This window comes from Gracilinanus agilis, chromosome 4 (genome assembly GCF_016433145.1).
Source record: "Gracilinanus agilis isolate LMUSP501 chromosome 4, AgileGrace, whole genome shotgun sequence".
Taxonomy (NCBI): domain Eukaryota; kingdom Metazoa; phylum Chordata; class Mammalia; order Didelphimorphia; family Didelphidae; genus Gracilinanus; species Gracilinanus agilis.
In genome coordinates this window covers 237883137-237955225 of record NC_058133.1, presented here as the reverse complement: position 1 = coordinate 237955225, position 72089 = coordinate 237883137, and the positions used below count along the sequence as shown (strand labels likewise).

Sequence of the window (72089 nt, the reverse complement as noted above, 5' to 3'; positions counted from 1 at the left end):
AAGTCAAAAACTAATACTTGCTTCTCAGTATCTCTATCAGCAATTTTTAAAAGCAATATTTCCACATTTTTCTCCCCTTTTGATATAGGACAATGATTTCATCAGTGAGAAGTTCCTGATATGTGAATGTAACTAATAACTCCCTTGGAGAGATTTACCTGAGGGAATAAGTTTAATTGATTTGGTCAGGCTAATAGTATGTGTCAGAGGAAAGATGTGAATCTTTGTTCTCCTGACTCTTGATTTCTTCAATTCACTATGCCACACTTCTTTTCAACAGCTTTCCTAAGTATACATGCTGAAATTTTACATCTGTGCTAACAGTGTATTTAACACTTCATTTAGTAAAGGTATATTTTAAATTAGTAGTGTATTTTTTGCAAAATTCTACCTTTGCAGAGAAGGACCAAGAATCCATTTGATAAGGGTGAGAAAGAAGGTAAGAAATAACGAGGAACATGACTATCTTAAAACTACTAAATTGCATACTTTCTTTTTTCTTCAGAGGCTAGTGGTGGAGCTGCCAAGAAAGGTGCTAAGAAGAAGGGCTCTTCTTTCCAGACAGTATCAGCTCTTTTCAGGGTAAGGCAGGAACTCTATTTGAGGTTTTCTAGGACCCGGTACTAGGTATTAATTTGATCCCAGATCTTAAAAAATTAGTCCTCAAATTATTTGGATAAGGTCTGACTTTAATCAATAAGGGACACCTTTCCTCCCCATCACCCTTTCCACTACAACGCCTTGGTTTTACCTCAGTATGAAAGACTTTAAATTGCCTAGAATCATTTTTATCTTTCAAGTTATGCTAGAGGAAGGAACCAATTTTTTCAGAAAGCTTTCTAACATGCTACATTCCACAATCTCATTTATACAATCAGTGATACATAGTCAAGATCTAAAACAAGTCATAGAAACTATCGAATATAAAGCAGGTGGCCTAAACGAAACTTAATGGAGCCTGCATCTCCTCTGTGCCCATAATTCTTTATTATCCATGGTCATTTTGCTCATCCTGTAGATAATATGAGTGTTTTGGAAGCTAGCCCATGTAGTAAGGAAATCTTTGTTGTCAGGAAACCCTGGGAATTCAATGTTGGCAAATGCAAATCTTTTCTTAGAGTGATATGAAATTTAGTAGAATGAAAAATGGATTTGTAGCAGGGGAGAGGGAGGAATGGGATAGTGGGGAAGTAAGTGCCTAAAAGGAATGAAATTTTATGAGCTGATTATCATTCAGTGTTAAAGGAGTTTTGAAAATTCTCTTTGAGAATTTGTATGGGTATTTCTGATCAGTAGTAAAAGAGCTGTCTGTTCTGTAGGGAAAATGGCAGCTTCTGAAAGATGATTTTCTTCAAAGTTCAGCTCAAGTCCCACCTCTTACATGATGCATTTTCTGGAAATTATCTTGTATTCATTTTGTCTACACTTACTTGTATATAAGTTGACTTTCCTGATAATTGTAAGTTCATTGAGGGCAATGTCTGATTTTATTTTTGTTTTTGAATTCTTAAAACCTAGCACAGTGGTAGGTGCTAAATAAATGCTTGTGAATTGATTTTTAAATTACCTAAAAATATGGCATTTCAATAATAGTTTCTTATGCTGGTTTTTTATAGTAATGTTAAGTATTAGTACTTTTCACATTTTTCATGAGTCTTCTTATGTGGTCTCATAGGAGAATTTAAACAAGCTGATGACCAACCTGCGAAGCACTCACCCTCATTTTGTACGATGTATCATTCCTAATGAAACCAAAACTCCTGGTAAGAGAGTTTCAGATTAAAATGCACAGTAAGCTCTTTATTTTGCAATATGGTAATCACATGAATTTTAATTGTTTCAGGTGCTATGGAACATGAACTTGTACTGCACCAGCTGAGGTGTAATGGTGTGCTAGAAGGCATCAGAATTTGCCGAAAAGGATTCCCAAGCCGAATCCTGTATGCTGACTTCAAACAGAGGTCAGTCTCTCTACATTTATTTTGCTAGAATTTATATTATTTCTTTTAAGGTTTTAGGTTATATATTTGTATATATATTTAGGTTTATAATATTAAACCTTTTAAGGTTTGCAAAATTTTATACAGATATTGTTCTATCTTGTCCTTATAATAACCCTCACCTAAGGATGTTGGTCTTCTGAAAGTTTAATATAATATCATAAATATTTCTGAACTCTTTAGCGCTCATTGCAAAAATGAAAACAAAAAACAAAAATTATGATTTTGAAAATAGCTTAAAAATTTATGTTCAGCTTTTTAAGCATTTTATAGAATCTGTACTGGACTCACTAATATAATTAGACAATTAAGCAATGGATATTTGTTGAGTATTTGATATATGCAAATCTCTGATGTAGAGGGGCTGTGGGAAATGAAGCCAGAAAGCCAAGCTGAGGAAACATTGTAAGGAACTTAAATGCCAGAGAGGATATCCAAGAAAAAAATGTCCAGAAGGCAGCTGGAAGTCTAAAGTCACAGAATGGGAAAGGAATTGAGACTAGAGATGGAAATATGGGACTCTTCTTTCAATAGATGAATATTTTTATCAGTCATTCTAACTTTAGTGTGAATGGCCATAAGTTCCTTTCCTTAAAGCAGGTTTGATAGAACAGAATGATAAGGAAGAGATCATGAGGGCACACAATACTTGATAGTGGAAAGAGAACGATGGATTTGGGGAAGAAAAAAAGAAGGAATGGGGGGGTGTCTGTTTTAAAACTTTGACTTGGGCTGGTGCTATGGGGCTAGGTTGATTATCCTGATAAATAAAGTTGTTCCATTTCACCAAGAATAGATATAGTAATATGGGAGAATGCAGTGTTTCTTTATGGGCCTTATTATTTTTAGTTACTATCAATAAATCATCAGAAAAGTCACTTATATAACATTTATTCTATCTCAATAGATACAAGGTTTTAAATGCAAGTGCTATTCCTGAAGGACAATACATTGATAGCAAGAAGGCTTCAGAGAAACTTCTGGCATCTATTGATATTGACCATACCCAGTATAAATTTGGTCATACAAAGGTAATAACCCTTAACCAAATCCTTCCCATTTGTACTTCCTATAGAATGAAATCAATGATCCGTAATCTCTCACCTATGCAGGTTTTTTTCAAAGCTGGTCTTTTGGGTCTCCTGGAAGAGATGAGAGATGATAAGTTAGCACAGCTTATTACCAGAACTCAAGCCATGTGCCGGGGTTTCTTAGCAAGAGTAGAGTACCAGAAGATGGTGGAAAGAAGGTATAAATCCAAATAGAGTGCGACTTCAAAATTGTTTCATTGAGACCAAGTAGTTATCTTGTGTGTAAAGTTTCTTTTCATCACTGTCTAACTAAGTGGACATTAATTTGTTAATAGAGAATCTGTTTTCTGCATCCAATACAATATTCGAGCCTTCATGAATGTTAAGCATTGGCCTTGGATGAAACTGTTTTTTAAGATCAAACCTTTACTCAAGAGTGCTGAGACTGAAAAGGAGATGGCCACTATGAAAGAAGAATTTCAGAAAACTAAAGATGAACTTGCCAAATCTGAAGCTAAAAGGAAAGAATTGGAAGAAAAAATGGTATCCATGCTGAAAGAGAAAAATGATCTGCAACTCCAAGTTCAATCTGTAAGTAACATCTCTTCTTTCTCTCTGTGATGGTTATAGAATTATATATATTATGTTATAGATGGGCATGTTATTTTCCCCATTATTTATCTAATATTAAATTAATATTTATAAATTTAATTCCTAATCTCTGGTAGAATATAGGCAGGGGTTATATAAATTTTAATTTCTGTATCTTTAGCATATAATAGTGCTTAGGACATAGTAGGATCTCAAAAATACATGTTGAATTGAGTCTATTCCTAAGGCCAAGTCTGACCCCCTGCTTCTCATATTATAGGTCCCACATAAATATTAGTTGAATGATTGAATGAATGACATATATTGAATTTTGATTGCTTATTATATCAAATCCAAACTCTTCTATCTTGTTTTCAAGATCCTCCATTATCTGACCTTCCTCCTTTAACTTTGCTAGTTTTGGTTTTCCTTTTTATTCAAGGAAGCTGAAAGTTTGGCTGATGCAGAGGAAAGATGTGACCAGCTAATTAAAACTAAAATCCAACTTGAAGCTAAAATCAAAGAGGTGACTGAAAGGGCTGAGGATGAGGAGGAGATCAATGCTGAACTGACAGCAAAGAAGAGAAAACTGGAAGATGAATGTTCAGAACTCAAGAAAGATATTGATGATCTTGAGTTGACACTGGCCAAAGTGGAAAAGGAGAAACATGCTACTGAGAATAAGGTATGAATCTCACCATTATGAAACAGATTTTAAGAGTCTTAGGAAAGCATATACTTACATTTGATAGAGAATAAATGCAATACTGAGTGAATAATAATATATTTAATGAAAACAAATTTCACTCACAAAGGTGAAAAACCTCACAGAAGAGATGGCAGGACTGGATGAAACCATTGCTAAGCTCACTAAAGAAAAGAAAGCCCTCCAAGAGGCCCACCAGCAAACCCTGGATGATCTGCAGGCAGAAGAGGACAAAGTCAATACATTGACCAAAGCTAAAATCAAACTAGAACAGCAAGTGGATGATGTAAGCCTGAAATTTCAAAAGAGATACAATTCTTTTATGATAATTCATTAGAAATTGTATTCCTCTAAGAAGTTCATTTGTAATACTGTGAACTTTTAGCTTGAAGGGTCCCTGGAACAAGAAAAGAAGATTCGCATGGACCTGGAGAGAGCAAAGAGAAAACTGGAAGGTGACCTAAAGCTGGCCCAAGAATCAATCATGGATCTTGAAAATGAGAAACAACAGCTCGATGAAAAATTTAAAAAGTAAGTAGAGGAGAGTTATTTGTGAAATTAACTATAGATTTTGAGGAACACGAAAATGTCTCCTTTTATTTTCTAAAAAAAGGAAGGAATTTGAAATCAGCAACCTGCAAAGCAAAATTGAAGATGAACAAGTACTAGGTGTTCAATTGCAGAAGAAGATCAAGGAGTTGCAGGTAAAGTCGTCTCTACCCTGGATTTCAGTCCTCAGAGAATAAGCCACTGACAGAAAGGGGCTTATGGGTGTGTTTTCTCCTATTCCCAGGCCCGAATTGAAGAACTGGAGGAGGAAATTGAGGCAGAACGTGCCTCTCGGGCCAAAGCTGAGAAGCAGCGATCTGATCTCTCCAGGGAACTTGAGGAGATCAGTGAGCGCCTGGAAGAAGCTGGTGGAGCAACTTCAGCTCAAATTGAGATGAACAAGAAGCGAGAGGCTGAATTCCAGAAGATGCGTCGGGACCTTGAAGAGGCCACCCTGCAGCATGAAGCCACAGCAGCCACTCTGAGGAAGAAGCATGCAGATAGTGTGGCTGAACTTGGGGAACAAATCGACAACCTGCAGAGGGTCAAACAGAAACTGGAGAAGGAGAAGAGTGAAATGAAGATGGAGATTGATGACCTTGCTAGCAATGTAGAAACTATTTCTAAAGCAAAGGTACTGTGAATCATAGTAAATAATCAGATTTCTAAATTGTAATATGCAGAAGTGATGAAATATCTGTAAATATAGGTCTTCAAATGTGTCTTAGGTCTTTGCTTATATATCTTTGCCATTTGGAAGATAAGAAACTTTCTAGGCAGGTTTGAATAATAAAATAAATCAGTGTGCTTATTGTCTATAAGGGCAGGTATTTCATTTTTGGTTCTGTATCCCTGGTGTTTAGCACAAAGTAGGTATCTTGTAAATGTTTTTTGATAGATTGTTAAATCTAAGTTTTGAACTAATTACAAAATTATAGAAATGTCCTTTTACAAAATTCAAGATGGTAAGAGAAATACTCTTTTCTGATGGAATCTTTGTTTCTATTTTAAAGGTATATGTAGATAAATAGATAAATAGATAGATAGATAGATAGATAGATAGATAGATAGATAGTAGATAGACGTATATGTAAGTAAATAACTCTGGCATCATGTTTTAAAATGTTATATTTTTTGTGTCATCCTTTTTACATGTAGGGCAACCTTGAAAAAATGTGCCGCACCCTGGAGGATCAAGTAAGTGAGCTTAAATCAAAAGAAGAGGAGCAGCAGCGACTAATCAATGATCTGACAACTCAAAGGGGGCGCTTACAAACTGAATCTGGTAAATTGCTTTCCCCAATGTGTGTCAATGTGAATAAAACAGAGATTTTGCAAATAGTAAGCAGAGCAATCTGCCAGCCCAACTGAAAAGGTCTGAGACAACCTAAAAAACACTGTTTCAAAGTGGACAAAACTATACCACAATGATTTGGGCTAGTCCTAGAAGGTGCTTAAATACTGGACCTCTTCTGAATCACTTGGAGATTTGAGTACAGTTCAGAATAGATCTAATGATTCTCAGTTTAGATTAGTTCTCTTTGTTCAACCCTGGATTAAGTTATATAAGTCTAAACCCTTAAAATGGAACAAACACAGATTTCCATATGTCCACTAATTTGCAGAAAATTAAAAATTAGTGCATCTGGCCCTATCCTAGTTCAGATTTACATGTTTTGGAGCATATCACATCACTTCAAAAGGATAAAGAGTTTAGAGAAGAAGGATATAATGCAATTATATTTCTCACTCAATTTAATTCATATTAGCTCCCATTGTACTATATAGAAATCTGATAAAGAATATGTGGATTTCAATACAGAAAAATATCATCCTACCAAGGTAATCCAATTAGATTGGAGAGGAAATTATTGTTAAGATTAATTCCCAACAAAACTCTTAAAAACACATGAAATGAACTTCCAAGATTGTCTTTCGATTCAGTACTATTAGTAATTTTCTTTTTTTGTGTATTTGAGCATCTGTGTAAGTACACATCTATATATATGTTTATGTACACATGGGTTTATTACAGGTGAATATTCACGTCAGCTGGATGAAAAAGATGCTTTAGTTTCTCAGTTGTCAAGAGGAAAACAAGCATTTACACAACAGATTGAAGAACTAAAAAGGCAACTTGAAGAAGAGACCAAGGTAATTTCTATGCCAAAACTTTTCCCCTCACTTTATGACAAAAATTACTTCCAGTATTTTCTTGCCATGTATATGGCAATATAATATAATATCACAAAATTAATTTAGATATTTATTCATAGGCCAAAAATGCACTGGCCCATGCCCTTCAGTCATCCCGCCATGACTGTGACTTATTAAGGGAACAGTATGAAGAAGAACAAGAATCCAAAGCTGAACTGCAGAGAGCACTGTCCAAGGCCAACAGTGAGGTTGCGCAATGGAGAACCAAATATGAGACAGATGCCATTCAGCGCACAGAGGAACTAGAAGAGGCCAAGTATGTACAAAAATCTCTTAGAGGAATAAAAAACTATACATATTAAATGGGAGAGAAATAATTGAATTCTGAATAGATTCTAGATGGATTCTAAAAGAAGTAAAGTAAGTATGCATTAGAGTGGAACTGAGTGAACATAGATGGTTAAATAAAATAATACTTCTAACACTGGAACAAATGAAAGAAACTCATATAACAAAATCCTTTTGCCATATGTACACATGTATGTGTACATGTATATTGTAACATATATCATACATCATGGATTGCTCTCAAAGGGTGTATGGTGTGTGTGTGTCTTTGGGTGGTTTGGGGAGTGTTCTACAAAACTCAGCAATCCTGAAAGGCTTTCTATGGGAACAATATTGTTTTTGTTATTCTAGGTTTATGATTCATTGGTGTGGGAATTCAAAATATGGAAACTTTTCTCATTGATCCAGATCAATGGCTTTTCTTTTTGGATAAATTTACAAACCTGGGGCCATAAGAGGATGAGTAATTTGCCCAGAATAATACATGTAATAGTTGTCAGAGTCAGGTCTCAAACCCAGGCCTTTTTGCCTTAAAGATTGAACTTTTATCCACATTGACACATTTTCTTTCTGAGTTGAAATGGATTTATATAAATATACATAGGCATATATGTCTACCCTTCAAGAAGTTCAAGATGTTCACTTTATACCAAATTCTACTTGCCTTCTTTAATGACCGGTATTTTAATGAAGTTCTATCAACTTTCCTTTTGATAATTTTTATTCTTATTTAAGTTATTCATCTCTTGAAACATATATCTTCAGGAAGAAGCTGGCCCAGCGTCTACAGGATGCTGAGGAACATGTAGAAGCTGTGAATGCCAAATGTGCTTCCCTTGAAAAGACCAAACAACGACTACAAAATGAAGTAGAGGACCTGATGCTTGATGTGGAGAGGACAAATGCAGCCTGTGCAGCTCTGGATAAAAAACAAAGGAATTTTGATAAAGTATCTCATTGCTATTTTGTAATGATTTTTGTGTCCTTCAATTTTCTTCATTACTCTATTTACAGAAGACTGCTTTTTGTTCTTCAGGTTTTGGCAGAATGGAAACAGAAATATGAGGAAACTCATGCTGAGCTGGAGGCTTCCCAGAAAGAGTCTCGTTCCCTCAGCACAGAGCTATTCAAGATGAAAAATGCTTATGAGGAATCTTTAGACCACCTGGAAACCCTGAAACGAGAGAACAAGAACTTGCAACGTGAGTTGTTTCATTTGCTCTATGGTGACTTGGAAGACTCTTCTATTTTTTCACCTTTCTGATACTTTTGATTTCTTTACCTGAAAATTGTCTATTCATGTCTCTTGCCCATTTATCAATTGGGGAGTGGCTTGATTTTTTATACAATTGATTTAACTCCTTGTATATTTGAGTAATTAGACCCCTGTCAGAGTTTTTTGTTATAAAGATTTTTTCCCAATTTGTTGTTTCCCTTCTGATTTTGGCTGCATTGTTTTTGTTTGTACAAAAGCCTTTTAGTTTAATATAATCAAAACCATTTAATTTACATTTTGTAATTTTCTCTAACTCTTGCTTGGTTTTAAAATCTTTCCTTTCCCAGAGATCTGACAAGTATACTATTCTGTGTTGCTCACTTAACTTATTTATAGTTTCCCTCTTTATATTCAAGTCATTCACTCATTGTTTTCCAAATTTCCCAGCAGTTTTTGTCAAATAATGGATTCATGTCCCAAAAGTTGGGCTCTTTGGGTTTATCATACACTGTCTTGCTGATGTCATTTACCCCAAGTCTATTCCACTGATCCTCCCTTCTGTCTCTAAGCCAGTACCATATTGTTTTGATGACTGCTGCTTTATAGTATAGTTTAATATCTGGTACTGCTAGGCCCCCTTCCTTCGCATTTTTTTTCATTATTTCCCTTGATATTATTGATCTTTTGTTATTCCAAATGAACTTTGTTATAGTTTTTCCTAATTTAGTAAAGAAGTTTTTTGGTAGTTTGATAGGTATGATGCTGAATAGGTAAATTAATTTGGGTAGAATGGTCATTTTTATTATGTTAGCTCGTCCTACCCATGAGCAATCAATGGTTTTCCAATTGTTTAGATCTAGTTTTATTTGTTTGGAAAGTGTTTTGTAGTTGTTTTCGTATAACTACTGTGTTGGTTTTGGTAGATAGATTCCTAAGTATTTTATATTGCTTAGGGTGATTTTAAATGGTGTTTCTCTTTCTACCTCTTGCTGCTCTAATGTGTTGGAAATATATAGAAATGCTGATGATTTATGTGCATTTATTTTGTATCCTGCAATCCATTCATCCATAGAGGAGATTTCTGACCTGACTGAGCAGATTGCTGAGGGAGGCAAACGTATCCATGAGCTGGAGAAAATAAAGAAACAAATTGAGCAAGAAAAGTGTGAACTCCAGGCTGCTTTGGAGGAAGCTGAGGTACATAGATCATTGTAGACTAATCCATTCAGGACCTGTGTTAGGCTTGATGTTGAGTAGTTATGGAATGAATGACTTAAAGAAAGATTGAGTGTAAACATTTTACTTTAGTTCTGGAGGAAACTAAAATAAACAACTTTATTGTTGTCTTTCATGAAGGCTTCTCTTGAACATGAAGAAGGGAAAATCCTGCGCATCCAACTTGAGTTGAATCAAGTGAAGTCTGAAATTGACAGGAAAATTGCTGAAAAAGATGAAGAAATTGATCAACTGAAAAGAAACCACATCCGTGTTGTAGAGTCAATGCAGAGCACACTGGATGCTGAGATCAGAAGCAGGAATGATGCCATCAGGATAAAGAAGAAGATGGAAGGAGATCTGAATGAAATGGAAATCCAGCTGAACCATGCCAACAGAATGGCTGCAGAGGCCCTAAGGAACTACAGAAATACCCAAGGAATACTTAAGGTAAATGGAGCCAATCATTTCACTCTCCCTGAAAGGCTGGTTTTGGCTGAGCCCTTCAGAACATGAGGTAGAACTGTTTTTGTTTGCCATACCCAGGACACCCAGATCCACCTGGATGATGCTCTCCGAGGCCAGGAGGACCTGAAAGAGCAGCTGGCAATGGTTGAGCGCAGAGCCAACCTATTGCAGGCTGAGATTGAGGAGCTGCGGGCAACTCTGGAACAGACAGAGAGGAGCAGGAAGATAGCAGAACAAGAGCTTCTGGATGCCAGTGAGCGTGTGCAACTCCTACACACCCAGGTGACCATAATTACAAAAATAATCTATTGGGAAAATGCAAAAAAGGAAAAATTCATATTAGATTCTGTTGAAATATATTTTTGTATTTGTCAGAACTCTATTAAGGGGTTTTTTATAGGGCAAAAAGTTAAAAAAAGATTTAGCATTTGTATCTGTCCTTTTAATTGGGAATGATTTCCACATTTTTATTAATGATACTATCATCTTTCTAATCATATTGGCTCCACATCTTGGTATCATTTTTTTTCTCTTTCCTCTGCTTCATACCTGTCAAAATCTCACCCATCCTTCAAAGCCTACTCAAATCCACCTTCTTCTTAAGTCTTTCTATTTTCTTTAACTGAATGTTATCCCTTTTTCCTCTCTAACCATGTAGCATTTTGTATATCAATTATTACACTTGATTCTATTCAGCTTTGTCTTATATACTATAAAAATATATAAACTAGAATATAAATTCCATGATGAGAGGACCTGTCTTCTAATCATCTTTTTCATACCCATAGTGGCCTAGTCACATAAATATTTATTGAATTGAATCAAATCCTTTCAATGAATGTCTATTCATCTTTAATCCTGAAGAATTAACAGTAAAAATAATATTGGAGAGGGCAGCTGGGTAGCTCAGTGGATTGAGAGCCAGGCCTAGAGACGGGAGGTCCTAGGTTCAAATCCGGCCTCAGACACTTCCCAGCTGTGTGACCCTGGGCAAGTCACTTGACCCCCATTGCCTACCCTTACTACTCTTCCACCTATAAGCCAATACACAGAAGTTAAGGGTTTAAAATAAAAAAAAAATAATATTGGACATTACAACATAAAAAAAAATTAGACATGTAGTCTCTGGGAGGTGGCATTTCACAGTGGATAGATGGCCAACCTTGGAGTCAGAAAGACTTGACATTGGCACTGAATCATATGACCCTGGGCAAAGGCACTTCACCTTCTCAGCAACTCCACACAATGCTTCAACATTATAAGTTACTGCTGATTTAATAATTTGCATGAGTTTTGAGAGTTTCATTTTGAAAAATTCTTTACTCTTGAGAAATTCTTCACACTGATGAAATCACAGGTTTAGATCTCCTTCCTGATCTCCTCACAAAGATTATGATCTCATATAGTCATTGGGAAAGAAGGACAAAGATCATTTGTTTTCATTTTTTTATCCAGAATACCAGTCTGATCAACACCAAGAAGAAGCTGGAAACAGACATTTCCCAAATCCAGGGTGAGATGGAAGACATGGTTCAGGAAGCCCGGAATGCAGAAGAGAAGGCCAAGAAGGCTATCACTGATGTGAGAAGAAAACACATTGATTTCCTTCCTTGATATATTTATATGACTATCTAACATTTATAGTTTTATTGCTTTCTTTGCTAACCAGGCAGCCATGATGGCTGAGGAGCTGAAGAAGGAGCAGGACACCAGCGCCCACCTGGAGAGGATGAAGAAGAACATGGAACAAACAGTGAAGGACTTACAGCACCGCCTGGATGAGGCTGAGCAGCTGGCTCTGAAGGGAGGAAAGAAGCAGATACAGAAACTGGAGGCCAGAGTACGTATCCTAAATATTTGTGCTGTGCATCTTGTCCAATTGGTAATCACCAATAGTAAAGATCTTAATACAAATCTAATATTTTATGTTAGGTTCGTGAGCTTGAAGGGGAGGTTGAAAGTGAACAGAAACGTAACGTTGACACTGTGAAGAGTCTACGCAAACATGAGAGAAGAGTGAAGGAGCTCACTTACCAGGTAAGGGGAATGATCTGTCCTGGTTAATTACCTGGAACAAGCAAAAGAAAGTGAGGTGTGATTAATAGGAGATTTGAAGTTAGGATTTAGGTTCATATCTTCCCTCTGTCACTTACTACCTCTGTGACCTTATACAATTAATTCTGGTCTTTAGTTTCCCCTTTGGTTAAATGGGGGGTTAGACTTGATGTCCCTAAGATCTCTTCAAGTCTTACATTTATGATGCTTTTTAGTATCTGCATCAAATTAATGTTGTTATCAGCAAAGAGATACCAATCATTTATCTTTAATTGTTCCCTACCTATCTACAATTTTTCAGACTGAAGAGGACCGTAAGAATGTTCTCAGACTTCAGGACTTAGTGGATAAACTCCAGGCGAAAGTGAAATCTTACAAGAGACAAGCTGAGGAGGCTGTAAGTGTCTACAAGAAAGGAGAAAAGATAATTCTCAGAGCTAAAAATCCTAATAAAATTTATATCATTTCTGGTGTCCTATGAACATGCCCCCAAACTCTAGACATTAACATGCAATTTTTAAAAATCCCTCAAAATACTATTATCTTTAAAAATAAAATAATATTCAATAATCCCTTTCCATTTATCCAAGATTCTTTCCTAAGTTCCAAAGTAAATGGAGCTTCTTTTTTCCAGGAAAAAGCTAGGTGATCTTTGTTATATATTTAAAAATTGGGGGTAACAGCATTGATTCTGGGGTCACAGAGTTTGGGTTCATATTTTATCTCTGAATCTTACAACTTGTGGAACCATGGGCAAGTCTCTTAATCTCCCTAGGCCTTAGTTTCCTCATCTGTAAAATGAAGGGATCGAACTAGACGGCTCCTGAAATTCCTTTTAGTTTTACTTTTGTGATCCTATAACATGCCTGATGCTATTATAGCTCTTCATTGATTTAAGAGCAGAATATAGTTGCTATTGTCTAATTATAAAGGTACTACACACAAGAAATGACCATAAGTTATCCCTTGAAAGTTCCATAGTGTATAGAGCTTAAGATTTGTTTTCTCTTAGTTTCTTGAGTAAATTATTTTCTGTGATGCTCAGGTGTTTTGATATGCAAATATTTATGATAAAACAACCAGGCCTAGAGACTGGAGGTCCTAGGTTCAAATCTGGCCTCAGACACTTCCTATCTATGTGACCCTGGGCAAGTCAATTAACCCCCATTGCCTAGCCCTTACCATTCTTCTGCCTTGGAACCAGTACATAGTATTGATTCTAAGACAGAAGGTAAGGGTTTAATAAAAAAAAAAAAAAGAAAAGAAAAGAAAAAGAAAAAAGAAAATCTTAAATTACGAAGTAAATTCTAAAGGTAAGAAAACATCTTCAGAATTGGTCAAATTACTTGTAATGTTTTCAGTAAGATATTTTAAAGAGCAAGATTAGGGCCTTTCCCATGTAGGTCCAAAAACATGTATTCTTTGTTACTGAAAAGTCCCTTCCTTTCATCAGGAGGAACAGTCCAACACAAATCTCTCCAAATTCCGCAAGATCCAGCATGAACTGGAGGAGGCTGAGGAACGGGCTGACATTGCTGAGTCCCAGGTCAATAAACTTCGGGTAAAGAGCCGAGAAGTTCACACGAAGATTGTAAGTGAAGAATAGATCCATCCTGGTGCTGCAAGGTGACTGAAGAAATACACAAAATGTGAAATTCTTGGTCACTTTACCCTATGATTATTGTTGATCCTGCCTTTCATGTTAAGAAAATAAAAATTGTAGGATATTTTGCAAAGAAAATACACTAGACTGGACTTTAATTTTTGAAATTATTTATTCTATCATTATAAACAATAACACTCACTTTTCTGCTAAATAGGAAATATACTATACATTCTAGTGCCAATATGACAAGGTAATAAGGGCGAAAAAATGACTTGAAACTTCAGTGGAAATTTCTGCTTCTCTTCATCTTTTTCTCACAAAATTCAATTTAGCTGATAAACTTACTTTGCCCAGGACTCCCAATTTACAAACAAACTAGATCTAGTTATATGCACACAGAGACTGAACTATTCCCTTTCTTCACAATGATTCTCTTTTCTCTTGATAACTTTCATCAAGTATGCAAACCTGAGGCATTCTTATTTGGATAATAAATTATTTTGTTATAATAAAAAAAGCCGGCTACATGCCCAACTTTTTTGCCTAGATTATCTACTCCCAGTGCTTAGAAATAGGCAATGAGGCAGGTTGGACACTAATAGATGAACCTCAACTATTAAAAATCCAATCTCTGTTTAACTAACCAAAAGTTTACCACAATAAGGTACTATGGGAATACTATTTGAACCCTGGATCTAGATAAATCGGTGATTAATTAAATGGTGATATTTTCTTCTTCTTTTTTTTTTTAAACCCTTAACTTTTGTGTATTGGCTCCTAGGTGGAAGAGTGGTAAGGGTGGGTAATGGGGGTCAAGTGACTTGCCCAGGGTCACACAGCTGGGAAGTGTCTGAGGCCAGATTTGAACCTAGGACCTCCCGTCTCTAGGCCTGACTCTCAATCCACTGAGCTACCCAGCTGCCCCAAATGGTGATATTTTAAGAGAAAAGAATTTTAAATTGCATTCAGTAGAGCTACAGGACTAGGGAGTGGAAGAAGTGAACTAAGTAGAACTTTTCCATTTCCAAATATAAAAGGAAAGAGGAATTTGGTTTTAACTGGTACCATTTAGGAAATACTTAAGATAGAAACAAATATAATGTTAACCTGCTTTCTGTAAGGAATAAGTATTTTCATTAGACTAAGTTTTTATGATGGAAGTACTTATTTCTTACGGAAAGTAGGTTAATATTACAATTGACTTCTGAACAAGACAGTGAAAAAAAGACAGTTTCTAAACTCTCAGGTGCTATAAGGAATGGAGAAAGGAAAGATCACACTGTTAAAGCTGGTGACTGTTAATAATTCACTATGTGACCTTGGCAGTCATTTTTACTCTCTGTAGATGGACTAGTAGGATAATCTCTACTTTCTTTTCCATCTCTAAGATTCTATGACTTACATTTGCAACCAATGTTCCTAAGAATCTAATTTCAGATGCCATAGGTGAAGATTTCCTATAAAGAACAGGCCTGCTTGTATTTCCTAGGATTTCATTTCTTATGAGACTCTGTGCCTAAACACAGGGTGATTGTATCATGAAGCATCAACTATCATTGGTGTGTGGAGACTTTATTAAAAAAGGGGAATTTTGAGAGGAAGAAATAATGATAGTCCCTGATATAGAAGGGGGAGTACAGCAGCAAAACAGCCTAATTAATAGTTATTATTATAAGACAAGGGAAGTTGAAAGAGGTACTTTCATCTCTACTTGTGGTAGAGATGGAAGAAAAAAGCAAATGATGCCTTTTGGAGGGATTCAGATACTGTCTGAACTCCACTCTCCATCTCCTCCCCCAAACCACCTTCTGTTCAGCAACTCAAGAGATATAAACCTGGTTCCTGGACCTGAAGAAGTCCTGGTCCCAGGACCTGGGCCTGAGTTCATATCTTACTTCAGACACTTCCTAACTGGGAAATCTTAGATAAGTCACTTAATCTCAATTTTCTCATTTGTAAAATGGGAATGATAATAATAGCATCTACACCCAGGGTTTTTATGAGAATAAAATTGGATAGTATTTGGAAAGCATTTTGTAAACCTTAAAGCATTGTATAAATGCTAGATATTATATATACCATGCCCTTTCCCATGCCTGACTATGAGTTTTGGAATAGATCCTTACTCCTTTGATAATCATTTCAAATTTCATATAATATTTCAATTATTATTTATATGAAAATGATAATTATTTACTTTAAGATGCATGTTTTTGTGTCATCTGTTAGCATGGTATAAAGTGAGTTTAGTAATCTTGGAGGTTTACAGAAAAATTGGGTCGAATATGATGTTTCAAGCCAAATGAGGCATATTTATCATCTCCCATTCCTCATTATCCACCAAAAGATAGAATACTGTATCAAGCAGTTAAATGAGTGTTCCATTCTAAACAAGTAGATTGATGAAATAGATATCCCTACTTCAGGCAAACAATACTAAAATGAACAGTTATAATCAATATATAAACAATGTGACAAAACACTTTAAAAGTTCAATATACCTATAAATTACATAGAACATAAAAAATAAATATTACATATTTAGTACTTAGTGAAAGTACCAAACCCCAATACCAATAGTAAATATATATATATATATATATATATAATACCAATAAAAGAGAGCAAACATTATTTGGTGCTAGGAGAAGGGAGGGAGGGTCATGAATGTTGCATACTTCAACAAAGAAATATCAAACAGAAATTTCTAACTCGAGGCTTACAGAAGTCAGATTTTTTAAAAGCTACTTGGTTGATGGAAAATAGATAGTTGGTGACCTTACTAGGAGAACATTGCAGCCATCAAAGACAACTCTAAAGAAAGCTGGCAAATGGGAATAAAATGATTAGATAACAGGGTTAAACAATTTTGAAAAGAGGCAGGGGGACAGGTTCATGGGTAAGAGATGAAAGAAATGAGATCTATCTTGATTTTTTTTCACTTAGATGTCTAAGCATCTTATAAATAAGCAAACTCATTTGTATAAAGTTTCTACCTTTATGTAAAAAAGTAATATACTTTTGCCAATCAAAAATACAAACTTTCCCCCAAAATATATTTGCAATTATTTAGAAGTTTTGAAGTCTGAAAAAGAACACAATGAGTTGAGTAGAGCAGGCAACAAAATTCGGAGATCTTAATCCTTGACCAAGCTCTCTCTTAGACAACACCTACATTATAATTACATACTCTCTCAGATCACTTTCAGATTGCTCCCTTCCTGAATTATTTATAGGAGATTGATTCACATACTTACTCAGTATGGGATAAAATATTTCTAATTATATCCAAACATCTTTAATATGAATGAGAATTATGCTAGGAGACTAGATTGCCAAAAAAAAGTTTTGCCAACAATGTTTTGACTCAAGAAAGAGGAGGAGGCTACATATTTTCCATATTTGATCCTATAAAAGTGCCTTGTGGAATGAGAATGACTTGTCCTTCCACATAAAGCTTCAAGGTAAGTGTGTCTGAGGATAGCTCTGTGTCTGCAAGGGATGGGAATCAGGGGAAGCATGTCTGGCTGTCCACTTGCATGCCACTCATCCTTGTTCCTGCTGCTTCTGGCAGTCCTTTCAGGATAATATCAACTTGATCTGTAGGGATTTTAATTAGGTATTTTAATATTCTCAGTCATTTTCAAAGGTTCACATTTTAAAGCTAGGCAATTGCTGGAGCCTGAATAATTTATTCAGAAGGAACTTATTCTTTCTCTCACAGTTCAGACCCTCTTCAAGCTTGCATCTTCATCTGCAAAACAAAAGGTAAGATCCGATTCCTATTTCCTGGGCTCAGAGAGAGTTTTTTTTTTTTAAATGTGCATTTAATCATCCTCATTCTAGGGATGTGGGAATGAGCAGTGAGCTATACAAATATGAGAAAATCTGCAGTAACAATGTAGAGGGGAGTAATTAGTAATAAAAGCATCTTTTTAGTAATAAAAACATCTTCCTTTGCATTGGTTAGTGTCTGATGCTGCTGCATCTAAACATGCAGATTTTTACTATGAATATGCAGTCATTGTAATAGGAAGAGACAAGTAGGGCTTCTGGAATGGTTTCTCATTAAACTCAAAATTTTGTCCCACAAGCAAAGATTTTCTCAGATATTTAGATAGCATGCATTTTTTGTTTCTGTCATGAACATAGTATTTGATGCAATATTCATTTAATGATCAAATTTAACTAGCAGGAAACTATTGTATACTGCTCTGTTATTCTTAACTTATAGAGAAATGACATTTTACATAGTTCTAGGGAAAAATGCCTTATGTCAAAATGCACAATTTGGATTTAAGTTCCTGGAGATGAAGTCTAGTTGAATTGACTCCAGTGACATGCAAAATATAAATTAAACTTGTTTCTCAATTCTCTACCAATAAAATGAAACTAAACATATTTATGAAGCTATGGCAGGAGACAAATCATTTTAATCTTGTTATCATCTTTACAGTTGTTTAGCATCAATGGGGCAACATTAACAAGTCCTTGAGAAAATCACTCTGGAGAAAACAATAACATTATTACTTTCCTGTTATTAAAAACATTCTATATAACAATATCGATCAAGAATAGTTAAATAGCATTTAAAAATTGAAAGGGACAGGAATCTTTTAAGAAAATTGAGGCACTCAAAACAAAAGTAGGTAGGGCATCTAGAACTGAAAGCCAGGTCTAGAGATGGGAGGTCCTGTGTTTCAATCTGATCCCAGATACTTCCTAGCTGTGTGACTCTGGGAAAGTCACTTACCCTCTATTACCTAGGCCTTGCCATTCTTCTGCCTTGATGCCAATATACTGTATTGATTCTAAACAAAAAGCAGAAAAGCAAAGACTGGAAAAAGAAAGTATTGTAATAATTCTTTGAGTAACAAGTATAAAGAACAGATAAAGAGGCATTGAGGTTTAGCAGAAAGAATGCTCAACATCCATTTCTGGGTTCCTACTGGCTGCTTCACCTTAGGCAAGTCATTTAAACTTCTCTGAACTGGTTTCCAGTAGAAATGGGAATGATAAAACTCACATTAAAATAAAACAAAAACAGCAGTCTCTTTCTGAACCTAAGTTTCTTTCTTTCCCTTCTCAAATTTTCCTAGAAAGCTTTGCCTGGATCTTTCTCTAACTCATATCACATTCTAACTTAGACTGGAAGATTATAAATTTAGAACTAGATTTAGAACTTATAAATCATGTAGTACAGTGTATAATAATAAAATTTCTAACAAGCACACATATATGTGTGTAATTCTATATGTATATGTAAATGCTTACATATATGTTTAACATATTGCTTCAGAGGGTTGTTGTGAGGCAAATGCTTTTAAAAGTATAATGTGTTACATAGAAGTGAGCTACATAAATATGAGCAAACTGCCATTTAAAAAAGTTTCTAAACAATAGAAAAAATAGTAATCTTTCTTAAAAAATATAGCCCTTAATAAAACAACTCTTTTAAAGAAAAACTTTCATTTAATAGAAAATAATTGCTATTATTTTCACTTTTTCTACATTAAATTCACAAAGTACTCTCAATACAGAGAGTAGTCGGGTACCTAGCACTATGCTAGGAGCTATGGAATATACAAACGAGGTGGAAAGCGGAGTCCCTGCCTTCAAGGAGCATATGGTCTACCTGGGAACACAAACATTCATGAAAAAACTATAGTAAAATTACAGAGAAATGTCTTGGATTTTTTAAAAATATAAGTTCCTGGAAAAGCAGCTGCTCCCATTCTGTGGCACCCCCATGCAGCCATAGTTATGAAGTGATGCTGTGACAAATGAGGCAAGTAAAGCAGTTTAGAAATGTCACAGTGGTTGAGCCAAAATTCACTGTCTCATTCCAAAGACATGACTGGTTTTTGACCATATAAGCAAATGGCACCTGGGTTTACCATTTCACCTGAAACAAAGCCAGAGATTTATACATGAATAACATGATACTTAGAGATAAACTCGTAAGAGAAAAAGTGTGAGACTCATAAATCCTGAATTTTCACTGTTCTACTATTTTTTTCCCTCTTAAAGTTCTCTTCTGTGGAATCATAAATCATCTGCAACCATGAGTTCGGATGCTGAAATGGCCGTCTTTGGGGAGGCCGCTCCTTATCTCAGAAAGTCTGAAAAGGAAAGGATTGAGGCCCAGAACAAGCCTTTTGATGCTAAGTCATCTGTCTTTGTGGTGGATGCTAAAGAATCATTTGTAAAGGCTGTAGTTCAGAGTCGGGAAACTGGAAAGGTGACAGTGAAGACAGAAGGAGGAACGGTGAGTAAACTCTCTTTAGATGATTACAAATACTTTGTACCTGTTTCATTTATTTCACACCTGTTTTTCTATTTTCCCTGATAGACTGTAACTGTTAAAGATGATCAAATCTATCCTATGAACCCTCCCAAATATGACAAGATTGAGGACATGGCCATGATGACTCATTTGCATGAACCAGCCGTCCTGTATAACCTCAAAGAGCGTTATGCAGCCTGGATGATCTATGTGAGTATATTTTCAAAGAGTTCCTTTTCAGTTGAAAATTTTCATTTTATTTAGTTGGTTGTTCTTTGCTTCTATTTCCTTTTTCATGCAGACCTATTCAGGCCTCTTCTGTGTCACTGTCAACCCCTATAAGTGGCTGCCAGTGTATAATGCAGAGGTGGTAACTGCCTACAGGGGCAAAAAGCGACAGGAGGCTCCTCCCCACATATTTTCCATCTCTGACAATGCCTATCAATTCATGCTAACTGGTGAGTGATTCAGTTGTTTGTAATATTGGTTATGTCATCAGTTATTGTGTATAGTAGGTATTTGAGGCTTTTATTTATAGTATCTCTTTATAATTATGTGCCCTTTGCAAAGAGTAATAAAATTCAGAATAAGAGACAACTATTAGAGAACAATCAGGATGTTATTTTTTAAGTCAAAGCTCTCAAGAGCCTTTACTACTTATTTGTCAGCCATTTTTAGAAATTATAAGAGTTCTTAAAATATATTATATTATATGCATAAAGATAATACATCATTGGCCCATTTTCAAAAGGGCATAAACTTTGAATTTCTAGTACTAGTGATGTATAGTACCGATCCATCCATTACTTCTCATTTGGTCTTGCTTTTAACTCAAAACACACTTATGATAGGGGGCAGCTGGGTAGCTCAGTGGAATGAGAACCAGGCCTAGAGATGGGAGGTCCTAGGTTCAAATCTAGCCTCAGACACTTCCCAGCTGTGTGACTCTGGGCAAGTCACTTGACTCCCATTGCCTACCCTTACCACTCTTCTGCCTTGGAGCCAATACATAGTATTGACTCCAAGATGGAAGGTAAGGGCTAAAACAAACAAACAAACAAACAAAAAACACTTATGAGATAATTGACCAGAGTTTGGGGTATAGTCTGGGCCAAGAAATAGAATTTGCTCCCACTTCCTTTAGGAAGTTAACTGGTTTACATGAAGATAAAATTCCCAAACTTAGTCTCATGAATTAGCATCATATTTTACTATATACCAACTAAGCCAACAAGCTCAAACATGACTTAGTATAATTTACCAGAGACATAGAGTAGAAAGAGCCTGAATTCAAATCAGAGTCCTAGATTCAAATCCCATTTCTGCCATATACCACACAATTCTTTCTACCTGAATGACCTTGGGAGAATCACTTCCTCTCTCTAGGCTTTACTTTCTTCATCTGTAAAGTAAGAAGGTTCAACTAAATTATCTCTAAGGTCTTTTCTAGCACTGACTCCTATGATATTCCTATAGTCTTGATTGTTCTAATTAATCAAGGCCTGGAAGAAAATGCAAATTAAGCCTACAAGTGACAATGGGGGACAATTCTGCTAATCTAACATGTGATAACAGAAATTAAAACAAGCTAGTTTGTGTGTGTGTGTGTGTGTGTATGTGTATGTGTGTGTTTGTATGCTTAAGGAGATAACCATATTATGCTTTCTCACCACAAACAGAAGTTTTTGAGAGAAAAGTTTATATACCTACATTCAAGCAATAAAGGGTTTTCCTTTTTAAAAAGCCATCAAAATTCTTTTTTGTATTTCTGTTGATTTGTGAAATGATAGGAGTAAAATTCATTATATCATAAGCTTTCATCCAATTTAAAAAAAAAAGATAATTTAAACAGTCTCCAAAAGCCTATAAAACTGATGTAGATGTGGTCTAATACATTCAATTAAATTCATAAAATTATAAAATTTCAGAATTCTTGAGTTGGAATGGAATCTCCCTGGCCATCTAGTCCAACAAATATCCCCCACTAATTCTTATTAAAACATGTCTATAGTGGGCAGCTGGGTAGCTCAGTGGATTGAGAGTCAGGCCTAGAGACGGGAGGTCATAGGTTCAAATCCGGCCTCAGACACTTCCCAGCTGTGTGACCCTGGGCAAGTCACTTGACCTCCATTGCCCACCCTTACCACTCTTCCACCAAGGAGCCAATACACAGAAGTTAAGGGTTTAAAAAAAAATAAAACATTTCTATAGTCTTCCAACTTCAGTTTGAAGACCTTCTGTGAATGGAAATCAACCAAAGTTTGAGGCAACTCATTCCAGTTTTGAACAGTTCTATTTTCCTTTTTATACTTCCACTGGATCTTAAATACATTTATTACTAGAGAGTCTGTATTTTTGAGCAAGGAAGAGACATGGTGAGAGATATGTGTGAGAGACAGGTAGATTATTTTATATCTGTATGAGGAGGGAACAAGAAGTCTAATTAGGAGGCTATTACAATAGCTCTTCTAGAAACAGAATTAGGGTCAAAAGCAAAATCCTTCTGAAGGACCTCCAGTGACTTCTCATTATATCTAAACTACTTTGTTTAACTCTTTATGACAGTCCTGCCTTGTTAAGTCTTCTTAGAATATGTTCTTTTAGTCTGCTTGCAATTCCTCAAATACAACTCTCCATCTCTTCTCTCCAACTGTCCTCCATGTCTAGAATGTACTCATCTCAAAACTCGGGATGTCTTCCCTGGTCCCCACCCTCCATCATACACTCTTCCATCACAGCTGCTAATGCCTTGTGCTCTCAGAGTACTTTTTATCTATTTTGTAGATATTTTGAATCTACCTAGTTGTTTACATATATCCCTATCATTAAAATGTAAGCTTCCTGAGGCAGGGGCTGTGTTTTTGCCTTTCATTGTTGTTCTGGCACTTAGGATAGTCTGGCATATAGCATTTGCTTAATAAATGCTTGTTGACTGAGTACTAAATACTCATACTAAAATGCTGACACTGAAATCCAATACACCACTCTATTGACTGTCAAAATGTCTTTGCCAGGTTGTCAGTACAGGTGGGTTATTCACTTGCTAAATGTCCCTCACTTTCTTTTATCTTTCAGATAGGGAGAATCAGTCTATCTTAATCACGTAAGTATTTTTATGCTAATACTACTGAGGCATTTTAGCAGTTAGGAAAACAAGACAAGAAAAGTAGAAAATTTCTTCAGTCATTTAGCAAAGCAGAAGCAAAATCAAAGCAGGTCTACACAGCACTTTTTGTTTTCATCTAAGTTTTAGATTCATCTAAATATAGAATTATGATCAGAGGGGGCCTGGAGAGATTGTGTGTGTGTGTGTGTGTGTGTGTGTGTGTGTGTGTGTGAGAGAGAGAGAGAGAGAGAGAGAGAGAGAGAGAGAATGAGAGAGAGAGACTAGTTTACAAAGCATTTGGCATGCTGTTTTACAATACAGGCAACAACCCAAGGAACTTCCAGCCTAGTCTTGGTCCATGAGCTACTAAGAACAAGAGGAGAAGCTGAGTTTGATCTGAAATAATAACAACTTGCATTTATGTAGCACTTTAAAGGCCTACTAAACAGTTTCCTTATGAAAGCCTGGAAAGGTAGATAGTTCAAATACTAATAGCTCTGTTTTACTGAGGCTGAACAATTAATGATCATACTAACAATGTTAAAGCTAGGATTCAAATCCAGAACTTCTAAATCTTAGTTTTGTTTACTATTTCATGTGTCTTTTAAAAGTATTAACATAAATGTTAACATGAGAAGCACTGAAGTTTTGAATCATAAGAAACCTGTGTTTTTATTTTTGTTTTAGTCTACCTATTCCAGAAAGGGAGCTCTCTTAACTCTCACAGTACTTACTAGCGAATAGAAGATATCACATTTTAAAAAGAATACCCAGAGCAATGCACAGTATAGGGATCTTTTTGCAGCTTCCAGAACATGTAGCTAGTTGAAAAAATGTCATGACTGCTAGTAAAGAAAGTTATTATCAGGCTCTGCTCAAGATAGACTGGTCCTTGTATTTCTAAGCTTCGTTGAGAGCAAGGTAGAGCTATTATTCTTCATATTTCTCACCATCTAGAAAAATGGTTATAGTACCTTAATTTTCTCCCTTACAGAAAATGCCTAGTGCATAGCAAAATGCTTTCAGAGCTTAGCACAGTGTCTGGCACATAGTAGGTGCTTAACAAATGCTAGTAATATAAGGTATTGACTAGAATTTAAATTCAGCTTTAACATTCTGTGATTTCTTTTTCAATAAGAAGGTACTGAATGATATATATATATATATGCCTTGTGGAAAATGGAATGGAGAGAAGTAAAGAAAGGGAAAATAAAAGAAATACAAGGAATGATCTCTGCCTTTTAGGAGCTTATAGTTTTGTTAGAAAGATAAGAAATATGTCATTACATAACAATGCAAAGTAGCATATATGGCCAAACGAAAGCTAGATAGCACAGCAGATAGGGTGCTGTATGTTCAGAAAGAGGAGTCAGATATTACATCAGGCACTTACTACCTTACTCAGACATTCTACTTATACTAATTAGCTCACCTTTGTCTGTCTCATTTTTTTTTGTCAGTAAAATGGGGATAATTGGATTTGCCTCCCAGGGTTGTTGTGAGGATAAAATAAGACAATGTTTGTAAAGCACTTTGCAAACCTTAAAGTGCTACAAAAATGCTACTCATTATTATGTGTGTGTGGTGCAAATAAATTCTATGGAAATTTCTAATAAAAAATAATTTTATTTTAGTAGTGACCACAATGTGGGTAACTTGTGCTTATCACGTACATCTCTTTTTCCCTCACTTCCTTGGACAAAACCACTGCCAATTCCATATTTTTCTACTTCTATTAAGTGTGAAGCTGGAAGAATGTCAGGTACCCAAGGTAAAGACCTGGAGAAAGAAGGGTCATAGATGTAGAGCTTGAATCCAGTGTTTTTTGTTTTGTACTAGTAGGAAGATGCTTCTAGGTTAGGATGACTACTGTTTCTCTGACTGAAGCTCTTGACCTTATATTTATTATGATTTCTGCTTGGTAGTGGAGAATCTGGTGCTGGAAAGACTGTTAACACCAAACGTGTCATTCAGTACTTTGCAACAATTGCAGTGACTGGAGAGAAGAAGAAGGAGGAGCCTGGAAAGATGCAGGTAAGTCTGTTCCCAGAGTTAGAATAAAATCTCTTCCTTTGTTCTCAGGTGTACATATAAAACCCCTGATATAATAATTTGTTCCTTTTAAGGGGACACTAGAAGATCAAATCATTAGCGCCAATCCATTGCTGGAGGCTTTTGGAAATGCCAAGACCGTGAGAAATGATAACTCTTCTCGATTTGTAAGTTTTTTGATCCCTTTTAAATAACCAGTCTTTGGTATTTATTTCTACTGGCATAGCCAACAATTTAATAAACATATTTGTTTACCTTCTACATTTTTATAGCTATCCTTTTTTTTCCATTTCAAGGGTAAATTTATTAGGATCCACTTTGGTACTACTGGGAAACTGGCTTCAGCAGACATTGAAACATGTAAGTAATTACAATGAACCACAAAAAAAGTATTTTGGGGTTACTTTGCACTATCCCAGAAGTAAGTGGATTTCAGCAGATTACAATTGATTTCCTGAATCCCTTGACAAATTCCATAGCTTTAAAAAATGAATCATAAATTTATGCAATCTGAATTTCTTTATTAACTTCTGATTTTGTTAATTATGCATTCTCTTTCAGATCTGCTGGAGAAGTCTAGGGTTACCTTCCAGCTAAAGGCTGAAAGAAGCTACCATATATTTTATCAGATCATGTCAAACAAAAAACCAGAACTGATTGGTAATTAATAGAGGAAAAAGAAAATAGCTTTTAACAACAGTTCGGTGTTTTCCAATATTTTAAGACATACCTTCTTCCTTACCTACAGAGATGCTTTTGATCACTACCAACCCATATGACTATGCCTTTGTTAGTCAAGGGGAGATAACTGTTCCCAGCATTGATGACCAGGAAGAGCTAATTGCTACTGATGTAAGTAAATGAAAGGAGACAAAGTTAACCAGTTTTCTAGTACTATATATAGAATTACAGAACTAAATTCCTTGCAGAGTGCTGTTGATATCCTGGGCTTCAGTGCTGATGAAAAAGTATCCATTTACAAGCTTACGGGGGCTGTAATGCATTATGGGAACATGAAATTCAAGCAAAAGCAGCGAGAGGAACAAGCTGAGCCAGATGGCACTGAAGGTATTAACTAAATCCTCATCTACTTTCAAATAACTGCAAATATAACTGGGGAAAAAAAAGGAATCTTGTCCTCAACTTATGTTACCCTTGAAATTGTATTCTTAAAATTTCCTCTAGAAAAAGGAAACTCATCATCAAAAATCATTTACTTGGAGCAGCTAGGTGACTCAGTGAACTGAGAGCCAGGCCTAGAGATGGGAGGTCCTAGGTTCAAATCTGACCCCAGCAAGTCACTTAACTGCCATTGTCTAGCCCTTACCACTCTTCTGCGTTAGAACCAATTACAGTATTGATTCTAAGATGGAAGGTAAGGGCTTAAAAAAGTTATTTACTGATTATCTAGTATAATTATTATTTATTGATTATCACTAGTATATGAAGAACTCTGTGATGAAAGCATCTACATGATAAAAAAGATATGTATATTACATGGTCCCTAATCTCAAGGAGTGTTTAAACTAGTTAGGATATAAATCTGTAAAAAGATTGGTTCTAGAGTGCACTAAATACTTAATGAGTGATACTGACAATTAATGGAAAAGCTCAGAGGTTAAAGGCATCATGGAGGATGTAGCACCTCTACATATTTAAGAATTAAGTATTCAAATATTTAAGAATTACTGCTGAATTTATGATGAAGAGATAGGCCACAGATGACAACATTATGTACTCAAAAGGAGAGAATCTCAAGACCTGGATTTAAATCTTGGCTCTTCTCTTTGTGTAACCTTGAACACATTACAAACTCTCATCTATAAAATAAGGAGCTTGGACTAGATGCTCTTTGAGATTCCTTCTGACTCTAAAATCCTGTGATTCTTATGGAAAGCTATCTCTGTGAGTATATTTGAATTAAAGGCAGAGTTGTCAAGGAGTGTTTGAAAAATAGTCTTGAAACCATTGTAGTCTTTTTTGTGTTGTTTTAAAAGACCTTCAGTAGTTGAATGTTTCAGGTATCTACAACTGCATTGGTAGGAGTGCCCCTTCATCTCACACAAATCTAATAATGATAACAAAAACCTTTAAATAGTTCAATAATTTCAACAACATTTTAGCTTTATTGTCACATTTGATTTAGTAGATAATTATAAAGTCAAGCCAACAAACATTTTTTAAGAACTCACTATGTACCAGGTACTCTGGTAATTGATAAGCATTGGAAATTAAAAGAAAGACAAAAACAATGCCTTCCCTGAAGGAACTCACAATTTAATGGAGGAGATACTATGCAAACAATTATGGGGGAAAAAAGACATATAAATGATAAATTGAAAATAAAGTTAAAGGAAAGGCACTAACATTAAGGGGAACCAGGAAAGTCTTCTTCAAGAAAGTAAGATTTTAATTGGGATTTGAAGGGAATAAGGAAAGTCAGGAAGAAGAGATAATGAGCAAGAAAATTTCTCTCATGGGGAACAACCAATAAAAAGCTATATCATTGGAAAATAGAATATCTTTTTCAATATAAAACAACGAAGCTAGAATGGAATATGTAAAGGACTGTCAAATATAAGAATAATACTGGAAAGGTAGAAAGGGATCATGCTATGAAGGACTTTAAAAGGAATAGGGAGCTACTGGAATTAAATGAAGAGGGAATCATATGAATCACTGTAGTGTCTGAGTGGAGAATGGACTGGATTAAGGAGAGACTTGAAGGAAAGAAACCAAAAGACCATTATAATAGTCCAGGCATATAGCTAGTCTAGGCAGTCAGAGGAGAAAAGGGGGCTTATGTAAGAAATGTTACAAATGTATAATACACAGGTCTTAGCAATAGATTGGATAAGGAGTAGGAGAGAGAATTAGGAATCAATAATGCTGTAAGCCTAGATGACAGAGAGGATAATAGTGTTCTCTGCAGTAAGAGAGAAGTTAGGAAGAAAGAAGGGTTTTGGGGAAGAGATAAAGAGATAAAGAGTTTTGGACATGCTGAGTTTTAAGATGTCTGCATTACATCCAGTTCAAAATGTCCAATAAGTAGTTGGAAATACAAGACCTGTAAGTCAGAAGAGAGGTTAGGATTACATAAATAGATCTAAGTACGGTCTGCATAGAGATAATAATTGAGTCTAAGAATGTTGATAGGATTACCAAGCAAAATAGTATGGAGGAAGATGAAGATGAAAAGACAGCCAGCCTACGGCATAGATATCTTGGGGGATATCTATATGTAGCAAGGGTAACTTGTTTGAAGAAAAAGAGACCAAAATGGAGTGGTCAAATAGATAAAAGTAGAACGAGGAAGAGAGCAATATCATGAAAACTTAGAGAGAAGTGAATATCCAGGGTAGAATATGACTATGTATTTAAGTTTACAAAGAAGTCAAGAAGGATAAGGAATGAGAATCCTACTTGATAATTTAGAGATCACTGATGCCTTTGAAAAGAACATTTTCAAATTGCATGGTGAGTTCAAAAGCCAGAAAACAGAATTAATGAGAGTAAAAGTAAAGGAAAGTGGAGGGTTGGAGTCACAGATGATGAGTGGTTTTCTAAAGGAGTTTAGCCACAAAAGATATAGAATGAAACCAGGTAAGGGCTGATTAATCATGTGAGGAATTTTTGATAATGGAGAGAGAATGGGCACATATAGGCAGCAGTGAAGCAAGGAAAGATTAAAGATTAGTGAGATTAGAGATAATCTTCTGGAGAAAATGAGATGGAATGATATCACTTTTGCATACAGAGGGGTTTCCTTTGGCAAGAAGAAGAATGTGAGACAGTGGAGAAGGAAGAGATAGTGGCTGAAGACATCTGGGTAAATGCAAGATAAAGATGATGAGAGGAAACTTTCAGTGAATACCCTAATGTTTTTCAGTGAAATATGATTTGAGATTTTAAACTGAAATGGTTGGGGGAAAGGAGAAATGAGAGTTTTGAGAAACAATGAAAATTTAGGAAAAGTCACTGTGGTGAATTGGTTAGTGATTCAATTAAAGAAGAGTAAAAGGATTGCCTTGCTGCAATGAGAGACCAGTTGAGATTATGTGAAAATAAGATTATAATGGACCCAAGCAGCACAGTTTTATGATTTTCTCCAGCTATGTTCAGCAACATGTGAATAGAAGCAAAAGCATCAGAGAGTGGTAGTCATCTAAGACTTGGATTTGCCAGGACAAGATTTGTAATAGGATAAGGAAGCAAGAGCTCAGGAGAATAGGTTGAACCGGTTCATTAAGTGATTAAGATGGGGAAAGGGGAAAGAGTATAAGCAGTATAGGAGTGATGGGATAAGAGAGAATTAGGAGATGGAGGGACTGGAGGTCATGGTGAGGAAAAAAGAATTTTATAATCTTTAAGGGAAAGATAAGATGATAAAATATTATAAGGTAAGGAATTTCGGAGTTCATGAATATGTAAAAGGATGGGAAGAGGTTTACTAAAAAAATGTTGTTATCGTGTGGTCAAGGTCTTGATAACATTTTCTTAAATCAGTTATTCCGGTTAACAGATAAAAATATACAATTTGTAATTGGACCTATATTTGAAGTTTGTTAGACTCACCAGAGCTTGCTGTGGACTTTGAGAGTCATTGTCCACGCTATACAATGATAAGACTTGAGAGGTTTAAAAAGTTTGTTTTTAATAAATGATTTTCAAGATCAGCATGGTACAGTGGATGGAGCCTTGGAATTGAGTCAGAGAAAAATCTGAGTTGAAAACCTGCCTTGGAAACTGAATTGCCTGTATCTAATAAAAATTATTAAGCAGAACTGAGAGAACATTATACATGATAATAGCAATATCATATGATGATTATCTGTGAAAACTTGGCTACTCTCAGCAATGCAATGATCTGGGACAATCCTGAATGACTTATGACAGGGAATGCTATCCACCTCCAGAGAAAGAACTGTTAGAGTCATTTTTCACATCAGTGTATTTATTTTTTTATTTTGGGGTTTTTGTTATGTATGAATTTGCTCTTACAATGATCAATATGGAAATGTGTTTTACATGACAATAAAAATACCTAAAAATAAAATAGAAAATCAAATAAATAGTTTTCTATGGCCTATTATATTTTCTTTCTTCACTCACAGTTGCTGATAAGGCTGCCTACCTCCAAAGTCTGAATTCTGCTGACCTCCTCAAAGCTTTATGCTACCCTAGAGTAAAAGTCGGCAATGAATATGTTACCAAAGGCCAGACTGTACAGCAGGTAAATTAGTTCCTTAAATATAGATTTAGTTATCAATTAGTCAATCAAGCAATGAACAAATATTTATTAATTATACATACAAAATAAATATGTGTGGCAGTTCTCTAATTAAGACAGCAATTTTATGTTGATTGACTTATCTGTACTTCAAGGTGATCAATTCTGTGGGTGCCCTGGCTAAAGCTGTCTATGAGAAAATGTTCCTGTGGATGGTCACTCGTATCAATCAGCAGTTGGACACCAAGCAGCCCAGACAGTACTTCATTGGCGTCCTGGACATTGCTGGCTTTGAGATCTTTGATGTGAGTTAATAGTAATTTAGAAATTTTATGGGTTTTGGAGATTGTTCTCCATGAGATGACTATGAAAACTGGGGTTGAGAGAGGTATTAACCATATGTTTTAGTGGAAAACCTAGTCTCAAATTTTGTCTGGATAAAAGAGAGTTGAGTAATAATTGGCTGAGATGTGATGAAATCTGAGAAGTCATCTGGTTAGACAGGATGGTGATATGTCAAAACCATCCAAGTACACTGACAGAAGAAATAAAAGCAATCTAGATTGGTTTCAAAAGAAAGATTTCAATCATTCTTGTGGTATTTTTTTTTATTAAAGAAAAGTGGTTAGTTTGTTCAAAGATTTTAGGAGCTGAAAGTGTAAACCAGCAGGTGGATGGTATGACAGAGAAAGTTATCTCAAATACTGAAATACACTTCACTGTTAGCTGAGTGAGAAGCTAAGGGAAAAGTTCACTGAGTTCTTTGAACGAGTGTTAGTGGAAGTTTCAAAACAGGGCTGGAAAGTGGATGACCAATCAATCATCAAAGGAATGTTATAGCATCAGGACTACTAACATTGCATTGTCAGAGAAATATTGTAGTAGATTATTTATAAAATTATATTTGGGCATGACAAAATAAATGGAAAAATTTTTTGATTGCTTCTCTCTCTCTGGACTACAACTCAACCATTGTGATAAAGCTATGCCATCATATTTAACTTTGGGAATGTTTACTAAAAAATGAAAAGTATTTTATAATTGAGAAATTATAGTAGCATTTGCCTCACTTATGAGGAAGTTATTTGTCAGGAGACTTCATTTATCTAGAAAGTAGAACATAAAATTGAGAACTGGAAGGGACCTAATTTAAGCTCCTATTCTAGTTTGCAAGTTGGCAAAATCATTCAGATGTTAAGTAGCATAGTAAGATTGTCTCAATGTCCATTTACTAAAGTTTATATCTAGAAGAATCTCTACTTTTAATTAAGAAACAATTATAGTAACTGGTAGGACACAGAGTGGATTAGAAGGATAGGTCTGTTAGAATCAGGCATGGTGACAGAAACAAAAAATGACAGCTGAGAGCCTGTCAGGAAGGAAAGAGACAGAAAAACTTTTTTAAAAGCAGGTGCAAGAATTCAAAAAGCAGAGCAGTCTGTAGATGTTGAACAGAGCATTAAACAGCCTTTGCATAGTTCAATAGTACCCACAGGCATTGTTGTATAATTATATCTTAGAACTCATGTTGCCCCTGATCTTGAATTAGTGATGAATAAATTGTCAAGAAGAAATTGAACTATGTTCAGTGTATTCTGCTTAAGAACTCGCTGAAGTATTGATACATTTTAGCATGGTTTTTCTCCCAAGTAGTTAAAATACTGGAAAATATTCAACTTAGACAGAACATCTCATTCTCTAATGATGCAATGTAAATGAGATACTTCTATATGTATTCAGTTCAACAGCCTCGAGCAGCTGTGCATCAACTTCACCAATGAGAAACTGCAACAGTTTTTCAACCACCACATGTTTGTGCTGGAGCAGGAGGAGTATAAGAAAGAAGGCATCGAGTGGGAGTTCATTGACTTTGGGATGGACCTGGCTGCCTGCATTGAACTCATTGAGAAGGTGTGTTTAGCCAATGATTAATCAGAAAGCTTAACGGCCTTCAATAAAAACTGACTGTGGCCTTTGAAAGAGAAAGATAATATTTTTTATCATATGCTATGGTTAAAGATTTGCTTTTTTTCTCACAAATGAAATCAGCAAAAAAATCTTTCATACAATAATCCCTGGATTTGAATACACAGACAAGATAGATAGACACATATATAATATCACATATGTGCATATGCATATACATATGCATACACAAACATTTATGCCTACATATACATATTTAGACTTGAACCATGCTTGTGATTGTCCAAGAATAGGGAATTCCCAGTAAGGGAAACTCTATTCTATAAGACATAAGACATATAAGAACTTTCTCTATTTTAGAGAGTAGCCTGGAACGATGAGAGTTTAAATGACTTGTCCCAGGTCCCACAGTATAAGAGGCAGGATTTGAACTCAGGTCTTCCCGACTCTAAGACCAGCTCTCCCTATCTCTTAGCTTCAAAACCTCTCACACAGAACATGAGATTGAGTCCTGTCTCTGCCCCTTGATCTAGATGACCTTGAGAAAGTTGCTTCTCTAAACCTTAGCTTAGTTATTTATAAATACATTCTTTCTACATATGTGTATATGTTATATATACATATGTATGAATGTGTTTTCTAGGGGAAGCTAGATGGCAGAGTAACAAAGAGATGGACCTAGAGTCAGGAAGACATAAGCTCAAATCTAGCCTCAAACATCTATAGCTGTGAACCTAAGCAAGTCACTAAAAACAAAACAAAACAAACAAACAAAAAAAACCCCTCTGTTTGCCTCAGTTTTCTCATCTGTAAAATGGGGATAAGACTAGTATCTATTTTCCCTTAGGCTGTTGTGAGGATCAAATGGGATAATAATTATAAAGTGTTTAGCACAGTGCCTGGCACATAGTTAAGTACTATATAAATGTTAGCATCTATTATTAGATTGTAATGTAATCTGTAAATAATACTTAAAATATGTGTATACATACGTAAGTAGATAGGTTGATAGACAGGTTTTCTTTTCTCTAAAAAGATGGAATTTGGGGATTTTTGTATATAAGAATTTTTTTTTGCATTTTAGGTCAATTTTAATGGAAATTGGGGGATATGGACTTTGTAATCTGAGACCTTTCAAAAAGTTTTTAATAAACATGGCAGATCCTTGGAACTTCACCCAAGGCACATTTACAATTACCTTGATTAATATTAATGAACTTACAATATTATTTCTATATATTCTACATACCAAATCAGAGAATCATAGATTTAGAGCTAGAAGGGTCATCAAAGATCAAGTCCACATGGTTCAACTCTTTTATTTTGCATAAAAGATAAGGAAACCCAGGAAAGCCGAGTGGCTTGTCAAAAGTTACCCAACATAGAAATAATAGAGGAAGGATTTGAACCCAGGTCCTCTCAATAAAAATCCCCGAGTGCTTGTCTCTATACCATGTTGTATCTTTCACTTAAGCCTCAACTCAGGCTATATCTGTTGTCCTTCTTTCAGCCAATGGGCATTTTCTCCATCCTGGAGGAAGAGTGTATGTTCCCCAAGGCAACAGACACATCTTTCAAGAACAAACTGTATGAGCAGCATCTAGGCAAATCCAACAACTTCCAGAAACCCAAGGTTGTCAAAGGAAAGGCTGAGGCCCACTTCTCCCTGGTACACTATGCTGGAACTGTGGACTACAACATTGCTGGTTGGCTGGATAAGAACAAAGACCCCCTGAATGAGACCGTGGTTGGACTGTACCAGAAATCCTCAATGAAAACTTTGGCGTTCCTCTTTTCTGGAGCAGCTGCTGCTGAAGCAGGTAATTTCTGTATAATTAACATTTTGTTATATTTATATGATACAAGCTGCAATTACCCTAGACGATGAAATATACTTTAATTACATGTGTTTTTTTTTCACCTTAGAGGCTGGTGGTGGAGGAAAGAAAGGTGGTAAGAAGAAGGGTTCCTCTTTCCAGACTGTGTCAGCTCTTTTCAGGGTACAATATTCTTTTTCCATCTATAATGTTTCAAATTTTAAATTACTCTATAGTTAATGGAAAAATTAACGAGATTACATAATCTATAGGTATAAATAATGTATTATGTAAGTACCCACATGATGCCTGGCACATAATAGATAGTTAATAATTGATTCTTATTTGATAATAACAACAGATTCTTAATTGATTGTTTATGTAGAAAGATGTGATACAGTGGAAGTCAGAAGAGAGATCAACAGACAAAGATAGTAAGATTAATATACTCAAAATGTATTGATACTTGATAAAGAGTAGAATTCCATGGATATGTGGAGAGGATAGGGCTATGTAGACATGAGAATAGATTAAGGAAGTCACAATAAAATCGGGAGAGAATTTTTCAGCAGTGGGAAATAAAAGAGTTGAAAAGCTGGGAGTCATTAAAAGGATAAAGGCATATATTCATTATTATTCAATAGACATTTATTAAGCAGCTACTATATATGCTTGTGCCACTAGGGCCAGAAAAAAATTTTTTTAATGATGTAGTTCATACCCACAAGGAGTTTACATTTCAAAAGAAAGTTGTTATAGTGCTGAAATTAGATGGTTGCAGAAATATTCAGTGGTACATTAATATCATACATTAAGAGCTACAATGGGCCTTAAATATTAACACACTCATTTTTCAAATAAAAGAACTGAGCCCCATGAAATGATAATTAGAAAAAATAACTGAAATTTTTAGAAAAAATTGGTTCTGTAATCCTTAGCAAATGCAGTGATATAGATTGACTATAGAAAATACAAGATTCCACAAAATCAGATTAAGAGATGGAATGGATTTTAGAGGCCATGTCCAATTCCCTCATTTACAAATGAGGAAACTTAGACCCAGAGATATTAAAGTGATTTGCCAAATGGGTCACACAGGAAGTAAATGACAGAACCAGTATTGGATTCAGTTACTCTGAAATACAATTTTTTGAAAATTTTCTGCATCTTAATCTATATAAAAGCATGATAATTATCTAATATCATATGAATAAAATAATATATTAATTCGATTATTCTTATTATATGGTCTCCTAGGAAAATTTAAACAAACTGATGACCAACCTAAGAAGCACTCATCCTCATTTTGTGCGATGTATCATTCCCAATGAAACCAAAACTCCTGGTAAGGACCTCTAGAATTAAAATTCAGTGCTTGACTTTTAGATTCTTATTTTGTGGCTATGATAACCACATGAGTTTTAATTGTTTCAGGTGCTATGGAACATGAACTTGTCCTTCACCAGCTAAGGTGTAATGGTGTGCTAGAAGGCATCAGAATCTGCCGGAAAGGATTCCCAAGCCGAATCCTGTATGCTGACTTCAAACAGAGGTCAGCTTTTTTTCCATTATGAATTAGCCTAAAATATTTGTTACTTACCAATATAATTCTGCTCTTCAAAGAAAAGCACTTTAAACAGAGTAGTGAAAACACTGGATTTGACTTTAGATGAGATAGACTTGACTGCCTTTTAAGAAATCATTTCCTTTCTGAATTTCACTTTCCCTTCTAGCTCTAAATTTAGAATTGAAAAAAGACCCCAGCTTTTTGATTTTATATCAAGAGACAAATCAATGTAATAAGATGTTAGTGACAAATTTAGCTCAATAAATCTAAAGACCTAAACCACCTTCAATATATAACAAAAAACATAAGTAGGAGAATATCATTATTATATGATCATAGTGCTTAATGTCTGCTCTATTTGTATAGTGGGACAAAGAGAAGATCCATCAGTTGATGATAGCAGTTTCATAAATTTGTTTTACTCCAACAGATACAAAGTGTTAAATGCAAGTGCTATTCCTGAAGGACAATTCATTGATAGCAAGAAGGCTTCTGAGAAGCTTCTTGGGTCTATAGATATTGACCACACCCAATATAAATTTGGCCACACTAAGGTAATAACTGTTAATTTTACCTAAGCCATATCCACTCAGCTTCTATTTTTTATAGAATGAAACCAATGATTTGTAATGACTCCTTTATGCAGGTCTTCTTCAAAGCTGGTCTTCTGGGTCTTCTAGAGGAGATGAGAGATGATAAGCTGGCACAACTTATTACCCGAACTCAAGCCATGTGCCGGGGTTTCTTAGCGAGAGTGGAGTACCAAAAGATGGTGGAAAGAAGGTAAACTAACTTGTTTATTCCAATTGGCATAATTCTTATAATTGGTCTACTTGGTCTGTTTTTACTTTGGATAACTCTAACATGCATTTTATTTTTTAAAAATGCACCCTATTGACTTTTTTTTTTTTGCTTTTTACATCACCTAAAATTTTCCTTGTATCCTTTCCCTGTGCCCTAGTCCATCTAACAAAGACCATATGCATTTTTGTATATTACAGAGAGTCCATCTTCTGCATCCAGTACAATGTCCGTTCCTTCATGAATGTCAAACACTGGCCTTGGATGAAGTTGTACTTCAAAATCAAACCTTTGCTAAAGAGTGCTGAGACAGAGAAGGAAATGGCCAACATGAAGGAAGAGTTTGAGAAAACTAAGGAAAACCTTGCAAAGGCAGAGGCTAAAAGAAAAGAACTAGAGGAAAAAATGGTAGCTTTGATGCAAGAGAAAAATGATTTGCAGCTCCAAGTACAATCTGTGAGTGTTACACATCACTTTACTGAGTCCTAGTCTAAAAGAGATAGAATCAGTTTTCAATATATGAATCTTAAAAAAATCTAATGCTTCTACTTGTATTACTACTTCTTTAATATTTATCAAGTCTTCTGCAATCAGAAACTAATGATGTTTCTCATATTCACATCATTTCTTAACTCAAGGAAAAAGTGTAGTAGCATTCCATTTTTATTCAGAAGGGTTTGGTTGAATTATGATTTCCAGAGAAAACAGGATGTACTAGAAAGAGCATTGAATCGGATTCTACTCTGAGCCTCCTTCTCTGAGGTAGCTAGGTGGCACTCTGGATAGAACACTAGACCTGAAATCAGGAAAACCAGAGTTCAAATTCAGCCTTAGACATGTACCAGCTGTGTGACCTTAGATGAGTCACTTAACTTCTGTCGGCCCCATTTTATTCCCCTGAAAAATGAGGATAATAATGGTACCTACCACCCAGGGATATATGGAGGACCAAGTGAAACAATATTTGTAAAATGCTTTGTAAACATTTTATCTAGGTTTACAACTTGAATTTAGTTAGAATTTTAATGTTTACAAAGGACTTTACACATATTATCTCATTTCATTCTCACAATAGCCCTATAAAGTAGATGATATTATTATTTCCATTTTTACAGATCAGGAAATTGTCTCAGAGAGATTAGGTAGTTTGATGATATCACATCACTGGTAGGTTCCTAAAGTAGAATTTGATCCTAAGTCAGCCTAATTCCCAAACCCTGGAACAATTCTTTGCTACTCAGCCCACAAGGCTGTTGTAAGGAAGGTACTTTGTAAACCTTAAAGATCCTTAGAAAAGCTGACTTTCATTCATTGTTATTGTTTACCTTCACAGAAATTCTTGTGACAATGAAGTGAGATAATGTATAGGAAAGTGTTCTGTAATCAATAAAATATTAAACAGATGTAAGCTCATTTTTTCCCTTTTATTTCACCCAGAGAAAGAGGACAGGCCACGTACTCTCAAATTTACTGTTGACAAGCCCTTGTGACTAAAGATTATTGACAATAGTACTAAAGTAGTTCTCTGGTTAGCTAGATAGCTGTTTTGACTTCTGGTCTCTCTAGTCACACAATAATGACTGATAATTGAAAAAGAAGTTTACATTCATATGGTGCTTTGAATACATCATCTTACTTGACCTCCATAGTAATCCATTCCCTTCATTTTAGTATTAAGTAAGCAGATTTCAGCATGCTTCTCCTCCTGAATAATATGTATATTATTTGTCTCAAATTTTTATCCCTTTTTCCAAAACAGAGTAGCACATAGGGTATTTTCAGTGAGACCCTTTCTGATTCTATCCCTTCTCTACTAAGTACTCACATGCCATTTCTAGGAAACACCTTCTAATACCAACATACTCTACCCCTCATCTGATAGTTCCTAGTCCCTTTGCCCTATCCCAAGGAAGAATGAAGACATCTACACCATCCCTATGTAAAAGAAATCCATGCGCTACTTATTTTCTGAAGATGAATTTGAAATAAGGAAAAGATGTTGATAATGATTAACTTTAAGAATTCTGAAATAAAGTCCTAGAATTTTATAAAATTACTAATCTAATTTTCCTATGAACAATTCAGAGACAGATCATGTTTTGGGAAATGTTATGAGATTGTATGTTTGTCTATATCTCCCTGCCCCAGTGCCTTATTAATGGTAAAAATTTAATTCAATTAAATAAATATTTGACCTTCAGAAGGAAGTTTAAGTGATATTTTTTTAATTTACATGTGACTCAGGTAAAACCAAATAAAACAATGAATAAAAAATGTAAGTTATTGATATAAAGCTAAATATAAAAAAACAAAAACAATCAACTATTTTTCCAGGAAGCAGATAGCTTGGCTGATGCTGAGGAGAGATGTGACCAGCTAATCAAAACCAAAATCCAACTTGAGGCTAAAATCAAAGAAGTGACTGAAAGAGCTGAGGATGAGGAGGAGATCAATGCTGAACTAACAGCCAAGAAGAGGAAACTGGAAGACGAATGTTCAGAACTCAAGAAAGATATTGATGACCTTGAGCTGACACTAGCCAAGGTGGAAAAGGAGAAGCATGCTACAGAGAACAAGGTATAAAGAACAACCATGAAAACTACATAATTTATAGTAGGCCTATGATATGTTTAAGTATGATACTTAATGCACAATAATACAAAAGCATTTTTCCTCATAAAGGTGAAAAACCTTACAGAGGAAATGGCAGGACTGGATGAAACCATTGCTAAGCTTACCAAAGAGAAGAAAGCTCTCCAAGAGGCCCATCAGCAGACCCTGGATGACCTTCAGGCAGAAGAAGACAAAGTGAATACACTGACAAAAGCTAAAATCAAGCTGGAACAGCAAGTAGATGATGTAAGCCTAAAATTATGAAGAAAAATGTTCTTTTTTGGCCCTGAGAAGTATTTTATAGTGAAAAACAAATTCCTAGAATGTTAGAGGTGTGAGAAAGGGATACTGAGAAATCATCCAGTTCTACCTTTTACTTGGTGTTTAAAAACAAAATTCCTTGTGGGGTGGATATCCAGAACTAAAAGGGAATTTAGAGCTTATTCCACTCCACAAATGAAAAAACTGAATATTGAAATAACTTGTTGAAGGTCACAGGACAAGTCCTTTGAAGAGCTTAGACCATGACTCCAAGTCTAATATTGTACATCCCATACCCACCAAAATACCCTCAAAATAAGGAATTTTTAATCTTCCTGAGGGAAAAAAATCTGTGATCAAATGTTAACTCTATGGGACAAACAATGAGTTTAAAATTAGAAAGTTGTTAATGATTGATTTGTTGTAAAGTCATGAAAAAGTAAGTATTAATAATTCTACCTCTCTAATCTCTTGTGAATCCCCTTCTCTACCATCCAGTTGTCCCCCAGCTAAGGACTTCATCACCTCTTGCCTGGACAATTGGGGCAGTTCCTAATTAATCTCACTGCTTCTTGTGTCTCTCTTCTCTAATCTGTCTTTCACATACTTGCCAAAATAAATTTTTTAAGGTACAGGACTAACCACATCACTTTGTTCATAAGCCTTTCATGGTTTTCTATAAGACTACATATAAACTCCATCTGGCTCCCAACCTTTCCTCACATTTTTACATTACAATCCTTATGTTACCTATCTCTAATTTTATGTGATTCTCCTTCATATGCTGCATGGTTCAAACAAGCTGAACTACTAGTTTTCCCCTAAGTTTGACACTTCATCTTAAGCTTCTATTTATTCCCAAAATAAATACAACCATTCTCCAGTGCCCTAGAATGCACTTCTTACTCATCTTCATCTTTCAGGAGTCACCTCTTCTATGAAACCTTTTTTGACCATAACTCAAATCCCATTTTTTTGGTCTCTCCCTCCTTGGTTTTACGGAGGTTGTATCTATTTGTGTGTTAAGTATAACCCTTATCATTTGAATAAAAGATACTTGCAGTCAAGGGCTATTTTGTTTTTGTATCTCTGTTCTCAGTACTTAGCTCAGTACCTTGTGTGAAGAGATATTGAATAGGTAAGGAGAAAGAAAGTGCAAAGGAAGAATCAGTAGAAATTGAAGACTAATGGGACGGGAAAGCCCTCCGCCCCCCCAAACCCCCCCAAAAAAAATACAAGAAAGAAGAAAAGATGACCTAGAACTTTTGGACTGAGTGGTCCAGATAGGGAGTGGTTAGTGGATTTAGGGATTAGAAAATTATTATTATTATTATTACTATTAGCAGGAATTGTCACGTTTCATTAAATTATTAACTTTAGCTTGAAGGCTCTTTGGAACAAGAAAAGAAAATCCGCATGGATCTGGAAAGAGCAAAGAGGAAGCTTGAAGGAGATTTAAAATTGGCTCAGGAATCTATCATGGATGTAGAAAATGACAAACAGCAGCTTGATGAAAAGTTTAAAAAGTAAGTGGTGATGAATATTGTTTCTGGAAGGGGGAGCCTTTTAAAACACTAGTTTTAAATACAAATGCAAAATATTAAACATGTCTTGTTTTCCTAAAAGGAAAGAATTTGAAATGAGCAACTTGCAAGGCAAAATTGAAGATGAACAAGCCTTGGGTATGCAGTTGCAGAAGAAGATCAAGGAGTTGCAGGTAAAGTTTTCACTGCTCTGGATTTCAACTCTCAGAGAATCAGCCACTGACAGGAAGGGATTGATGGGTGTGTTTTCCCCTATTCCTAGGCCCGAATTGAAGAACTGGAGGAGGAAATTGAGGCAGAACGTGCTTCTCGGGCCAAAGCTGAGAAGCAGCGATCTGATCTTTCCAGGGAACTTGAAGAGATCAGTGAGCGTCTGGAAGAAGCTGGTGGAGCAACTTCAGCTCAGATTGAGATGAACAAGAAGCGAGAGGCTGAATTCCAGAAGATGCGCCGGGACCTTGAAGAGGCCACCCTGCAGCATGAAGCTACAGCAGCCACTCTGAGGAAGAAGCATGCAGATAGTGTGGCTGAGCTTGGGGAACAAATCGATAATCTGCAGAGGGTCAAACAGAAACTGGAGAAGGAGAAGAGTGAAATGAAGATGGAGATTGATGACCTTGCAAGTAACATGGAGATTGTCTCCAAAGCTAAGGTAGGTGCTTGACTTTCTTCAGTCAGAATTGGCTACCTTGAAGTAATTTAAGGTTCCACAATATCTGAAGTTCTAGAATTAAAAATCATTCTTTTGAAGGTAAACAATGCTATCATTCCCCCAGATAAAATTTTGCAATAAATTCATTTGTCATGCTTCTTTTTTCTCTAACAGGAACAGCTAGCTATTATGAGGGCAAGAGAGACAGTGGGCAAGCCACTTCAATCTCTTGGGCCTTAGTTTCTTTTTTTGTAAAATGAAAGATTTGGCTAAGATGAGGCCCCTCCCTATGCTAAATGTAGAATTCCATGAATGGTGGATTCATCATCTTTTGAATTTCATTTCGAACAAAATTTTTGAAATAAAATTCTTCTCTTTTTAAAACTATATATTATTATTATCATGTTATCTAAATATAGATACTTTATAATATCGTAGAATTTATAAATTTATGACATTTTAAAATTATTTCCTTATAATTATTTCTTTGAACTTTCACAAGTACTTTGTTAGAGATGAGACCACCATATTATTATCTGTTTTTCAGATAAGAAAACCAAGACAATGAGATAAGAGTTAGTAAAAGAACCATGCCTTGCTCCTCTATTTCCTGGTTGCTAAGTTTAGTTCTCTTTCCACCTATTCTCGACACCTTGTAACAGGCTACAGTTTCCACTATTTTATTTAACTCCTACAACAACCCCTCCTTAGGGTTGTAGCAATTTGACACATTCTCTTCAACCTATAGAGCCCTGAGAATTTAAGTGGCTTGCCAGTGCCACACATCCTGTATGTCTCTGAGGTAATTTCTAAACCCAGATTTTCCTGATGACAAGGCATGCTATCTAATCATATCATACTTTATTCTTCCTATAAATAAATATTGTACCTGCTACAAAAATTTTAGCTAAATCTATTTCAATTTTATTTAAATGTTTTGGGATCAGTTAGCCCAAACCTTTTATTTTTATAGATAAGGAAACTGAGGCTTAGTGGAAAAATGGCTTCCCAAGTGTAGATTCCAACTGGTAGAGTTGGAAATCAAACCCAGGTCCTTAGACTCTTTCCATTACATCACAAGGTCTCTGTAATTTTATATGTAGGGCAACCTTGAAAAAATGTGCCGCACTCTAGAAGATCAAGTTAGTGAACTTAAATCAAAGGAAGAGGAACAGCAGCGCCTGATCAATGACCTGACTGCTCAGAGAGGGCGCTTACAGACTGAATCTGGTAAATCATTTACTATGGACTATTTGCTACTAATTGTTTTAAAAGTTCAATGTGTTAAATCAATTTAATAAGTGTTTCTTAGTAGCTACTATGTGCAATATACATTCTGCTAGGAACTAGAGATAAATAGATGAAACAAGGATCTTGCAATTTCCGTAGGGGGGGGTGGGGCGGGGGGGGGTGAAGGAAGGGAACAAAATAAATGATAAATGTATGGCAGTTCCAAAGTAAGATATTTAGAAAAGGAATGTAGAAGGATCAAATTCTATAAATAAAAAAGCTTACATATTTTCCTCCAAGAATTGTTTTCTAGTCATATCTTCCCTATCTTTTACTTGGAGAGTTGATTATTTTGAACCCATTTTTGGATTTTACATTTACTCCTATGCATTTTCATCTTTTAGAATGCCAACCATTATAGCCTATTAAGATTTTTTTGAGATTCTGACTGTGGGCAATATTCAGGCAACTATTCTTCCCAACTTTGTGTTATCTGTAAATGTGATAAACATTCCTATCTTTATCCAAGTCACAAAATCATTAATTAAAATAAAATAAAAAACACAAGGGCAAGCAGTCCACTGACTTCACTAGAAACTTTTCTCTAAGATTTTATTAACCAAATTATTATTCTTTGTTTCATCATTCAAATTTATATCTATCTAATTGCACTTTCATCTTCCCCACATCTCTCCATCATGTGCATAACAGCATGAAAGACTTTGTAAAAAAAAGCAAGTAGCATTAGTCTAATGACCTGTATTCTTTTTTTTTAACACTTACTTTTTGTTTTAGAATTCAAACTAATTATCAGTTCCAAGGCAGAAGAGAGGTAAATGCTGGGCATTTGGGGCTAATTGACTCACCCAGGGTCACAAAGCTAGAAAGTGCCTGAGTCCTGATTTGAACATAGGACTTCCTGTCTCCAGGCCTAGCCATCTAGCTATCCCTACTGACTGCATTCTTTTTACCTCCTCTTTAATTACTACGAACCTGTATGCTTAATGAAAACATTCTTTGTGATAATTATTTCCTTTTCTTCACTGATCAGAATATTGGAAGAAACCACAGTCAAATTCAATATCCCAGAGTTTGCAGACTCCATTATTTTTCTATTTTTGGAAAATTGAGACCACAGTTGGTCCAGTCCAATAACCCTTGAAATAGGTGCTAATGATATAAATACAAAAACTTAACAATATCTATTTTTTTTATAACCCTTACCTGGGTCTTGGAATCAATACTTGGTATTGGTTCCAAGGCAGAAGAGTGTTAAGGACTAGGCAATGGGGGTTAAGTGACTTGCCCAGGGTCACATAGCTAGGAAGTATCTGAGGACAGATTTGAATATACAGCCTCCTGTCTCTAGGTCTTGGTTCTCAATCCACTGAGCTACCCAGCTTCCCTGAACAATATCTATTCTCAAAGACTTTATGTTCTTGGATGTAATTTTTAGAATGCTAGAGAACCCAAGTTAAGCAGTTTTTTGTTTCATTCCTCTTCTCCCTATTATTCACATAAATTTCTATAAAAAATCAGTGGCGTGTGGACAATAGAGTCTTGGAGCTCATAGACCAGAGTTTGAAGACTATTGTACAAGATCATACTTCATTGTATATAGGACCCCATGATTCAGAACTGGCAAAGAGCATAGAAATTACTTAGTACAAACTCCTGGTTTTACAAAATAAATTTGAGTGAGTCCTAATGAGGTAAAAGGGCACATTATGTAGTAAATACTAAGCTTTGAACCAACATTTTACTCATTCAAAAACACATGTTCTTTCTACTACACCACTACTACTACTCAATAGAATGTAAATGTACTCAGTGTAAAATCTTCCTTTTTAAAATATTATGTGGATAGCCAGCACAGATTGTGGGGAAAATAGTCACATACTCCAGGAAGATAAATGACACTAGTATATTGTTTTGAACATAGTGGGGACTTACTAAAAATGTTTACTCCCAAAACCACAACTACTCCCATTAGTTTGCTGTTTCTGAGAAGTAAGAATGAGGATTTATGCTTCAAAATTCCTTGTAAGCCTAGTTATTTATTTTAAAAAGAAGTATTAGAAAATGCTTTTATTCTGTTATCTAATTTTTAATTAAAAATATAAATATTTCCAAGCTGTTTAAGTTCTTGTTTCCTCACACACACATACACAGGTGAATATTCACGTCAGCTTGATGAGAAAGACTCTTTAGTTTCTCAGCTGTCAAGAGGCAAACAAGCATTTACTCAACAAATTGAGGAATTGAAGAGGCAGCTTGAAGAGGAGATAAAGGTAGGTTTCGGTGATTTCTTTAGACTAAGTTTAGATATTTTCTTTATTGATGAAGAATTGATAATCTTAGTTTCAGTATCCAATAATCAAATAAATTCATTGTTTCCACAGGCCAAGAATGCTCTAGCCCATGCCCTGCAGTCATCTCGCCATGACTGTGACTTGTTAAGGGAACAATATGAAGAGGAACAGGAAGCCAAGGCCGAGCTACAGAGGGCAATGTCCAAAGCCAACAGTGAGGTTGCCCAGTGGAGGACCAAATATGAGACAGATGCCATTCAGCGCACAGAGGAACTTGAAGAAGCCAAGTATACTTGCTAGAATTAGTGGAAAGGAAATGATGTTAATAAGTGAAGATAGTGATCTAAAAACCTAAATATGCTGGATCAGAAAGGCCACTTTCCACTGCCTCCCTCCCTGGGACAGAATGAAGTTGACATTTTACACTTGCATAGAGCCATAACTAGCAATTTTGAGATTTAGGATCAGCCACATGGAGCACAACCCCAAGTCAACTTTATAATTTCTAATATGAAAATAACATAAGTAGTAAATAATACAAATTCACTTTATCTGGATTGGGAATTATGAGTGTTATGGTAATGGAATATTGAAAGAGGAATTAATATAGACTCTTGGATGGATGTTGTTAATTAGTACAACCTAAAATAGCTTCCTAGTTTAACTATTCTTATTAAGTATTTCCACTTTGCTGGAATGATCTGCCAACATATAAATGAAAGAATATCAAAAATTGTACAATATCTTAAAATCTTTTATATTCTATTTTTGTGCTATTTTCTTAAAACCTCATTGATTTATCTACCCAATTAATCAACAAGTATTTGTTGTGCTAAGTGTTAGGGAAACAAATCCAAAAGTCAAAGAGTCCCTGCCCTCATGGCACTTACATTCTACCCTAATTAGAATTCTTCTCTAATTTTGATAATGATAAATTGCATTTCCATAGCCCTTTTAAGTTTGCATAGTACTATAAGTATCCTATTTCATTTGATTCTCACAATAATCCTATAAAGCAAGTTCTATTTTTATATCCATTTTGCAGATGAGGAAATTGAGTTTGAGGAAGGTTGTGACTTGCTAAGAGTCATAATGTGTCCTAGGAAAGATTTCAACTCAGGTCTTTTTAACTACAATTCTGGCAAACTATCAACTATATCATGCTACCTCTGTAATAAAATCTGATCTTTAATTTGTATTAACCATAACAAACATAATGCTTGGAAAATTGAAAAATTTTTATTCTTATATTTTCTTTTAATCTCTTTAATTTTTTTATTTTTCATTTTTTTATTTGTTTGTTTGTTTTATTCTTTTATTTTCTTTTTAAATTATTTCCACACATCAATCCTAATTTGTACATTCATTCTTGCCACTAAATTGCATGAATACTCCCACAATTCCAAGTTGGGTAGTCAAGTGCAGTTCTTTTGAGACATAGATAGATAGATAGATAGATAGATAGATAGATAGATAGATAAACTCATAATTTCAGAGTACTCTGAAACATCCAATTCTATTTATGGTCTCTAATTAGAACTGCGAACTTCCCTTTCCAGGAAGAAGCTGGCCCAGCGTCTCCAAGATGCTGAGGAACATGTAGAAGCCGTGAATGCCAAATGTGCTTCCCTTGAAAAGACCAAGCAACGGCTACAAAATGAAGTGGAGGACCTCATGATTGATGTGGAGAGGACAAATGCAGCCTGTGCAGCTCTGGATAAAAAGCAAAGGAATTTTGATAAGGTATTCCATAGTATGTTTTGTTCTACATATAGTCAATTCCCCATTATTATTAACATAAAGATTATTTGTTTGGGTTCTAGAGGTATGTTAGAATCATCTCCTATGGGATCTTGACAACAATTATTAAATGTTCAGTGGGAGCATTTATGCCTTGGAAATCTGCAAATCAGGGCTTATGGGTTTTTTATTATCTAGAGAATGTAATAGAGGAAATGTTAATAAGTGCAGGTAAAACTTTAAAGTAAGTTGTGGGTACTCCCCATGAATATATTAGCTGTAAAGTATTTACTGTCACACTCCTCTTTATATACGTATGAATTGTACCTAATGATCCAAGATTAAGGTGGTTCATGTCTACTAAGCTGTATGATAGTTTGGGCCATTATACTGCAATAGTGGGATGGTAGGGCATATTGCTTTCTCTGTATTTCATTGAGAAGTCCTAAATCCTCCAACCAATCTAAAGGGGATATCTGTGGGTTACTATCACTTAATATTATAACTATGCATATCTTTCCAAGTCAAATTAAGTTGACTATATATATGAATTCAACCCTTCTCACTTCCTCCATTGAATAGGTTGATAATTCTTTATTCTTCAGGTCCTGGCAGAATGGAAACAGAAATATGAGGAAACTCATGCTGAGCTGGAGGCTTCCCAGAAAGAGTCTCGTTCCCTCAGCACAGAGCTATTCAAGATTAAAAATGCTTATGAGGAATCCTTAGACCACCTGGAAACCCTGAAACGAGAGAACAAGAACTTGCAACGTGAGTTGTTTCATTTGCCCTATAGTGACTTGGAGGACTCTTCTATTTTTTCACCTTTCTCACTCAATCTTTTCCTTCCTATCCATTCATCCATAGAGGAGATTTCTGACCTGACTGAGCAGATTGCTGAAGGAGGCAAACGTATCCATGAGCTGGAGAAAATAAAGAAACAAATTGAGCAAGAAAAGTGTGAACTCCAGGCTGCTTTGGAGGAAGCTGAGGTACACAGAGCATTGTAGACTATTCTATTCAGAACCTTAGGCTTGACTCTGAGTAGTTATAGAATGAATGACTTAAAGAAAGTTACAGAGTAAACAGAGAAAAGTTCCTCAGGGTTCAGGTTTCTAGAACACAGTGCTCTTCCCATTCTGTTACTGACTTTATTGTTGTCTTTCATGAAGGCTTCTCTTGAACATGAAGAAGGGAAAATCCTGCGCATCCAACTTGAGTTGAATCAAGTGAAGTCTGAAATTGACAGGAAAATTGCTGAAAAAGATGAAGAAATTGATCAACTGAAAAGAAACCACATCCGTGTTGTAGAGTCAATGCAGAGCACACTGGATGCTGAGATCAGAAGCAGGAATGATGCCATCAGGATAAAGAAGAAGATGGAAGGAGATCTGAATGAAATGGAAATCCAGCTGAACCATGCCAACAGAATGGCTGCAGAGGCCCTAAGGAACTACAGAAATACCCAAGGAATACTTAAGGTAAATGGAGCCAATCATTTCACTCTCCCTGAAAGGCTGGTTTTGGCTGAGCCCTTCAGAACATGAGGTAGAACTGTTTTTGTTTGCCATACCCAGGACACCCAGATCCACCTGGATGATGCTCTCCGAGGCCAGGAGGACCTGAAAGAGCAGCTGGCAATGGTTGAGCGCAGAGCCAACCTACTGCAGGCTGAGATTGAGGAGCTGCGGGCAACTCTGGAACAGACAGAGAGGAGCAGGAAGATAGCAGAACAAGAGCTTCTGGATGCCAGTGAGCGTGTGCAACTCCTACATACTCAGGTAAGCACATACAAAAAGTGTCTATTGGAAAGATGAAAAAAGGGGAAAATTCATATTAGATCCTGTTGAAATATATTTTTGTATTTGTCAAAACTCTATTAAGGAGTTTCTATGGGGCAAAAATTAAAAAAAAAATAGATTTTCAGATTATCTGTATCCAATCCACAAATGTCTGATTATATACTTCAAATATCTAGAACTTTACATATTCAAAACTAAATTTATTTATGTATATTCTAATATCCCTGTTTCTATTAATGTCTCTACCATCTCTCCAATCACCTTGCCTCAATATTTCATGTTATCTTTGATTCTTTCCTCTGACTTATACTATCTTTCACATTTTTAAAATTTTACTCTTTCTGTTTCATTTTACTGAATGTTATCCTTTCTTCCTTTCTACCCATGAAGTACTTTGTACATCCTTTATTACATTTATATTACGTAGCATTGTATTATTATATCCTGCTAGAATATACATTCCTTGATGGGGAGGGGTGTCATCTATTCATTTTTACAACTTAGCTCAGTAGCCTATGTAATGCAGAGATCTCTGCATTATACCTAGTATTGTTTCTTACATAAAGCAACCAGTCTAAAAACAATTTTTGAATTGAATCAAATCCCTACTAGGAGTGGTTCTATGTATCTTCCTTAAAGATCAAAAACTGACTGTATAAAACATACTAAACACTGTAATTATGGTCTCTGAGAGTCAGCATGGCACTGTAGAAGGATGGCCAGCCTTGGAGTCAGGAAGACCTGACTTTGATATTGAATGGCTATGTGATTCTGGGCCAGGCATTTCACCTTCTCAGTAACCCTAGACAATTGTCCAACATTATAAGTTACTATTAATTTACTAATTTATATAAGGAATGAGAAGTTATTGATCACAGGTCTAGACTTCTTCCCTCCCCTCTACCCAAAGATTATGATCTTCTATAGTTATTTGTGAAAGAAATAACATTTGTTTTTATTGTTTTACCTAGAACACCAGCCTGATCAACACCAAGAAGAAACTGGAAACAGACATTTCCCAAATCCAGGGTGAGATGGAAGACATGGTTCAGGAAGCCCGGAATGCAGAAGAGAAGGCCAAGAAGGCTATCACTGATGTGAGAAGAAAACACATTGATTTCCTTCCTTGATATATTTATGTGATTATCTAACATTTATAGTTTTATTGCTTTCTTTGCTAACCAGGCAGCCATGATGGCTGAGGAGCTGAAGAAGGAGCAGGACACCAGTGCCCATCTGGAGAGGATGAAGAAGAACCTGGAGCAGACAGTGAAGGACTTACAGCACCGCCTGGATGAGGCTGAGCAGCTAGCCCTGAAAGGAGGAAAGAAGCAGATTCAGAAACTAGAGGCCAGGGTATGTATTCTAGATATCTGCACTTTTTTCATCACAGCAAAATTTTTTTAATAGAAATGCCCCAAAACAAAATGAAACAAAGACTATCTGGGGGGCAGCTGGGTAGCTCAGTGGATTGAGAGCCAGGCCTAGAGATGGGAGGTCCTAGGTTCAAATCTGGCCTCAGACACTTCCCAGCTGTGTGACCTTGGGCAAGTCAATTAACTCCCATTGCCTAGCTCTTACCACTCTTCTGCCTTGAAGACAATACACAGTATTGACTCCAAGACAAAAGGTAAGGGTTTTTAATAAAAATTTAAAAAATTAAAAATAAAAAAACAAAGACCATCTGGCCATCGTTGAGCAAAAAGCCAAGAATCCTTTCTCTTTTTTCCAGGTGCGTGAGCTTGAAGGGGAAGTGGAAAGTGAACAGAAACGCAATGTTGAAACTGTGAAGAGTCTCCGCAAACATGAGAGGAGAGTGAAGGAACTCACTTATCAGGTAAGGGGAAAAGACTTTCTAGAATCTGGCACAGACTACAGTAGGATTACAAGTATTCATTCTTGTAAATATAATGATAATTTAATTTTCAAATAAACCATTTATTTACAAATTCTTTCAGACTGAAGAAGATCGTAAGAATGTTCTCAGGCTTCAGGACCTGGTGGACAAACTGCAATCTAAAGTGAAAGCATATAAGAGACAAGCAGAGGAAGCTGTGAGTACAGATTTATTCCTAATAATGTTTGATAAAGAATTTCATATGTGGCATCTCATTTGAGCATCACAATAGCCTTGAAAAGGAGATAGTTATTTTTACCCCCATTTTATAGATGAGGAAATTGGAATATAGAGAAGGTGTTACTTGCCAAAGTCACCCATCTACTAAATGGAAGGGCCAGGATTCAAAGTTTAGTCTTCTGAAACTAAATTCAATACTGATTCAATGATAAATACTAATTCAATTATACAACATGGTTTTTCAGATTGAGGAGGTGCACAATACTCCCTATTCACCTATGTTTTCAGGTTCAGTTCAGTTCCAGAGTTTAGCAGAAGGAAGGAAGAGTTTTAAAAAGGGGGTGGGAGCAAGAAAAGAATGAGAAGAAATAGAAAAGGAGAGGTGGGGAGAATATTGCCAGTAAAGCAGGAATATAAAAAAGCCATTTTCAAGGATAATAGAACCAGATTGAGTAATTTGATCCCTGTCTTAACACTCCTGCCTTCAAAGTTTCCATGCAGAGATAGTACAGATTTATCCTTTTTTAGAGATGTCACAAATGAATTTACCTTACTTTGCTTTCTGAACTCATACTATCTTAAGCACAATTTTAGAAAATACACATGAGAAATTCTCATTTAAGAATAACTATGGCTAATGGCCAGGGTCATTGGCATAGGCAAAGGCGATCAATAGGTCAATGTTCAATTTGGGGGCTTTTATCTCCAATGCCTAGAACAATGAGTATCTTGAAAATAGTAAATGTTTATTAAATCAAACTTGAATTCACAAATTTAGATAGTGTAAGGTGACAGTAATACATAATCAAGACTTTTAAAAGATAGGAAAGATCAGACCCCATAGGTGTTAAGCATTTAAAATTTTGTTTTCTTTGTTTGTATCTCATAAAGATAAGCGTGGGTAGTTAGACTAATTTACTTGAATGTAAATGTAAGTTTATATCCTGCTAAATTTTTCCTTTAATGAAAATTGCCAGCCAGTAATTTGAAAATCAAATGAGATCATGGATGGAGAATCAAAAAGATATTGAAGTTCAACTAGTCCTCATCTTATATGTTAGGCCACAGTTAACACACAGATAAAGTGCTAAACCTGGCCTCAGACACTTCCTAGATGTTTGATCCTGGGCAAGTCATTTATCTCCACTTACCTAGCCCTTAACTGCTCTTCTTACTTGGAAGTGATAACTAGTATTGATTCTGAGACAGAAGGTAAGGTTTTTTTTAAATGCTATATAAACACTACATTATTCTTATTATTTTAGATGAGTTATGTAAGGATATAGGTATTAATGTCTGAAGTAAGCTTTAAACCCTTAGCCCTCTTACTCCAGAACCAGTGTTCTTTTCATTATGCCAGTTATTATTATATGTTGAGTCAGTTTGGAAAATATCAAGGAAATTTATCCTAATATTTTAAAGATAAGTTTTATGGAATTCTTAGTGGTTCTTTTAAAATGAAAAACATAAAAGTAAAATTAACTAAGAGGTTCAGGCCCTATCGGATTTGGGATCAAATCAGAAATAATCAGAAAATTAAAAGTTCTAGAGTCAGACATTACCTTAAATAGTATCAATCCAATACCCTCAGTTTATAGTTTCAAAATACATATTTAGTGACATATTCTCAGATATGTCAGAGTCTTTCATTCTCTCACAAATCAAAGTTTTTCATTCTCTCACAAATTCATTTCTGTTCTTAGGAGGAACAGTCTAATGTCAACCTCTCCAAATTCCGCAAGATCCAGCATGAGCTGGAGGAAGCTGAGGAACGGGCTGATATTGCTGAGTCCCAGGTCAACAAGCTCCGGGTAAAGAGTAGGGAGGTCCATACAAAAATCATAAGTGAGGAATAATCCTTATATCTCCAGGTGACTGAAGAAACACAGAATGTGAAAATCTTTGTCACTATTTTGTACCTATTATTCTAGAAGATAAAGACTCTAGGAAACTAAAGATGCTCTCTTGTCTGTCTTTTTTTTTTTTTTACTATACCTATTCATCAATTATTATATGCTTTGAGAAAAGATTGCTTGTGTAAAATTCACAATATTCACAACCTTACTCATTCAGGGATCAATAAAGAGTAGTTGGGTCTGAGCTGGGTGGCTCAGTGGTAGAGAACCAGGCCTAGAGATGGAAGATGCTGTGTTAAAATCTGGTCTTAGACAATTCCTACCTGTGTGACCTTGGGCAAGTCACTTAACCTCCGTTGCTCAGTCCTTATCACTCTTCTGCCTTAGAACCAACATACAATGTTGATTCTAAGATGAAAAGTAAGAGTTTGAAAAAAAATAAAGAGTAGTTGGACTCTTAGATACAATCTATAGATGGTATAAGGATGTTGGGGGTGGGGGAAGTAATTTGTTTTTCTGGCGCATCTGTGTTTTCTATCTTCCTCAGTCTCTTATTCTCCATTTATTTCAGTGCCCTTATGCATAGATTACTAAGAAACTGAAACACATTCCTTCCATGACAGTCCTCTACAATTCCAAATTATCCTTCTTTCCTACCTTGACCCCTCTATCTAGAAGCTAAGTGTATTACATTTCACCCCTCTACCACAATTCTCCAATATCCTTAAGGGACTTGAAGATGAGTAGACTCTCTGCCACTGGCTCTAGCTACTAGAAATAATGCTGTCCAAATTGGGGGAGGTGGGGAGGTCTTGTACTTCAGTAGTTCTAGTCAGCCATTAAAAGTCAGATTAGACTTTATAAAAGAATATTACTTCAAAAGTATAGCAATAGGAAATATATAAATGTTTCCACTTACCAACCAGGTGGGTTCATAATCCTCCTACCTCTACCCACATACATATCCAACACACCACCTCAGTCTCTGCAGAGGGGAGGCAATTAAGTTCATGGTTTTACTCCATTTCTATAAAGCCTAATTCCATAAAGTTCTAAATCCAAAGCCACTTTTGAATTTACATTCTGGGTACCTTGACTTCTAGGGACTTCTCTGCTCTAAGGGTTGTAATTCTGGATTGAAATCTTGCCTCTAAGGTCACCATGGTTCCAATCCAGGTCTGGGGATTCACCTGCTTATGCTTAGAACTGAAAAAGACAAATGAAATAAACTAGACTAAAACCCAAAGCCTAATTCTTGAAAGCACAAGATCTAAATGGGAAAAGGAAGGAAGATAGTCCTTCCTCTCAACTCATTTCATGGTGCCCGTGAAGACTTTAAATGAAGCCAGAAAGAGGTAGACTGTCTAAGTCTGGAAGTTGTAAAGATGTAGTCTGTGCTGGTTATGTAGCTAATGGGGAAAGGCCATTTCCATTCATTAAAGAAACACAGAATGTTTTCTCCCAGAAGTAGGTCTCTGGTATCTCCCATGTGAGTGCCTCCATTTTAGGTGATCTGGATATAATCTACTCCAACTCCCCATAATCTTGATTAGATGTCATGAGAAAAGTATTTGATAATATCATGACTCATCTCAAACTTCCCAAGAGTATTTGTATTGCATAAGTAGCTTAATTACCCAAATTGATTTCTGATGGAAAAAAATTTTATTGGAGTAATATTACAGATGATTTTCTTCTTGTGTCCACATAAGGCCTATCATGCAAAACAGTAATTAGAATGGAAAAGCATTTTTAGTTGTTTACTAGGAATTATTATTAGGAATTATATTAAGTAAGCTCTAGGATACAAACCAAAAAGTAAAGCAGTCTCTGTTCTTAAAGAATTCATATTCTAATTTGAGGAAAGTTCAGCTTCAATCCAAGTATACTAGACCCAGAGATACTTAAGGTACCCCCCTGAGAATAAGAGAGCCTGGTGATAGCTTAATGACTAGGATTTGAGATACAGCTTTTGATGTAATAGGCTCTGATGTCTGTCACCCTGTGATGGCCTGAAGTTATTAAGCTAGGAGACTTGCTGTCCCCAGAAAAGCACAGTTAACTAAATTCATAAAAGGGTATGCCTAGGCACAGAAAAGATAGCTAGTCTGGGTTTACTCAACTTTATAAATAACTGAAAAGTTGGCCACAAAATTAATTACTGGTCAAAGAATCATGTTTTCCTATTGACTTTTATTATAGAATTAGAGGTATTCTTTCCACAAGAAAACCTTTGACCCCAAGACTAAAACTTAGTTTAATTTAATTTAATTTTAATTTTATAATAAATATATATTACATATATAATAAATTTAATTTAACTAAAAATTAGTTAACCTTTTGAAACTATATATATATACATACATATATATATATATATAAAATGAAAACCATTCTCCAGCCAAGATTTATAAGATTCAAACTACAAATTCTACCACCAAGGCATACGTACTATATATGTATATACATACACACACATACACACACATTTTCTTGGACTCTGATCTCAATTGGGAGGTATATACCCTTTCATATAGGAATATGTTTAGCTCTTTGTTCCCTGATGAATCCCAGGTGATGGTTGATTTAATTAAATTCAATAGTACTTATTAAGTGTCAGCAGTATGCTAGGCACTAGGGATAAAAAGATTAAATCAAACCAGTCCTTGCCTTGGAAAAGTTGGAATTCCAATTTGTGATTTGGATCCTTACATGGTCATCATCTCCTTCCATGGTCATCATCCCCTAGACCAGTGATGGGCAAACTTTTTAAAGAGGGGGTCAAAGGAAAGGAAATGCTCACCTGTCGGTCTGTTTCTAAGGCAACTCTTTTGAAGTGTCATTGTATTGTATCCTACTCATTGTATTCCTCAGATTAGAAATAATGTCGTGTGGCCAGAAAGAACATTTCAGGGGGCCTGCATCTGGCCCACTGGCCACAGTTTGCCCATACCTGCCCTAGACATATTTAGAGAGATAATTTAAGCAAATGTGTTACAGAATTAAAACTCAATGCTTGGTGAGGGTGAGGTAAATTTTCATTGAAGCTTATGGGGTCAAGCTCTCTCATTTTGGCCTGAGGCATCATTTTTACAGCTACTGATTGGGCACTGAAGATGCTTGACTGTGGTATTACTGAGTCCATGTGTCGTCTTCTGCTTTGCCCTGATAATGGAAACATTACTGTCACTAAACTAAGTTAAAAACCAGAGTATGTCCATAAAATGAGGTAATTGCATGTATCTATATATGTAGATAGAGAGCTACAGATGCACATGTATCACCATTATATCATTATTATACCTATGGTCATAATTATTAAAAATTAGCCTTGGCATAAGTAGGAACTCTTTATATTGGAAAAGAAGTAGCAGTAAACCACATGTTCTCAAACTGCTATCAAAAATGCATGGTCTGGGTAACAAACTGGCAAGAAAATATCATTTGGATTTGACAAGATGAGATTCATGACTGAATATTATTATGGAAATGTATCCCTTATTCAAAAGGAAGTAGATAGGTAAAAGGAATAGGAGCAAGTAGCATAGTATATAAAGAAGATATAACCATTGGAAGGAAGTGCAAAGCCAAAGAAGAAAATAGTTTAGCTTGTATTTAGTTAAGAATCAAAAGAGATTGTCTGAAGAGACAATCTCATAGTAGTATACTAAAGGCACTTGAACTAAAAGTAGAAATGGACAAGAAGTCCATTAGAACTCCAAAAGAGATCATTAATCTGACAAGGAAACATAATGGAGTAGTCATGATAGACTTCAAATATCAGCTGTATCTTTGCCAAAATAACAGTTTGTAGTTTCTTGCTTTGCTTAAACTATACTTTCATCTTTTAAAAGGTGGAGTAAACAAAGGGGAGTTTATATTTTGGACGTGACTGTCATAAATAAAGAAACTGTTTGATGAAATTTTTCTTAGGGGATAGTGGCCACTACATCACAAAATTTGTGGTAGAAGGGAAGAAAGTCAGAGGTCATTTGGCATGTACTTTAGAAATGAAGAGAATACATTTCAAAGAAATGTACCAAGTATGGATTCAGAGAAAGACTAGATAAGATCTCATGGCCTAATATAATACAAGGAAAGATTAAAAACGAGTGATGTTAAACTCACCATATTTTTCCCGATGGAATTGTAAATTGAATTATCATATTATTCCACAAGGATGCTTCATGGTGGCAGAGATGTGAATTTGGGTTCTTGAAATACTAGTGGAAATAAAGCATTGGCAACATTTACTGCGGGGGTCCAGCCCACACAGGTCCAGGGGTTTCTTAGAGGATGACAGTGTTGGAGAAATGAGAGACAGTCAGCGTTTTTATACACTTTTAAGATTACGCATATGGTCGGCATGGAATTTCATTTTCAACATACATCTTTTCTTGGAGATAATGGAATAAGTCATACATTTACTTCATTACTAACGTAGGAAAATATAAGTAATGGGGTCACCAGGGATATTAAAATCAACTATGGGGTTTGTGGGAACACTCTCTAGGATGTAAGAGAGACTATAACTGGACACCACTCCCAACTGAAAAATAATAGCCAACTGTCACTCTGGCCAGAGGCCTTGAATTAACTGACAAGGTAACAAGGTGAAATTGTTTTAATTAGAAACAACTAAAAGGAGGGATAGGAATGACTACTCTAAAATCTTAACATCTAATAACAAAACCCAAAGGGACAGGGAAGGACTTATTCAACTACACTAATTTAAGCTATCTAACTAACAGGGCCCAAGGAGCTATACTGGAGTCTCTGGGTTTCTGCCTCAAACCTGGAACCTGCCAGGCTTGAGTACAGCTGGGGCTTTTGTGGCTTTGGGATTTCTCACTGCAATCCACTGATGATGTCTGGATGCCAGGAGCTACAGTTGTCTCAGTAAGGGGTTTGCTTGAAGCACCGTCCTCTTCTCTTGTTCTTTCCTTAAATGCCACACCACACAGGATCCCAGGGGAAAACAGGATGCAAGGTATCCTTTGCTCTGAGGTCTCCCAGGCTGGCAACAAGTTTTTGCCTACCACTCATGGAGTCCACACACAGAACACAAATAGACTTCCTCCTCCTTCATTCCAACCTGGAATTCCCAGCTCCAGCTCCTTCCTGCTAGGTACTTCCTAATCAATATATAATCAATACCTAATAACTAGCTAATCTAATCTTACTCATAACACTAACAACTTTTCATTCTCCAGTAACATTCAATATTTTTCAAAGGTATGTTTGACATGTTTCCTAAGCTATGGGATTAACAAAAGAGTTCGGTGGGATGGGACACACCAGTCTTTTCATGGAACAACTTCTCTGTTTTTCATCCATTGTCCTCCTAAGTTAACATACCAAATCAGAGAGGTTTGCCGTTTCTGTTTCCCATTATGTAAGCTTCTGTGTATGGGAATGGAAAATCTAAGTACAGTTTTGTTGGGGGTTTATGCTTAGGAATTTCCCCCATATGACCCCTTATCCAGATTGGTACATAGAAGCCCTTAGTAGGCTTGGAAAATATTTGTTTCAACCTTGCAGGCATTTGCTTCTTATTTATGCCATTTGTGTAACCAAGAAAAGTCTTTAATATTAGATCACTTTCTGCAAGGTTGTTAAGAAATGAGTTTAGGGGATTTTCTGTATCATTACATGTAAGAGTGGGACTTTTCTGGGAGTCTATAGAGGCCCTAGGTAGCCTTCAGCTATTCTTCTGTATTTCCCTGGAGTGTTATTGATCATTATAATTTCAAATAGTGTCCGGGTCCAGCCGGACACAATGGAAGGGTCCGGGAAACGGCAACCTAAGAACCCATAGGGGGAGAAGAGGGGAGACCTTGCGCGTAAGACAGACAGAGTCGTTTAGGTGGAAGCAAGGCTCGTTTATTGTAGGCCTATGGCAAGAATATATAGGTTGAGGACAGAAGGGGGTCGGCAAATACTAAAGGGAAAGGAATGCGGAAAGGGAGCATAAGTTATGTAGAAAATCTCCTGTGGCATCTTACTGTCTCCATCCAAGCATGGCTGGGCCTATGATCAATATCTTATCTTAAAAGAGTGAATGATTAATATCTATTCTTAGAAGAGTGACTATTTTATCTTAAAGTCTTGGTCCCTATCTTAAAGTCTTGGTCCCTAACAATTCCTCCTTTCTTTTTTTTTAAATAGAAGGGCGTAAGGAATAAGTTCATTATCCTTTGGTCGTTGTTCCATCCAAGTCTGTCTTAACACCAGAAGTTTTTCCTAAGACACCTTGTGTTCCCTGGTTAATCCATAAGTGAGATTGGCAGCAACGGCCCCTGTCTTAGGCTACACAGGGGGAGTTACTCAACCATCAAGGGTTGAAGACCTGTGCTACTCCCATCATTGGGTTACCGCCCTGCTGGAAAACTGTAAATGAGTGCCGCCAGGTTGTTCTGTATCCATCATCTCAATACGATGGTATTGAACCATAGGGAACTTATCAAGGGCTGAGTTAACGTTAGTTTTGATGAGTTTCGTTAGACATTGGAAGGCCCAAGGGCCAAAGGTTAAGATCAATAAAAATATAAAGAGAGGTGTAATAATAGTGGGAATTAAAGTGGAGAGCCAAGGAGAACCTCTGAGAAGGGTATTAAACCATCCTTCCTGTGCCTCAGCTTCCCTTTTTCTTTGTGCTAGTCGTTCACGTAACTTTGCCATAGATTCCCTTACTACGCCAGTATGATCAGCATAAAAACAACATTCCTCTTTGAGGGCTGCGCATAATCCCCCTTCTTTTAAAAAGAGAAGGTCCAGTCCTCATCTATTCTGTAAGACTACCTCTGATAAGGATGTAAGGGATTGTTCCAGTGCTGTGACCGACTTTTCAAGAGCTTCTAAGTCGGTTATCATAGCTGTCTGGAGGGCATCAAGATGTTGGGTCTGGAGGAGGGCGGTGGTGCCAGTGCCAATGCCTGCAGCGAGGCCTCCAATCCCTATCAGAATAGCTAAAGTAGTAAAGGGTTCCCTAGGTGTTCTAGGAGAGGGGGAGAGGAGGGAGGCCATACTATCGTCCATGTGGAAAGAGATACGTGGCCATAGCTGGACAAGAATACAGAATTCAAAGGAGGTATTGAAAACTAGAAGAGATATACAAGGGGTGAGGCCAGTATTGCAAGCCCAAAAGCCATTATTCGGGGCTTCCAAAAAGGAAGGGGAAGGGGGGAGGTCAAGAGTGGAGTTACATAAGTGGGCATGAGATCGAGGAATGGTGCCTAAACAAAGGCCATGGCCAGAGACTTCAGCAAGAGTGAGATGGCGAGAAAAGGCGGCGCAGCGCGGGGAAGCTAGAGCTGTTTCATTGGGTTCTGCCATATAGGCAATACCTTCATAGTAAGGGGGTTGTGGACTCAGACAGAGCCAACACTTAATCGTCAAATCTGGCCTGGAAGCGTTCAGGGCAGTATAGGCACCTGATACTAGAGATAAAAATCTGTCTGCTGTACCGGGAATATTTAGGGACCCTTGCTGTGACTGGGACTGTAGCTGGGAGAAGGTATTCGGAGATGAAGGGGAAAAAGGGGGGACAGATGGGATGGGGGGAGACGTGGGAGTCGGTAATGGCTGGGGGTTAGGGGAAAAAGGGCGTCGTTGATCCGAGAGGATGATGTTAGGACCAACAGAAACAATGAGGGGCTGCACACGGAGGCGGAGGGTGAAAAGAAGAACATCATCAAAACCGCCCTTCTTATAGAGTCGTAAACCCCAAGTCAAACCATCTGTCCATTTAACACTTCGTTTCCCTGCGTTGGTAAATGTGATAATGAGGGGATTACAATTAGGAGGACTAGGGGTGCACACAGATGGATGGGATAGATTGCGGGTTATTGATATCAAATCCTGGTTCGCCTGGATCCAATATCCAGTACCAATGGTTTCGCATCCCCAGGCTGCACAAAATCCGTCTGTCTGATCCCCACAGTGTGGTGGCTGATCAAAGCCAGGGCAGCCATATAGAGGAAATTGAGTGTATTGAGTCCAGTAATCCGGGAGGCTAGGCAAGCCAGGGAAGGTAGGGGCGCAGTAGTGGATTGAGGACATCTGGGGGGCGCCTAGGGCACAAAGATCGACCAGAATGGAAGGAAACCACGTCCATTGGGGCCATTGGGAAGAAGAAACGGAGGTAATGATGGCTTGATTAACTGGATTGATTATCTCCCACCGTTGTTGGACCAGGAGATGAGGACTGGAAGTGGTGACCGGAAGGAAGGTGGAGTAGAGGATATAAACTGCCAGAGAAAGCGAGTTCAGGATCTGAGGTCCCATCTGTGGTGTCATCAGGGTTGTGGTTCTGAAAAAGGAAGAAGAAAAAGACTTCTCAGGGACAAGACCTTGGCTTAGGAGGGTTAGTATCAGGGGCGAAAGGTTTAATCAGTCTAGATGGAATCCAACGGGCATTATTAGCCGCTTTATCAAAAATACAGGCGGAGCCCTTTCCTCAAATAATGACAGGGTCGGGGCCACACCAGAGGCCCGTGACGGGGTCACGCCAAAGGACCGTGGCCAAATTAGATGAAGTATGCGGATGCCAGTGGCGGTCAGCAGCGGAACGCCCTTCGGCATCCAGCGTGAGGAAATTAAGAACAAAGAGGGCGTGAGCAAGAAGCAAAGTCTGATTGCCACTTAACGGATAAAGAGTTTCTTGGGCTTTGAGTTTAAAAAGAGTATTTTTAAGAGTTTGGTTTGCTCGTTCGACAATACCTTGCCCTTGTGGGTTATAAGGTATGCCTGTAACATGTTTTATGCCTAGCTGGGAGAGATATTGGATGTAAAATGCCTTGTTCATCTTTTCCAAGGCCTTTCCCTGGGAGGTATCCAGATTTTAGCATCATGGAGGTAACAGCATCACTGGGGCTAACCATAAGGAGCCGCATCTGGGCTAGAATATCCCTGCCCCAGAGATTAACGGGGAGTCCCGCGACTACATAGGGATGGGTAGTGCCACTATTGCCCTCAGTATCTTGCCAATGGAGGAGCTTAGTACTTTGGAGGGTATCTTGGATCTGACCTATTCCTGGCAGGTGGGTGGTTGAGGGTTGAAGGGGCCAGGCACGGGGCCAATGAGCCTGGGAGATGACAGTAGAGTCTGCCCCTGTGTCCAGCAGCCCTGTGAAGGTTTTTCCTTCGATCTTTAATTGCAGAGTGGGTCGGGACTCAGTAAGTTGTTGTACCCAATAAATGTTGGAGGAGCCGGGTGAGGAAGGACCTCGTTTTTGGGCTGCAGCAGGAAAATCGCCTATCATGGGGAGGGGGAGGGCCTGAGCTAAGCGTTTACCGGCAGGACTGGTAATAGGACCATGCGGAGATTCTATGATAAGTTTTATCTCCCCTGTGTAGTCGTTATCGACAAGGGTGGGATGCACAACTACACCTTGTAAGGTGGTGAGCGCCCTGCCGATGACCAAAAAAAACATGCCAGGAGGCGGTGGTCCGAATTTGCCGGTGGGGAGGACTACCGGGCCTTCTTCAGGGGTTAATATTCGGGTGGAGGCGGCACAGAGGTCCAGGCCTGCGCTGCCGGCTGTGGCTCGAGTAAGGGAACTGGGCAGGGGCTCCCGTGGGAGCCCCGTATCCCGTTTCCCTGTATCGGGGGAAGAGCGGTTTTGGATCGGCAATCCCGAGCCCAATGCCAACCCTTCTGACACTTAGGGCAGATGCTAGGTGGTGGCCTATTGACCAGGGGAAATGCAGAAGTCTGCTTAGGGTTTTGATTAGAAGGGCATTCGCGGGCGAAATGGCCAGGTTGCCCGCATTTAAAGCAATTTCGGGGGGTGGTGGGGCGGGAGGCCTGAATGGCTGCCCCGATGGCTAAGGAGATGGACTTGTTTAGTTTGTGGTCATAGGCATCAATGTCACTGCATAGGCGGATCATCCCGTTTAGATCAAGGCCTCTAGCTTGCCCCCTTAAGGCTGCCTTACAGGCAGAGTTAGTGTTTTCAATTGCTAAATGTCTTACCACTAGGTTGTCTGACCCATCCTGACCTAAGACTCTCTCAGCAGTTTCAAGAAGTTTTGCAACAAACTGCGCGTAGGGCTCATTGGGTCCCTGAAGGATTTTCAAGAGAGGTGCTGTAACAGAGCCAGTGGCAGGAACTGCCTGCCATGCGGCCATAGCGGCATGCGCCGTTTGCATGAGTAAGCCAGGAGACAGCCTCATCTGTTGGTTTTCTAATGCAAAGTGGTCACGGCCAACGATCTTGCCGGTCGTCCAATTAGCTATCTGGGCATTTTTTAAGTTAAACTTAGCTTGATTTTCTGCCCTTTCAAGGAACTCTGCCTTCCAAATTAGAAATTGCCCTCGGGATAGGACAGATTGGACCATTCGGAGGGGAGCATGTGTCCCTCTCCTCCAAGCCCTTCTAGGATGGAGAGTGTAAAAGGGGCATTCAGGCCATAATTTTTAACTGCCGAATGCAGGTCTTTAATGTGCTTAATTTTTAATTTTTTATAAATTGGCCGATGATGGTGGGGGAGGCCTGAAGTATCTGTGGCCCTGGAATGTCCATGGGATCCGATTTCCTCCTCCCCCTCTTCCTCCTGTTCGGAGTCAGAGGAATCATGTGGGAGGGGGGTTTCTAAAGGAAGGTTTTCGGGGGCAATCTCTGTGGCCTGTTGTCTAGTAATGACAGGGAAAACAAGGGCAGGGTTCTTACACTTTGTCATAGTTTTTGGCTGCACTGGCTTGATATTACAGTTCAGTGGCCGGAGAATGTTTAACTGTAAGGCTGCAACTGATTAGTTAATGTATAAACCTCCCTTTGCAAGTCTAAGAACTGCTTAAGGTCAGTGACTTGCCTGTTTAGTTGATTCGTAGCCTCTTTGAGGTTATCCGAACCTGGGAGGACTGGGAGGGCAAGTTGGATGGTGGGGGATGGGAGGTTGTAGGGAGGAGGTCTATTCCTCAGAGGGCCATTGTTATGGTAGCGGGCTGTCTCCTCCTCTAGTTCTGCTTGATAAGCTGGATTAAGTGTGCTATCTTGAGGAGGGTCCGTGTATAGGACTGGATAAAGGCGTGGTCCGGGCTTAGAGGGAACAAGGGGCTCCTCAAGGGAGGGATTTTTGATAGGTTCGTCTAAGAGAGACGAGGGACGCTCATTCCCCTTGAGGGGCGAGCTCTGTTCTTTAGTCGAGTTTGGTTCTTCATTTTTTATCTTAGATTCTAAGATAGCGTCTTCAGCCAAGCTGAGGAGGTGCGAGACTTGTTGACTCGTGTCGGCTTCTTTAAGAATGTCACGAATCAAGCCATAGAAAGAAAAGTAATCATCTGGAATTTCTTTGCGGGCTCTTAAAAGGCCATTAAGTTCCTTACCTACTTTGTTCCAAGTGAGCGGATGAATGCCCGGGCTATGCAAAATAAGCCAAGGGCAGTGCTCCTCTATAAAGCAGAAAAACCTGAACAGGTCCTTCTTTTTTACTCTGATGCCTCTCTCCCTGAGACTATTTTTTAGTTCAGTAACGAACACTGTTTCTTTTGAGAGTGTCTTTCCCATCTTACACACGTATTACTTTCACTTCCCTTGCACACACACACACACACACACTCTTTTGGGAGAAACACTCTTGATTTTTAAATGTCTATGGGGGATGGGACAACTTACCCTACCTCGAGGCGTCTTGCTCAGCCTCTACCCGTTACGTATATTTGCGGCCGCGACAGCTGCTCCTCAGTTGTCCGGTAAGCCGTTTTCGCCGTGCCCCGCGTTGGGCGCCACTGTCCGGGTCCAGCCGGACACAACGGAAGGGTCCGGGAAACGGCAACCTAAGAACCCATGGGGGAGAAGAGGGGAGACCTTGCGCGCAAGACAGACAGAGTCGTTTAGGTGGAAGCAAGGCTCGTTTATTGTAGGCCTATGACAAGAATATATAGGTTGAGGACAGAAGGGGGTCGGCAAATACTAAAGGGAAAGGAATGCGGAAAGGGAGCATAAGTTATGTAGAAAATCTCCTGTGGCGTCTTACTGTCTCCATCCAAGCATGGCTGGGCCTATGATCAATATCTTATCTTAGAAGAGTGAATGATTAATATCTATTCTTAGAAGAGTGACTATTTTATCTTAAAGTCTTGGTCCCTATCTTAAAGTCTTGGTCCCTAACAAAATAGTAGAGTGTATTAGTAAGAGAGGGGCCACACGGGGTAATCTAAGTGGGTATTTCCATCCTCCCTGAGGACTGCTTTATAGTCCTTGGATTTCCACCTGCAACCATGTCAGACAGGATGGGTTTGATTGATCCCGACACTTTACCACTTTGGAAAGAATTTAAGTATGTACTGAGTAATTAACATTTCTAGCAATACTGATTCATCTCCAAGTTTGCCACCAAGTAATTATTTTGTTCTGTCACAGCAAGTCTCAAAGACTATTTATAAAATTGCAGCTTTGGCTAAAGCAAAAAAGGCAAGGGTTAGGGCAGGTAGATGGATCAGTGGTTTGAGAACCAGGCTTAGAGATAAGAATCCTGGGCTCAAATCTGGCCTCAGATACTTCCTAGATGTATGATCCTAGACAAATTATTTAACACCCATTGCCTAGCCCTTACCACTCTTCTGCTTTGGAATTCTAAGACAGAAGGTAAGGGTTTAAAAAAATGATGGGGGCAGTAATCATGATCTCAGAATATGCAAAAGCAAAAACAGACCTAATATATAGGGAAATGAATCAAATTTATAAAAATCAGAGTCATTCCCCAGTTGATAGTCAAAGGATATGAATAGGCAATTTTAAGAAGAAACTAAAGCTATCTTTAATTAGAATTGATAACTAGAATTCTGGGTTCTGGAGTCAGGAAGACATCATTCTGAGTTCAAATTTGCCTCAAAACACATCCTGGTTGTGTGATCCCTGGGTAAATCATTTAACCCTTTTGACTTTAGTTTCATCTTCTATAAAAAGAGCTGGAGAAGGAAATAACAAACCACTCCAGTGCCTTTGCTAGAAACCCTAAATGGGGTCATGATGAGTCAGACATGACTGAACAACAACATAGCCATATTTTTTAAACTTTCTAGATCACTGTTGATTAGAAAAATGTAAATTGAAACAATTCTTTAGTGCTATCTCAGATCTATCAGAAATGACAATAGGTGGAGAAGATGAGAGAAAAATAGTTCTATTAATGAACTGTTGAAATAGTGAATTGATCTAACCATTCTGGAGAACACATTGGAACTCTTCTGCCCAAAGGGCAATAAAATTGTGCTTATCTTTTGATCCAGCAATACCACTACTAGACCTGTATCTCAAAGTGATCAAAGAAAAAGAATAATTATCCATGTATACAAAAAATATTTACTTTTTTGTGGTGACAAAAAATGGATATTGAGTTCATCAGTTGAGGAATACTTGAACAAGTTGTGACATATGAATGTGACAGAGTACTGTGGTGCTATAAGAATGCAGAAGGGGGAGGTTTCAGTAAAAACATGCCAACATCTATATGAACCAATGCAAAATGGAAAAGCTAGGAGATCACTGGGCAAAGTAACAGCAAGGTTTTAATGATGATCAACTGTGAAAAACTTGACTACTCTAATCAAGACAATGATCCAAGACAATTTCAAAAGATTTATGATGGAAAAATATTACCCACCTCTGAGTGCAAATTGAAGTATAATTTTCTTGCTTTCTTAAATTTTTTTCTTTTTTGTTATATGGCTAATGTAGAAATATGTTTTGCATGATTTCATATGTATAATTGATATCACATTGTTTGTCTTGTCAATGGGTGGGGGAGGGGTTGAGAGAGAAGGGAAATAATCTGGATTTTAAATTATGAAGATAAAAATACTAAAAATAAATATTTTAAATAAATAAATAAATGAAGATATTTTTAACATAAATTAAAATTATAGAGGGATTATAATTGGCAGCAGTGGAGGGAATTTCCAGACTCATGAAATCACAGATCCTTGAAGAAATGTTAGAAGTAGCAGACTGATGTAAGCATAGTACATACAAAGGAATTCCATAAAGATATTTGATAAAATTTCTACTGATTCACTTTTCTACAAAATACATAAACGTAAACTGAAAAGTACACTTCGGTTTGAGTTCTGATTCCAGTACTTAACTGTGTGACTTTGGGTAAAATACTTCCCCTTCTCAGGTCCTTAGTTTTCCCAACTGTAAAATGAGGGGATTGCATTAGAGCTAAGTTTCGTTAGAGTTCCAAAATCTATTGTTGTTGTTTGTCCTTTGTTTTCAAAGAGGATCAATTATATCATGCAGTGATGTCTTGACTTGTGCATGAATTGGATTTCAGTGAGGTGGAGTTGCACAAAGTTGTCAGCCTCAATCTTTCTTTTAGAGTCACTGAAGTTCAATGGCAAGTCAAGTCATATGCCAAAGAGATCAAAGACAGAGGAAAAGAATCTACTTGTACAAAAATATTTATAGCCTCTCTTTTTGTGTTGACAAAAAACTGGAAACTGAACAGATGACCATCAGTTGGGGAATAGCTGAACAAGTTGTGCTATATGATTATAATGGAATACTATTGAGCCAAAAAATGATAAGACAATTACTAAAACATTTGGAAAGACATATATGAAATGACACAAAGTGAAGTGAGCAGAAGCAGGAGGACATTGTACCCAGTAACAGCAATAGTGTATGATCATCAGTTGTGAATGACTTGTCTATTATAAGTAATACAAGGATCCAGGAGAACTCCAAGGGACACATGATGAAAAAGACTATTCACTGCCACAGAAGGAATTGAAGGATTCTAAATGCAGACCAGAATATTCATTTCACTTTATTTCCTCCATGAATTTTTCTCTAGTGTAAGCAATATGTATTTTATTCTACAATCAGAGGAACATGGAAATGCATATTGTCTAATAACACATATACAGCCTATATCATATTGCCTGTTGTCTTAAGGAGGGGTGGGAGACAGGGAGAGAACATGGACCACAAACTGACAAAAATATTATAAAAAATATAAACAGGTAAATTTTTTTAAGAATTTAGAAAAAAAAAGAAAAAAGTCAGGACAACTGATGGTGTCCTAGGATATAGGGGATGACCTTGGCATCTTCGACGTCTGACCAATCTCTGGGCACTCTACAGTTCCTGCTTAACCTGCCTTCATGTTCACTAGAATAAATTGTTCTCATCCACCCATTTTGCTGTGGGTAGTCTATACATATTTGGAGTAGACGTCTCCCTAAGTCATTGACCCATTTGAGGCCTGTTAACCTGGTTTAGATCATCTGCCAAGATGGTTTTTCTGGGGTTTAGACACTATACATACTACAGCTTCTTGGAGTCAGAGGTGAGAGTTTGATAGACATCAAAGATGGATGAGCAGTCCCAAAAAATAACTCAGAAAGCCTTCACACCTGAGATACTAGTTCTCCCTGAACATCCAAAGTATTACTCTAAAATCTAAATTCTGTTCTTATATGATCATATCCTAGCAATCTAATTCTTGGTCATAAGTCACCCCAATATTTACTAGCACTCATTTATACACATAAATTCTGATATGGTTATGTTAAATCAGTTTCATTACTTTAATGTTGCATATTTTATTTCTTATTGTGAAGAAAGGAAGGAAGGAGCAATAAATCAGCTCTGATTTGTAGCATTTGCTGTTTCTGAGATGTAAATATCCACACTGAAAATTTAACAATTCAAGCCTGCATCACCTGGCTCCACCTGGCTCCAGTATACCAATTGGTTAATTCTTGGCATTGATTGACATTTCTCTTATTATTAGTGAACTTTTTTGAGAAATATTTGCTATCATCTTTTGATCAATTTACCACTGGGGATTGGCTTTCAGTTTAATATTTAAATAAATAAAACAGAAAAAAACCTCATTGAATTATACATATCTGGTATTAAGAAAGTCATAGTTTTTTTTCATCTTTGCTTCAGAACAAGTTATTTGCCTTGATGTATTAATCACAAAGTTCCTGTAAATAATATCTCAATTAATAACTATTTTAAGCCTGTGGTAGTTAGGTGCGTTCTCTTTGTTTTATTCAGCAACAGGTGTCTGTAAAGAAGTTTACAGTTTACAATAATTTGCAGTACAATAATACTTGTTAACCCTTTGAGATAATTTTTACGAATATTATCTATATTTTCAAGATGTGGATATGGAAACTTAGGTCGTTAAAGTAGCTTCTCTAGAGTCATACAAAGAATAATCTTCAAAGTAGAAAGCCAAACCCAGATCTCCTAACTAAAACTCATTGCACTATGTCATATTGAGTATGTAAAAGTGGCCTGCCTCTTTATCCCACAGTGAAAGTACTTGGTAGATTTAACACTTCCTACAAATAAATTAAAAATGTACACTCCCAAAAAACTTAGCCTTCTCCATAGGCATTTGCTATAGATCCCCATGAAAAATGACAAGAACATTTTATATATCTTTCATTATGTCATAAGAGTATCACAATATTTTGTTGTATCTTATTGAGAATGTTTGAAAATTAGAGATACCTGGGAATATGTATCTAGCTTGGAATTAAGCTGAATTTTTATAATAGTAATAATTCACATTTATTTAGTACTTTGTGTTTTGGCTATATGCTTTCTTTATATGTATAACATATGTTTTAAAATGTTATGTGTAATTATATGTGATATATAATATAAGCTATGTAATTAAATACTTAATTTAATTAGTTATTTAAATCAATTAATTTAAATAATTAAATATTATCTAAACTCAGTACTCCTTTGTTAGGCTTAATACAAGAACTATCCATTCCATCATTCTACTTCCTTACACTGCCCAAGTTTCTGTCATTATCCTTAAAAAATTATAGCTCCAGGGTCACCTGGGTAGCTCAGTGTATTGAGAGTCAGGTCTAGAGACGGGAGGTCCTAGGTTCAAATCTGGCCTCAGATACTTCCCAGCTGTGTGACCCTGGGCAAGTCACTTGACCCCCATTGCCCACCCTTACCACTCTCCCACCAAGGAGCCAATATACAGAAGTAAAGGGTTTAAAAAAAAGAATTAAAAAAAATTATAGCTCCAGGAGGAATATTATGCCTTCTGTTCATCAGTGAAGCAGCTTTGTCTAATACAAGTAGCCTGGAATTTGTGAACTTTAAAAAAATGTCTATAAGTGTATTTCTGTAATTAGTTTCCTTGTTAATCCTACATATTTTATTTTATACTTCTAAAAATATTATTCTGACACACTGTGTATTTAATACTAATACAGGAAAAGCTGACAAATATAGTCTATGTTTCCCTGAAAAAGTTATTTAACCTTTCTGTGCCCCAGGTGAGTTGTCTTTATCCACAGAATTTCATTACTAAAAATTCTCTTTAACAATGAAATCAGAAGTCCATTTTCCATCTCTTCCCCTCCAAAATGTACACTACTCCCTTATCCCTAGTGAGTTGTTTGAGATTCTTCTACTTCTACAACAGAATTTTTTTATTTGTCATAAGAGTTAATAAAGAATATTGCAAACCCTCTACACAATTTAGTTGTTAATTTGTTTCAGCCATGTCCAATTATTTGCAACTCCATTTAGGATTTTCTTGGCAAAAATCATGGAGTAGTTTGCCATTTCCTTCTCTAGTTCACTTTACAGATTAGGAGTATGAGGCGAACAGAGTTGAATGACTCGCCCAGGATCACACAGCTAGTAAGTATCTGAATCCAGATTTAAACTCAGACCTTTCTGACTCCAGGCCCAGGACTCTATCTACTACACCACCTAGATGTTTCCACACAATAGACTGGTTCTAATATGCCTGTTTTACAGGTGCTAATCTAGTAAGGAACTGTAAGATGAGTGATAGTTGAGCTGGCAAAAAAAAAAATCTAGAAACCCTCAGTCTCCAAATCTCCTATCTAATTCCTATACAGAACCCAAGATCATCCCCTGTCAAATTATTTATAGGAGATTGATTCACTTGCTTAATGTGACAAGAAATATTTCTAATTATATCCATTTACAGCCACAGTCATTGCATATTAAGCTAGGAGATTGCCAAAAATGTTTTGCCAAAAATGTTTTAAGCAATGAAAGCAGAGGAGGCTGCTGTGTTTGCAAATTGGTCTCTATAAAAGTGCTACTGGGGTGGCTCAGTCCTGTCCTTCCTCAAAATCTTTTAAGGTTTGTGCCCACATACATATGCATGTCTAGAAGTATTCATATTTGTGGGAATAGGGGGAAATGATATATGAACTTCCCATGAAGGATCTTCCCCCAGATGAGAATTTTAATCCATCTGGATATTGTACAGATACATCACTGAGCCACAACAGTTATTTCCTGGAATTTTAATGTTACATCCCTAATGATCCTGGTGCTTTAATGATTCCAGCTTTCAGCCCCTATCTGACAATCATATCATCACTAAGTAGCATCTCGTGATTAAATAAACTGTGTTTTCTCTCTTCCTGCCGATCCCTTGCAGTGATCTGCTTCGAACCTGCATCTTCTTCATCTGGTATCATAAGAGGTAAGAGCCTAATTTAATCATACCATATAATAATAGTAATAATAATGTTTTGCATTGGTAAAGTGCTTTATTGTTCATAGTGTTTTCACATTCTTTGCCTTATTTAATCCTTACAGTAGCTCTGAGATAGGCAGGGACAGCATTACTATCCTATCTTACAAATGAGAACCCTGAAACCTACAGGACTGAAGTGACTTGTCCAACATACTGCAGCTAGTTAATGATGATTCTCTCTGAACAAAAGAACAATGATATTGTTGCCCATTAATGAGTAACTTCTTTGTGTATTAATATTAAAAATAAGAACATAAGAAGCAAATGATCGTTTGAAATGGCTACTCTTGTTCTAAGGCTAGAGCAACAAACTTGTGAAGGAAATATATCATTTTAGACAGACTATAAGCTTCTTGAAGGTAGGGACTGTTTTGGTTTGGTCTTTGTATTCTTGGTGCCTGACATGTAGAAGTCCTGACATTTTAATTAACTCTTGCTACTTGGGTAAGATCATAACCTCTCTCTTGGTTTACAAGTCATAAAATGGAAATTGCATATATCATTTTCCTGATCCCCAAAATAGTTGGGAAGCTGTGTTAGTAAATGAATTCATAATTGCCTAGTGACCAAAAACATTAGCAGAAGACAGAATGGCCTTTCTCTTATGAAGAAAGTCACTAACCTCTATATAGGTTCAAAATCTGCCTTTTGGCAATTTTTCAAATTTGCTTTCTATCATATGAATGAATTATTATTAGATATATAGGGTGATGCAGATCCCATCAAGGTATACTTGATTGTCTTTGAGAAATCTGG

General features: G+C 36.7%; 2 protein-coding genes across 4 annotated transcripts in view; both read left to right on the top strand.

Annotated features, from left to right (window-relative positions):
* LOC123247511 (myosin-2) overlaps positions 1 to 14077 on the top strand; it is a 24514-nt gene extending 10437 nt beyond the window's left edge. Inside the window, exons 15-38 of one of the 2 annotated variants that reach the window (XM_044676423.1) lie at positions 508 to 582; positions 1676 to 1763; positions 1844 to 1961; positions 2908 to 3031; positions 3113 to 3249; positions 3367 to 3622; positions 4065 to 4307; positions 4438 to 4614; positions 4714 to 4859; positions 4942 to 5032; positions 5122 to 5511; positions 6036 to 6162; positions 6913 to 7031; positions 7154 to 7350; positions 8148 to 8331; positions 8419 to 8584; positions 9671 to 9795; positions 9955 to 10263; positions 10360 to 10563; positions 11737 to 11862; positions 11951 to 12121; positions 12214 to 12318; positions 12638 to 12733; positions 13790 to 14077. In XM_044676423.1, coding sequence (XP_044532358.1) covers positions 508 to 582; positions 1676 to 1763; positions 1844 to 1961; positions 2908 to 3031; positions 3113 to 3249; positions 3367 to 3622; positions 4065 to 4307; positions 4438 to 4614; positions 4714 to 4859; positions 4942 to 5032; positions 5122 to 5511; positions 6036 to 6162; positions 6913 to 7031; positions 7154 to 7350; positions 8148 to 8331; positions 8419 to 8584; positions 9671 to 9795; positions 9955 to 10263; positions 10360 to 10563; positions 11737 to 11862; positions 11951 to 12121; positions 12214 to 12318; positions 12638 to 12733; positions 13790 to 13942 — 3927 coding nt within the window. In that variant the 3' untranslated portion in view covers positions 13943 to 14077. Of the gene's footprint in view, positions 1 to 505; positions 583 to 1675; positions 1764 to 1843; positions 1962 to 2907; positions 3032 to 3112; positions 3250 to 3366; positions 3623 to 4064; positions 4308 to 4437; positions 4615 to 4713; positions 4860 to 4941; positions 5033 to 5121; positions 5512 to 6035; positions 6163 to 6912; positions 7032 to 7153; positions 7351 to 8147; positions 8332 to 8418; positions 8585 to 9670; positions 9796 to 9954; positions 10264 to 10359; positions 10564 to 11736; positions 11863 to 11950; positions 12122 to 12213; positions 12319 to 12637; positions 12734 to 13789 lie in introns of both variants that reach the window. The other variant, XM_044676422.1, reaches the window with a different exon arrangement.
* A 5914-nt stretch (positions 14078 to 19991) lies between these two features.
* Positions 19992 to 52914, top strand: LOC123247512 (myosin-1). 2 transcript variants are annotated; one of them, XM_044676425.1, is made up of 38 exons: positions 19992 to 20210; positions 20295 to 20438; positions 20530 to 20686; positions 23304 to 23331; positions 25260 to 25368; positions 25461 to 25553; positions 25683 to 25746; positions 25948 to 26046; positions 26135 to 26238; positions 26316 to 26454; positions 30501 to 30619; positions 30772 to 30921; positions 32357 to 32527; positions 34053 to 34358; positions 34471 to 34542; positions 35617 to 35704; positions 35794 to 35911; positions 36357 to 36480; positions 36573 to 36709; positions 36928 to 37183; positions 39062 to 39304; positions 39410 to 39586; positions 40982 to 41127; positions 41228 to 41318; positions 41408 to 41797; positions 42901 to 43027; positions 45200 to 45318; positions 45430 to 45626; positions 46899 to 47082; positions 47685 to 47850; positions 47947 to 48071; positions 48252 to 48560; positions 48657 to 48860; positions 49853 to 49978; positions 50067 to 50237; positions 50614 to 50718; positions 50840 to 50935; positions 52662 to 52914. In XM_044676425.1, the coding sequence occupies exons 1-38, from the start codon at positions 20007 to 20009 to the stop codon at positions 52812 to 52814; spliced, it is 5811 nt and encodes a 1936-aa protein (XP_044532360.1). In that variant the 5' UTR covers positions 19992 to 20006; the 3' UTR covers positions 52815 to 52914. The 2 variants fall into 2 exon arrangements, with proteins under 2 accessions (XP_044532360.1, XP_044532359.1); XM_044676424.1 differs by having other exon boundaries at positions 34053 to 34362; positions 34469 to 34542.
* Positions 52915 to 72089: the final 19175 nt, after the last annotated feature.

What these genes read in the sequence shown, in the direction of transcription:
- LOC123247512 (XM_044676424.1), top strand. Translation starts at nt 20,007, where the DNA reads ATGAGTTCGGATGCTGAAATGGCCGTCTTTGGGGAGGCCGCTCCTTAT. An exon ending in AGCATGCTACAGAGAACAAG is followed by an intron (nt 39,305 to 39,409) that starts GTATAAAGAACA and finishes TTCCTCATAAAG; the next exon opens with GTGAAAAACCTTACAGAGGA. An exon ending in AGCTTGAAGAGGAGATAAAG is followed by an intron (nt 45,319 to 45,429) that starts GTAGGTTTCGGT and finishes TTGTTTCCACAG; the next exon opens with GCCAAGAATGCTCTAGCCCA.